At 45.5% G+C, this 72,089-nt stretch overlaps 1 protein-coding gene across 1 annotated transcript; it reads right to left on the reverse strand.

The window, feature by feature from the left end:
* Positions 1-17,671: 17,671 nt before the first annotated feature.
* KCNS3 (potassium voltage-gated channel modifier subfamily S member 3) lies at positions 17,672-52,086 on the reverse strand. The gene is made up of 2 exons (XM_066639854.1): positions 50,613-52,086; positions 17,672-17,856 (listed from the first exon to the last, which is right to left on the reverse strand). Exons 1-2 carry the CDS (start codon positions 52,084-52,086, stop codon positions 17,819-17,821), a joined length of 1,512 nt encoding a protein of 503 aa, XP_066495951.1. The 3' UTR covers positions 17,672-17,818.
* Positions 52,087-72,089: the final 20,003 nt, after the last annotated feature.

Raw genomic sequence — 72,089 nt, forward strand, 5'->3', positions numbered from 1 at the left:
TTTGTCAGTGGATTTGTCTGTGGATAAAGGACTTTTTGACAAATAGGCCATAGTCAGTTAGGATGGGCTCTTATCATTCTTCCACTCTGATATTAAATACAGGAGCTCCCCAAGACGGTGTGCTGAGCCCCTTCCTCTATTCCCTGTATACACATGATTGTACCCCATCACATAACACCAATGAAATTATAAAATTTGCAGACGATACTACAGTGGTGTGGCTTGTTAGCAGGAATGATGAGTCTGCTTATAGGAAGGAGGTACAGGAGTTGTTATTGTGGTGCAAATAAAATAATCTCTCACTTAACATCAAAAAAACTAAAGAACTTATAAGTGACTTCCAGAAAAAGAGGGATGTACACACACCATTATACATCAATGGTGAGGAGGTGGAGAGGGTTGCTAGTTTCAAATTCCTAGGTATTTACATCACAAAGGACCTCTCATGGACTATTAACACCAGCATGTTGATAAAAAAGGCACAAAAGCAGTTATATTTTCTGAGGAAGCTTGGGGGGTTAAATTTGTCACAGCAGCTGCGTGTGTCTTACTATCTTGTGTCTTACAGCTGCTTGTGTCTTACTGTTGCACCATTGAGAGTGTCCTAACCTATGATATCTTGGTGTGGTACAGAAATTGCTCTGCAGGGGACAAAAATGCTCTGCAGAGAATTATTAAGATCATGCAGCACATCATCAACCTTCATCTACCAGCTTTGGAGGACATCTATACATCTCACTGTCTGTAGAAGTCACATAGTAGTCTGAGAGACCCCTTGCCTTCCATCCGGCTCATCACTTACCATATTTTTCGCTCTATAAGACGTACCTGACCATAAGATGCACCTAGTTTTTAGAGGAGGAAAACAGGAAAAAAATATTCTGAACCAAATAGTGTAATAAAATATGTCTCTCCGCTGCTCTGTTTCCATGCTCCTTAGCATATGTTACTACCTCTAGTTTAAAACGAATTTTATATGCTAGCCTTTTCTGTTTTATCATCCTTGCACTGGTAGAATGAGGTACTGTAGTATTTTTCTGCAAGTGCATTGTCACTAAGCGATGAACATTTGCATTACCGTTGAGCGCCGGCATTTGCATTACAATTTGCATTTGCATTACCATTGAGCACAGGCAGGACCCTGGTCAGGGGCAGAAGCACCTGCCAAGGAGGCTCTGCTGCCCTGAGAACACCTGCAGCTTTGCAGTATTCGCTCCATAAGATGCACACACTTCCCCCCCCCCACTTTTTGGGGGGGAAAAAGTGCGTCTTATGGAGCAAAAAATACGGTATGTTCTTTGAACTGTTGCCTTCGGGTAGACGATACAGAACTATTAGAGCAGCACCACACGACTCCTGAACAGTTTTTATCCCACAGCCATAATTACGTTGAATAAGGCGATATAGTTGTTACCATGCTCCTGGGCATTATGGTCTGTTATACTGTTTTTATATTATGATGCATGTTGTATAGAATGTGTGGGTGAGTGTGTAGAGTGTGATTGTTGGAATTGTAGTATATATTTAAGCTTGTATCTCAAAGGTGCATAAATTTCGTTGTGCTGTAGCACAATGACAAGTTACTACTACTACTACTACTACTACTACTACTGAAAGAATTTTCTACATTATTGGCATATGTGATCAAAATAGTAACAGACCAATGCGCTGTTTTGGGATATATTATTGTCAATAAGATAAGCCTTGTTCAAGGACTGGTGTCAAAGGCTGATTGAGTACTGCTTTCAAGTGACTAACCAAACAAGAACAATGATAGGAAAAGGAGACAAAAAGTGTTGTGTTGCTTTTAGTTGTTGATCATGACCAAAGCTTTCTTAGATAACAGGTTATGTATCAAGCAGACTTAGGGGGGTGTCTGACTATAGTTTTGTCTGATTTTACCTGAGGCCAGATCCTGAAAAATAACTTGCCACTAATTGTTACCTAAGAACTGTACAGTCTCTAATTTATTAAAAACATAGTAAAACATCATAAGATAATTTTTATTCTTTAAAATTCTGGTCTTCACCATCTTTTTGTAAACACTATCCCTGCACTGTAAACATCATGCCAGTAGAACAGTGGTTCCCAACCTGGGATTCATGTACTCCCAGGGGCACTCAACAGGACCTTTAGGGGTACTTGAAAAAGAATGGCATAATGGCAGAAAAAGGCATGTCATGCTCCAGAATGCTTTGCAGGACCAGCAAGGCAGGAAGGAAGGTAGGTAGTTGGCTTTTTACTCAGAAGTAGACCCACTGCTTTTCATGGGTGTTATTCTTCAGTAATGGTGCATTGAATTGTAGCCTGGGTCTTTGCTTCAAATGGAAAGGAAGATCCCATCCTGGTGTTGAAAAAAAACAGATCTGTGCTAAATGCAAAACAGAACCAGGCTGCAACAGCAATTGCAAAATGGAGCAGAGGAGAATCAAAGGTTAACTTTGGCTGGAATTTCCCAGCCAAGAAGTTACTATAGAAACAAATGATCTCTGCATTGCTTCTAATGACCAAGTTGAGCAAGAAAGGTTGAAAAGCTCTGCCCTCTGATTGGCCCGGAAATAAGGCGAAGTGATAATTGGAGCTTGATTACTTGGCAAAATTTTACATACTATAGGAGAGTATCTAAGGTAGTTTCAGTCAAAACTTAAGCTGTTTCATCTCAGCCCTGATATGATAATGAGTTTTGAGCCTTTGGTGTTCTGTCCCTACTTTGACTTTTCATTGAAGCATGTGAAAGTATCTTAAATTTAAGTGCAGCCTTCAGTCTTTCTCCTTCTGACAGTTTCATACTTCATTCTTTCATTTTAACTGTTTAAAATGAGCTTTCCCTGGTGGGCTTCCTTCAGGGTATCAATTTGAATGATATCATTTCACAGGTCTGTTTCAAATTCCAACCCTTCAAGGGATTCTAGACCCCAAATCCCCCAAAGCATCTGCATTCTCTTATCATTATGGCTTCTGACTTGCACCTATTTATTCTGCAGACAGAGAAATAAATTTTCTTCCTGAAGAAGCTTACTGCTTCTGAATTCTGAAGTGATCTGTTTAGTAAAACATAGCCTGTGGTATAAATACAGATCAGAGGGAAGTTTATAAATCTTTCCACGAGGAATGTGTGTGCGCGTTTTTTACAAGAGGAAAATGGAAAGAAAAACAACAATTGATGGTTTTATTAATAAAACAATGATAAAGTCGTTTTGTTGTTTGTGAAGGAAGATACATGTAAACCTGGGTGGGGCAAATCCTGGCTTGGGGACCATTTGCGGCTCTCAGGGTCCCCAATCTGGCCCACAGGGAGCCCTCAGCCTCCAATGAGCTTCTGGCCCATTGGAGACTGTTGGAGCCCACACTGGTCCATGACTGCCAGTCACAACCACCAGACGCAAGCTGCGAGCCGAGTTAGAGCAAGGCCCTTGATAGTTTCTGTATGTTTTTGCTTTTCCCTGGGCATTATTTTAATCCCCCTCCCCTTGCCTCTGAACAATTTATGTCTCCAGGTGTTTCTGGCTTGGAATATGTTTTCACTGTGCAAAGGGTGTATGGCAAACAGTTCTCATGTGATTCTACATGCCTGTATTATAGTTCTCAGGTGTATTATAAATAAGCTCATTCATTCATATAAGTTCTGTCTCTAATGTATTCATTTATCTAAATTTATTCAACTTTGAAATGTAAATTAGTTCTTTTTTCCCTGGGCCCCTGACACAGTGTCAGAGAGATGATGCAGCCCTCCTGCCAAAATATTTGCTCACCCCTAATGTAAACAATGACACAAGTTACTATGAATTTTCATCCTAGTTGTTGTCCTGACTCTTGCCTATTACATAGAAGGTTGCTTGGAAAAACCTATTTTTCAGGCAGAAAAAAAACTAGAACAGTGGTTCCCAAACTGTGGGTTGGCACCCACTGGTGGGTTGCCAAAGAGTGATTGTTTTGCCAGATTCCCGGTCCAAGCTTCACTTAGAGAACTATACCCACTTTAAGCTAATTAGTTCCCCATCATTCCCCAACACTGGCCCCACTTTACTGTAGGACCTCACCACCAGTGTAGCTCACCCATTCAAACTGCAGAGGTCCTCCTTCCTCCCCTCTCCTGCCAGCAGCTTCTCCAGACATTACAGCAACACCTTGGTCCTCAGCAGGTCTTGAGCATGGTAGCCACACACCAATCTCCAGTGCCTCCAGCAGTCCATTAATCCATCTGTCCATTAGTCAGCTAGTCCATTGGTTCATCAACAGGTCCAGTAATCTATCAGCTTGTCCATTCGTTCCACAGTCCATTAATCCATCAGTTTTGTTTGCTTGCTTGCTTGCTTGCTTGCTTCTCCATGCTTTCCTCCTCCTACTACCCACACCCCTTTTCCTGTCTGCAGGTGCTGCTTTTAACCCTGAGAGCCTTTCTGCCTCCAAGTGGCTACAGCTGTGTAGTACACTCACTGCAATCTAAGGCTCTGGTGTTAACCCCATGCTTGCCTGCCAGAGCAAGGGGCCAATGTTGACACCACACCCTATCTCCTTGAGGGATCTTGTGCATTTCCATTACAGTGATGGATGATCAGATAACTTTTAGATTATGAGCTCTTTTAGGACAGGGAGCCATTAGTTATTTGATTTTCTCTGTAAACCACTTTGTGAACTTTTCATTGAAAAGCAGTATTTAAATACGGTTATAATAATAATAATAATAATAATAATAATAATAATAGCAGCTTCAAGCCAGGAGACCATTCAAAAATCAGATACAATAGTTGCTAATTACCCTGCAAAGAGCTCAGCTCCTGCAGTTTGCAATATAGCTGCTAACTGCTCTGCAAGAAGCTGAGCTCCTGAAGCTTGCAAGCATGTGTAAATATAGGAAGATAAATGTTTTGAGGGTCTTTTCTCTGGTTATTATTACTTATAAACAAATAAATTTTTTTTTCTAGATGTCCTTTTTCTAAAGTCTGGTAAACTAGGACCACACCTGCTTCGTCAGTCACATGATACAGCAGCCAATTCCATCACAGAACATTTTCTCCAGGAAGTATTGCACTAGCCCTTCCAAGCCATAGGGCAGTGGTTCCCAAACTGTGGGTCAGGACCCACTAGTGGGTCATGGCCCAATTTTTGGTGGGTTGCAAAACTGATAAGCTGATAGCTGTCAAAGGAAATGTATTGAGCCCTATGGAAACCAAAACAGAACAGCGTGTGTGCATTTACTCATGACTAGGCAAAGTGCCTCACTCCTCTTTGAAGGGCAGAGTGAGAACACAATACCACCAGAATAACCCCAATTCAATGAATGCAGGCCCCAACAAACACTTGAGAAGGAAGTCTCTCCCCCCAGCTGACAATGAAAATGTATTGAGTCCTATGGAAAATGAAACTAAGCCACATGTGTACCTTTACTCAAGAGTAGGCAAATTTGCCTCGGCTCTCATCAAAGGCCAGGCAAATGGGAATGTAAGGCCACCAGAATGGTCCTGATCTGATGAACACGGAGCTCAACAAACACTCTAGAAGTTGCCCCACCCCAATAGTACAAAGGAAAAAAACAAAGACTTGAGCGGCTGGTAAAGTGAAACCTTTTTTGAAAAGCGTGGCAAAGGTAGGTGGGTCCTAACAGAATGCCATTTTTAAAAGTGGGTCCCAGTGTTAAAAAGTTTGGGAACCATTGAGAGTAATTCACTTTTAAGGGAGAAATTGCAGGGAATCTGATGAGACCTTTGACTACTGATCTCAAATTCTGGTAGCCTCAATGTCAGAAAGGGGGAGATTGGTTTCCAGTTGAAAGCCCTTCCACTTTCTCCAACAAAAGTCAATAGGGGCTCATCATTTTCATGGGAGAAAATGGAGTAAGTCATGAAAAGTTTCTGGTTGTTGTTTGTAAGAAAACAGTTTTTTTTTAAAAACTTAGTTTGCATCCTTGTCTAAGGCAGCCTTGTTTCTTTCAGTTCACATAGTCAAAGCTACTATGAAACGGGAGCATAAAGCACCATTAAATGAAAATATTGGAGACGGAAAGTGGAATTGAACATTAAAAAACCATATATTGTAAAGGGAGCCAGATGCCGCAATTATTTATCATCAGCGTTGTGCAAATTCCGAGACAGAAGACAATTTTCAATTAACTAGTCACGCAACACTAGCCTGCGGCCATACTTCATAATCAATCAGAAAGAAAATGCGATTTGCCTACTGCTTATGATCCGTGTGGCTACAAGACTAATGTGAAAATAAAACTCTAATAAGAAGCCCAGAAGAAAAAAGAATCTGTTGTAAAATAAGATGGTGGAAGCCTCCTGAATTGTGTTGGAATGTATTGGAAGTCTGTTCCGCCACCATTAATGGATTGAGTCAAAAGAGATTTGGGATGTTGCTTTGTCTGTAAAGATTTCAAGCTGGTATTTTGAAATTCAAACTTATAGACCTATTGGTCCTTATTTGCTATGAAATGGAATAAGCATCATGTCAAATTCATGGAAGAGACTTGTTTTTCAAAGTTATTTCAATGATTCTGTTATTCTATCTCTCACACACAGACATCTTTCCTTTTCACAGAAGTGGAAGGTCAGCTAATACTTAGATTTCTCAACTTATCCTCCATGTTTAGTGATATAGATGCTCATGCCATGGATTGTGAAGAGCTCTAGAAGGATCCCTCCAAACTAGCGGATCAGGCAGCAAAACAGCAGATATTCTGCATTGTAAGTAAGCATAAAATGATGCACATTGGGGCAAGAAATAAATTTACATACAAGCTGATGGGTTCTGAGATGTGTGTGATGGATCAGGAGAGAACTCTTGGGGTAGTGGTGAACAGGAAGTGGAACAGGAAAAGGTGCAGAAGAGAGAGACCAGAATGATTAGTGGGCTGAGACACTTCTTTTACCAGGAAAGGCTACAATGTTTGGGGATCTTCAATCTAGGAAGAAGGCACCTGAGGGGGGCATGATTGACAGCTGAATTTTATCCTGCCCCCTCCCCTGCCAATGTAACTGTGCCAAAAGGCATGTGTCACGTTCTGGCAACTCCTGCGACGCCGCTGGAACCAACCGTATTGGCTTCTGCCTTTCCATTGGATCATTCCAGCGACGTGGAGAGGGGGGATTTGCTGCATGGGTAACAGTATATCCTCCATACCTTCTTTACCCAAGCTTTGCGCACTGGAGAGGACACTCCAACTTCGCCATACAGCGTCGGCACAACACGGGAAGCAGCAGTTTACCGGTTATAAGTCTTCGCTCGATTGGCATAGAGCGTGACGCCAGGGGCTGCTTCCGACGGTGGGAGAGATCATTGCAATTCATTGGGCAGCTACCGCCCGCCATAAGCTGGGCAGTCCCCAGCCAGTAAGGTGTTGCCTCGCCATGGTCTGTTAACCTCATGGGGTGCATGGGGTTTAGGGTGAAAACCGACAAGCGGATCGACAACTCTGCACCATGCAACAGAAAACAGAAAACTCCTGCCCTAAAACTGGGCACCTGGAACGTAAGGACAATGGCACCTGGCTTCTCTGATGACCTGCCAGAAATAGACGATGCACGCAAAACAGCTGTCATCGACATGGAGCTGAACAGACTGCAGATGGACATTGTCACCCTTCAAGAGACAAGGCTGCCAGATTCCGTATCTGTCAAGGAGAGAAATTTCTCATTTTTCTGGCAGGGAAAACCACCAAACGAAACCAGGGAACATGGCGTTGGCTTTGCGGTCAGAAATACCCTGCTGGAATCCATCATCCCACCTACTGTGGGAAGTGAAAGAATTTTGTCCCTGCAGCTCCAGTCATCAGCAGGACCTGTCACACTCATCAGTGCTTATGCACCGACTCTGTCGTCTCCAGCAGAAGCCAAAGACAAATTCTACGATGACCTGGCCACCACTATCAAGAAGATCCCTGTAAAAGAGCTATTGTTCATCCTCGGCGATTTCAATGCTAGAGTTGGTGCTGATCACAGTTCGTGGCCCACTTGCTTAGGTCAGTTCGGCACTGGGAAGATGAATGAAAATGGCCAACGCCTGCTAGAGTTTTGCTGTCATCACGGTCTCTGTGTCAGCAACACGTTCTTCAATGCGAAGCCCCAACATAGAGTCTCTTGGAGACACCCAAGATCAAAGCACTGGCACCAGCTCGACCTGATTCTCACCAGACGCTACAGCCTTCCCAGCATCAAGATCACATGCAGTTATCACGGTGCTGCCTGCGACACTGACCACTCCCTGGTGTGCAGCAGAGTGAAACTGCAAACAAAGCGACTGTATCACACGAAAAAGGAAGGAAGACCTCGCATTGATACCAGCAAGATCCAGGATCAGAGGAAAGTGGAGGAATTTGCACGAGCACTTGAGGAATCTCTTCCAGGCCCGGCCGATGCAAACGCATCCAACAGATGGGAACATTTCAAGAATACCGTTTACAACACCGCCTTGTCCATATTTGGCAAGAAGACCAACAAGACGGCAGACTGGTTTGAAGCCCACTCTGAGGAGTTGACACCAGTCATTGAGGAAAAGAGGAGAGCTCAAGTAGCATACAAGGCCTGTCCCAGTGAGTGCAACCTGCAGTTCCTCCGAGCTGCTGGCAGCAAAGTCCAGCAGGCTGCCAGAAGATGTGCTAATGACTACTGGCTCCAGCTCTGTTCCCAGATACAGATAGCAGCTGACACGGGCAACATCAAGGGGATGTATGATGGTATCAAGCAGGCCCTAGGTCCAACACAGAAGAAAATTGCCCCTCTGAAGTCTGCAGCAGGTGAGGTCATCCAGGATCGGGCGCAGCAGATGGAACGCTGGGTGCAGCACTACTCTGAGCTATATTCCAGAGAAAATGTAGTCACTGAAGAAGCGCTGAACAACATTGAGTGCCTGCCTGTGCTGGAGGAGCTTGACAGTGAACCAACCCTAGAAGAACTTCACATGGCCCTGGACTCCCTTGCCTTTGGCAAGGCACCAGGAAAAGACAGCATCCCTGCTGAAGTCCTAAAGTGCTGCAAAAAGATCATCGTCACTGAGCTGCATGAAATCCTCTGTCTTTGCTGGAGAGAAGGTGGAGTACCTCAAGACATGAGGGATGCAAACATCATCACGCTGTACAAGAACAAAGGCGACAGGGGTGACTGCAACAACTACCACGGCATCTCTCTCCTTAGCGTAGTAGGAAAGCTGTTCAACAGGAAAGGCAGGAAAGGCACTGTTGTCTTCAATGGCTCCACATCAGACCCCTTTGACATCCGAAGCGGAGTGAAGCAGGGCTGTGTTCTTGCGCCAACCTTGTTTGGGATTTTCTTCGCTGTCCTGCTGAAGCAGGCCTTTGGAACTGCAACAGAAGGCATCTATCTCCGGACCAGATCAGTCGGAAAGCTCTTCAACCTCTCCAGACTGAGAGCAAAGTCCAAAGTTCAGCTGAAATGTCTGCGTGACTTCCTCTTTGCCGACGATGCAGCTGTCACTACCCACTCTGCCAAAGATCTCCAGCAGCTCATGGATCATTTTAGCAAGGCCTGCCAAGATTTTGGACTGACGATCAGCCTTAAGAAAACACAGGTCATGGTTCAGGATGTGGACTCACCTCCCTGCATTACAATCTCTTCACATGAACTGGAGGTTGTCCATGACTTTGTGTACCTTGGCTCAACTATCTCCGACACTCTTTCTCTCGATACCGAGCTAAACAAACGCATCGGTAAAGCAGCTACCACGTTTTCCAGACTCACAAAGAGAGTCTGGTCCAACAAGAAGCTGACGGAACATACCAAGATCCAGGTCTACAGAGCTTGCGTCCTGAGTACACTTCTGTACTGCAGCGAGTCAACCTTCAGTCTCGAAAGACTATGGTATCGCGCTCTGAATGGTGGTTCTGGAACAGCGTCTAGTGTGACTGAAAAGGCCAATTTGGGAGTGACAATCCCTTCCACACGGGGCGCAAGTGCAATCTGTCCCTGGTCTTTTTCCCTGGCTATGGGCCTTCCTTCTTTGCCTCAGTCTGTTGGCCAAGTGTCTCTTCAAACTAGGAAAGGCCATGCTGCACAGTCTGCCTCCAAGCGGGCCGCTCAGAGGCCAGGGTTTCCCACTTGTTGAGGTCCACTCCTAAGGCCTTCAGATCCCTCTTGCAGATGTCCTTGTAACGCAGCTGTGGTCTACCTGTAGGGCGCTTTCCTTGCACGAGTTCTCCATAGCGGAGATCCTTTGGGATCTGGCCATCATCCATTCTCATGACATGACCGAGCCAACGCAGGCATCTCTGTTTCAGCAGTGCATACATGCTAGGGATTCCAGCATGTTCCAGGACTGTGTTGTTTGGAACTTTGTCCTGCCAGGTGATGCAGAGAATGCGTCGGAGGCAGTGCATGTGGAAAATGTTCAGTTTCCTCTCCTGTTGTGAGCGAAGAGTCCATGACATGGCGTTCTGACATAGCCCATTTCTAAAATCAGGAGGTTGCACATGCACATCATGGCTTGTAACCCATAATGGATTTTTCCTCCAGAAACTTGTCCAATCCCCTTTTAAAGGCGTCCAGGCCAGACGCCACCACCACATGCTGTGGCAAGGAGTTCCACAGACCAACCACAAGCTGAGTAAATAAATATTTTCTTTTGTCTGTTCTAACTCTCCCAACACTCAATTTTAGTGGATGTCCCCTGGCTCTGGTGTTATATGAGAGTGTAAAGAGCATCTCTCTGTCCACTCTGTCCATCTCCTGCATAATTTTGAATGTCTCAATCATGTCCCCCTCAGGTGCCTCTTTTCTAGGCTGAAGAGGCCCAAACGCCATCGCCTTTCCTCATAAGGAAGGTTCCTCAGCCCAGTAATCATCTTAGTCGCTCTCTTTTGCACCTTTTCCATTTCCACTATGTCTTTTTTGAGATGCGGTGACCAGAACTGAACATAATACTCCAGGTGTGGCCTTACCATCGATTTGTACAACAGCATTATATTAGCCGTTTTGTTCTCAATACCTTTTCTAATTATCCCAAGCATAGAATTGGCCTTCTTTACTGCCACCGCACATTGAGTCGACACTTTCATCGACTTGTCCACCACCACCCCAAGATCTCTCTCCTGATCTGTCACAGACAGCTCAGAACCCATCAGCCTATATCTAAAGTTTTGATTTTTTGCCCCAATGTGCATGACCTTACACTTACTGACATTGAAGTGCATCTGCCATTTTGCTGCCCATTTTGCCAGTCTGGAGAGATCCTTCTGGAGCTCCTCACAATCACTTCTGGTCTTCACCATTCGGAAAAGTTTGGTGTCATCTGCAAACTTTGCCACCTCACTGCTCAACCCTGTCTCCAGGTCATTTATGAAGAGGCTGAAAAGCACCAGTCCCAGGACAGATCCTTGGGGCACACCGCTTTTCACTTCTCTCCATTGTGAAAATTGCCCATTGACACCCACTCTCTCTTTCCTGGCCTTCAACCAGTTCTCAATCTATGAGAGGACCTGTCCTCTAATTCCCTGACTGTGGAGTTTTTTCAGTAGCTTTTGGTGAGGGACCGTGTCAAACGCCTTCTGAAAGTCCAGATACACAACGTCCACGGGTTCTCCCGCATCCACATGCCTGTTGACCTTTTCAAAGAATTCTATAAGGTTTGTGAAGCAAGACTTACCCTTACAGAAGCCATGCTGATTCTCCCTCAGCAAGGCCTGTTCATCTATGTGTTTTGAGATCCTATCTTTGATGAGGCATTCCACCATCTTACCCGGTATAGATGTTAGGTTGACTGGCCTATAGTTTCCCGGGTTCCCCCTCTTTCCCTTTTTAAAGATAGGCGTGACATTTGCTATCTTCCAATCTTCTGGCACCGTGGCCATTTTGAGGGACAAGTTGCATATCTTAGTCAAGAGATCAGCAACTTCATTCTTCAATTCCTTAATAACTCCTGGGTGGATGCCATCAGGGCCTGGTGACTTATTGATTTGTAATTTATCAATGAGGTCTGAAACATCTTCTCTTTTAACCTCTATCTGACTTAATTCCTTGGTCAGGAGGGGCCGTTCAGGCAGCAGTATCTGCCCGAGGTCTTCTGCCGTGAAGACAGATGCAAAGAACTCATTTAATTTCTCTGCCATCTCTAAGTCTCCTTTTATCTCCCCTTTCCCTCCCTCACCATCCAGATGGCCAACCGCTTCTCTGGTGGGTTTCCTGCTTCTAACATATTTGAAGAAGCTTTTATTATTCCCCTTAATGTTGCTGGCCATGCGTTCCTCATAGTCTCGCTTGGCCTCCCGTATCACCTTCTTACATTTCTTTTGCCACAGTTTATGTTCCTTTTTATTCTCCTCATTAAGGCAAGACTTCCATTTACGGAAGGAAGCTTCCTTGCCCTTTACAGCCTCTCTAACTTGGCTCGTTAGCCATGTGGGCACCCTCCTGGATTTAGTGGAACCCTTCTTTCTTTGCTGTATACAACTCTGCTGGGCCTCTATTACTGTTGTTTTAAGCAGCCTCCATGCACTCTGGAGAGATTGGTCTCTTTTTACCTTCCCTTTCAACCTCCTTCTAATCAACCTCCTCTTTTGAGGGAAGTCCGCCCGTCGGAAGTCAAGGGTTTTTGTGAGACATTTGCCTGGTATTCTTCCCCCGACGTGCATGTTGAAACGGATTGCAGCATGATCACTGTTCCCCAATGGCTCAGTAACACTGACATCTCTAACCAGGTACTGCATACCGCTCAATATTAAATCCAGAGTCACCTGTCCTCTGGTGGGCTCCATGACTAGCTGCTCTAAGGCAGTCATTTAGCACATCAAGGAATCTGGTCTCCTTTTCGTGACCAGAACACAAATTGACCCAGTCAATATGAGGATAATTGAAGTCCCCCATGATTACAACCCTGTCCCACCTTGTCACCTCCCTGATCTGTTTCCTCATTTCAAGGTCCCCTTCCAATTTCTGGTCTGGAGGACGACAGTACGCCCCCAGTATTACATCGCTCCACAGGCCTGGTAAGAGAAGGCCTTCTCCACAGTCTGGAGAAGAGAAGGCTGGAGAGGGACATGACAGCAGTCTTCAAGTACCTGGGCAAAGATTTGTTCTCCGATGCCCTAGACAGCAGAGTCAGAGCTAAAAGTCTCTGCAAGAGGGAAGATTTTGGTCAGGAAATATTGAACACAGTGGTTTGACAATGGAACCAAATACCAAGGGAATGGGGGGGGGGGTTCCCTTGCTGGAGGTATTCAGGTTGTATCTTTTGGAGTTGCTATAGGGGATTTTCCAGCTTCAAGAATGAGGATTGGACTACATGGCCTTCAAGACCCCTTCTAACACTATGATTCTACAACATGACCTGGTCTAACATTAGGCAAAGTCAATTGGCCTGCTTCAGACAGCAGACTTTGGGGTCCCATTGAAAGACAGCAGTTTATTCCTGACAGACAGACGGACAGAAGGAGGGAGATCCTAACAAAAGAGAACAGTGTTTCATACGGAAAATGAACATTGCAACAATCACAAGAAAAATATAAAGCAACAAATTAGGTTTGTGGATTAGTACTGTGATGTTGCTTCAAGAAATTACACCATGACTACACCTCAGAGACTGAATGGACTTGCATAAGCAATGGTCCTGGCATTTTTCAAAGGTCAAATTGACAACTGGAGGTCATTGCCATTGACATCTGTTCTCTCACTAAGAAAAACTACAGCTGAATCATTATAGACAATATTTCCTTTTGAGCAGAGCCATGTTTCACCTGTAAAACTGTATGCACATCTTCAGTTCTCTCTCTCTCTCTTACACACACACACACACACACACACACACACAGAGAGAGAGAGAGAGAGAGAGAGAGAGAGAGAGAAATGGCTGAATATTCAATGTAAGGCATGCTAAACAATGTCAGAGCAAAGATGCTTCTAGCTCAGTCATAATTATTTGTAATAATGCGTTGAGGATGGCCCACAAAATTAGCCATGCCAGCACACACATATTGTTTTTTGTTTCCACACACACAAAAAGAAAAGGAATGATATGATAATAGCATTTTGGCTTCAGGGCAAAAGTCCTCAAGGACTTATAGAATGATGTCTCCTTTTAAAAATATTGAAGCATGTAGAGAGGATTCAGCCACTGTAGCTCCTGCTCTGCTGCTTTACCAGTTCCTTTTAGTCCATTCTTCTTTCCTACCTGTGAGAGGAATGAAGGTAAAGGGACAGGTGGAGCAACAAGATTGGAGATGCAGAAGCATCAGTCCCTTGGAAATTGTAGAAGGAGCAACACCAAAGGCCCAGTCCCCCTTGCTTTCATGGAGGTAGCTTGCAGGGGCCACTGTCCATTGCTCATTCAACCCAGGAGTTTCGAGGCCATGGACTAGCTTGCAGTAGGAGGAGCTTTTCTCTGTGTTTGCTGGTGGGTTTTTTTAGTCATGTCTTTTTAAAAATGATTTTAAAGCAAATGCCAAGCTGCATTACGCCAGTATTACCGCAAAAGCCACCCGTAGCTTTTTCAAAATCTTGCGTTTCACAGTAGCTTCCTAAGTAGTGCATCAATATTTTGCCAATCAACACCTCTGTCCTAAACCTGTTTACAAAGATGAAATTTCTATTGATTTCTGTGGGGCTTGCTTTCCAATTCATCTGCTTAGAATGGTGACCACAGTTACAACTACTGTTAGACTTGCTAACCTATGTGCGATTTGGGTAAACCTGAGAATATATCTATTTAAGCCTGTGCAATCCAGTTGACTGGCCAGGTTTGATTATTAAGCTGTGTTTTGAATCCCCAGTCCGACAGTGTCTGTCAAATTTTGCTGCTTTGCAGTCATAACTATTTGCCTTGTTTGCTGCCTGGAAATCAAGCTGATCTGGGGATCGCACTGAGAATCTAAAGCCATGCTAGTCCATTTGCTTTCTATGCTATTAAACAAGTTCAAGAGGGTTAGATGCAATGGGCTTGTATAAAGGAATTAATGACCCTTGGATGTTCCCAATTCTAATAGTATGGCCCGAGTGTTTAAAAAATGGCTAAATGGGAAGCTTATCAAAAGTGATGAGCTGAGAATTTACTTTCACACTGTCAGCAGAAACAGAAGGCCCAGCGGTAAATCGATCGAAAATACCTCTTGACTTTCTATTAGAAGAGTTGGTCTGCAGGAAACCTATCAGTGGTGAAAGTAAGAAGGAATGGACAGGGATGAAATACCAAAACACAGCAGTGTTCCTGAAAGACCCATCACCCATTCATCACAGCTTACCTACAAAGCCTCTAAATGCAATAATGTAATATGCTCAGCAGTCTTTGCCAAGGCCAATTTTATTAAACTGCCAACCCTGAAGATATGGATTTCTTTTTCTTTTTTTGACCCAGGTCTGGGTAGATCCCTCAGAAATTGAAAAGAGCTCGAACTACTGCTATATAGGTAGAGGTCTTCAGCCCACGTTCTTCATCAATTTGCCCATCAGTTTGCTGCAGACTGATTAGATGAACTGCCTCCTCAAATTCATTTGTTGATGTAAAATTTATTCCTGTGCCACCTTCATTCATCACTTGCAGGCATAAGCAGGAAAATGCAAATCTACACCCAGTTCAGACAAGAGCAGGAAGAGAGGTGTATAGAACCTTCACAAATGGGTATGGAAAAACCAGTTTTTGGCAAGGGTCCTTAAGTCTATTTTACATGCAAATCTCTGGTCCCAATGTTTGTCCCATTGCACCAATTCCTAGGCACCTTTCCTCAGGGGTCAAGCGCAAAGCACCTTCTTCAGTAGATGCAGCTCGCATATTTCCAATTGGGGCATCAAATAAATGAATATAGTTTTCCATAGCTGACAGAAACGCCTATACAGTCATCCAGTTGCAAGGCCCAAGTGTCAATGCACACTTTAGTGCCCATGAAATGCTAGCACTAGAATAAGTTGAATAACAAAACTTTTACCTACTTAATTATGAACACTTTCCTAAAACAAATAAACGACATAAAAAGGTATCGTGTGTCCAGTGGACTGTGTGAATTTGGCTATCTCAACATTAGCTACGATAGGTACTTCCACAGAGCCCTTTATCATTTCCACCATTAATTGGAAGTGGAACTAAAAGGGAGCTTCTGTAAACAGTGCCCTATCGTTCAGCAATGCTCTTCCTCACTGCCAAGCCCCTTCTACAATGTTCACTCCCATAATTGCTTCTTTGAGGAATCTATTTCACTAGATGTGCACCAGTGCAGGGGACGACAGTGAACACAGAATCAGCTACATGCCACAGCTGGAACTTTGGGGCTTCTCTGCCTCTTCTCTCCCCTCCCTCCATGCTACCACATCTCCCAGTTCTTCGGCCCCTATTTGGTCTGAGTAACTCTCCTAATTTCCCTATATTCTGGTACCCTCCCTTCCTCTCCCCCTCTGCTTGCACCATTATGCACCCCTTAATTTGTAAGGACTTCTGCTTTCTCTTTTCTTCTACTTAGAATCTGCTGGTGTTTATGACCTGATCCTATTTGGCAGCAGTTCCAATCTTACACATGCTGCCAGGGAGACTGCCATTGCAAAAGTGCCATAAGGCACTTTGCAACAGCCGGAAGGAGGAAGGCACCAGCATGGAGGTCAGCGCCATCAGGTACTGGCCCCCCACGCTAGTTGGAGGAGCAAGGGAGCTGACTGTAGTGAGTATGCCACCAAGTGGCGGGGGGACAGTTCTGGGGCAGTGGAAGACAGGGAAGGGGTGAAATGGAGCAGGGGTGGACAGTTCAAGCCCAGAAGAGGGTGGGGACGGTGGAGGAGGCCGCTGCCGCCACATCCTATCCCCCGTCCCAGGCCTGAAAGCCCTACATGGGGCTACTCAGTTCTGCACCAGCAATTGAGCTGGCACAGAACTGACACAAGACCCATAGTGGCTGCCGGGGCTCGATATGAGGTAAGGGAAGAAAATGTGAAAAGAATAATTCATTGGGGAAGCTGAGAATTAGCCCTCCAAGACTAAGATAACAGACATTTGGTTTTTTTTAAATAAGATCATACATCTGGTGGGCAACCTTCAGTCTCGAAAGACTATGGTATAAGCCTACAGCACCCAGTAGTCCCAGACAGTCTCCCATCCAAGTACTAACCAGGCCTGACCCTGCTTAGCTTCCGAGATCAGACGAGATCGGGCATGTGCAGGATCATACAATGTGCAAACCAACCATTGTTGAGTTTTCAATTTCATTGCTAGTTGTCAAGATTTAGAAAGAACACGCTCTCACAAAAGAACATTGGTAATGTCAAAATTTTATTGGTGTTGAGGTAGCCTGCCTGATGGTGAAATAATTAGCTGAGACATGTACACAGTTGGCCTGCTGAGAAGTCTCCTTGTTCTTTTTTTTCATTTAAATGGTAACAATAATGAGAAAGGAACAGCAAGCAGAATTAAAATCTATGTTACAATACATTGTTATTATCATTATCATCATCATTCCGCGGCAAAGGTAAATGGTGATAATTATGGCAGGAAGCATTTGGCAGAGGTAGGCAGAACCCAAAAGGCTGATGCTCTGTTAATTAATGGGGGGAAGGACATGAAAATTAGATCATGTGGGGTAGGTGATTCTAGACAAACTCTCTTGCTGGCCAAAAAAGTATAAAATGAGGCAATCAATGGTATGTATGGCTTTTTTTAGGTGGAATGGGGGTTGGTTGGTGCGAAGCTGTAACAGCAAATGCACAATAAGCTGTAGCAAAATCTGGCAGGAGTGCCTCCGGTTTGCCACTTACTGCTTATGATTATCTCCCCTAGTGCTGTGAGAGAGCTCCTTTAACCATTCTGATTGGTTGGGTGCTGAAGTAGCTCTTCAGTGTGAATGGATTCATTTAGCTGTGCTTAGTGCCAGAGGTAACCAGCAGACTACAGGACCGTCCAGTCACAGGTGGGTCTTCAAAGAGACTAAAGATGTACGTTCTATATGAGGGAGACAAACATATTTTTTTTTTAAATGCCAAGGACGGGTTTCTTCAACATCAACTCAAGAGTTCTCGCACATGGTTCCATACTGTTTAGGGATGCAATGTATTGGCATGTTTGCTGCCGACGGTTTATTAATTCACATTCAAGTTTAAAGTAGCACCAGCCCTGTCTGCAGAGAAGTAACGCGTCCTATCTCTGCATGAAAAACAGGCATAACTATACTCTGAAACCCTTCCATGTTCTGAATGCCTGTGCTTGGAGGATTACAAGTGCATTCTTTCCCTATGAACAAGCCATAATGGAACTCTCAAAATCTTGAAACACAGCAAGAGTTTATCCAACCACTGGGAAGTCATGATGTCACGATGGCATGACACTTCATTCTACCCTTTCCCAAACCACCCCCATTCCCCAGTATGAAGAGGTCAAAATCCAGTCACTGAAAACTCAGTTATTAAATATGGATACTGCATTTCCTATGGTTTTGTTTTGATTTTTTAAAAAAACAATTGATTTGTATTTTTGTAATTGCCCGTGTCAATAACATTTATGTATGTAACACATGCCAATACACATTTTGCTTCCTTAAACGTTACACCAATTCCTGGGTATATTAGGGGTGCTGATTCCAAAAATGGCATCCGTTTTGCCCTATCACGTCTAGTTTTGGAGACATGACATAGCCTGTTCAGTGAATGGCTGAAGCAGCTTCCTCATGAGGAAGCCTACACCATGGCTTCCTCATGAAGAAGCTGCTTGAACCACTCACTAAAGAGGTTATGCCGTGTCTCCAAAACTAGACGTGATAGGGCAAAACGGATGCCATTTTTGGAATCAGCACCCCAAATTCATATCAAACCACCATAAAGTTTGGGAAAAACTTCTCTGACCCTCAATTTTGTAGGCCCGTGTAATCACCATAATACATTTGTTCCAATAACATGAAAACTACTTTTAACATCAACCATAACCCAGACCAACTCAAGCACAGTGTTCACAGGTGAAGGAGTCGTTTTCCCTTTTCCCTTATGTAAGCCAAAATAGCTAAAGGGTGGACCACTGGGGAAAATGTTTCCCCAGCGGACCACTGGGGAAAAGGTGTTGCCACCCACATTCTCAAGAAGTCCCCACACTCTTCCCGATACAAACCATTTAAGTTCTAATCTAAACCATAAGTAACATAGGAAACATCCCCCCACCATCCCATACTCTACTTGCATGGGAAGATAACAGAACTCTACTAAGCCTTGTCCAGACAGAGACAGAATGTCCACCATGACCTAAATTGTGCCTATTACTTTATATAAATTCTTTGTTGAAAAGCAGTGTAGAAATATTTTTATTAGTAATAATAATAATAGCCTGAGTTTTATAAATGGAATCCAATTTTAAAATACACCCATCTGTGGCATGTTATGTTGGCTTTAAATTGTAATCATCTGTGCTGTTTCCCATACCCATACAAACAATAAGTAATTTAGGGCACAATCCTAACCAGGTCTGTTAAGAAGTAAGTCCTATTTTGTTCAATGGGGCTTACTCTCAGGAAAGTATGCTTAGGATTGCAGCCTTTTCTGTTGATTTCAATGGCGGATTTCAATGTATGGTCCCTCACTGAAATCAAATCACTTGCCATTTGTAATGGGATAATTTATCCCACTGAAAACTGAAAGGATTTTGAAATGTGTAACCTACACACACAGTTCCTGAATGGACACAAGTCACACCTTGTCTTGTTATAGTTAAAGTATTTTTTTTTAACTGTCAGCTTCAACAAAAATTCTTTACACCATCTACTGTAGCTCCTTTATCCTAGTATATAATCCTCCTAGTGAAAATATACAAATATACTTTGCACAAATTTCTGGAGCCTTCTCCCATTAGCTGGATCACACCAAAAGTTATAAATGTCTAGGGGATGCTATCTAAAAGTATGTATGGGATTATGGTGGGAGGTACTACCAGGGACCCATAAGCAGGATTGTTTATCTACAATAACTAATACTAACATAATTCTCAGTTTCCCCTCATTGGAGAACAGGACCACTCATTATGCTAGCTGACATGTTTTCCAAAAACATGTTGGCAGGCAGAGGGAGTGATTATTCTTTCCAATGTCCATTGCGTTTTCTTAGCAAATGTCCCCCTCGAAACTCTGTTGCTTTGTAGTTGAACTTGTGGAGGCGAAGGACAACAAGTATAAAAACAAAAGCTGGAAGGAATTTGAAGAAGAAAATTGGACTGGTAGGTATGGAGTAGTGCTCCCCTCATATAAACACTAGAAAGCAAAAATAAAAGTGTTGGGAACTTCCTCTTTGCTTTGTAATTCTTGTTTTACCCTGAGATGAATCCAAGCAGTGAGTGATGGCAAGAACTATGGTAGAACACTACTTTCTTCCATAAATCATCTTCGTGCCCCACCCCATTCCCCAATATGAAGAAGTCAAAACCCAGTCATAACAGAGACAGTGTGAGGAGCCCTGGTAACTGGGAAGGTTCATGACATTCCCTCTGTCATATCCCTAAATCATATTATATTTAACATTCTACACTTCTGCAAATCTACATACTTATGTTTGACCTCCTTGGGTGTATATACTATACTGTATATTCACCATCCCATCCCCCAGATACTTCTTGGGCTGCAATCCTGCACATACTTATGCTGATCTATTCCCAACCAATTCCTTCTCATTCATTTTATACCAAATTTCCCTAGCCATCTTTGGCTATACTCCTGCATATACTTATGCTGATTAAACCCTATTAAGGGCTGAATAGCCTGTAGATAGGGCACAGAAATCAGCCAGGTCCATTGCAGTACTTAGTTTAATGATTAATGGGAAACTCCTGTATACTTTTAAAGAAATTAGCAAGAAATCAAAGTGATGCCAGAGCCAAGCTCAGTCTGCTTCTTACTGAGTTTTCCATTTTCTGGTCATTTAAAAGACACTGCAAAAAAAAAAAAAAAAGGCAATTGCTAGACGTAAAGTGAGATTCACAGGCAATAATTGTAATGAATGTTATCTTCAGAAGAAATCAAGAGAATGCTTGTGCATACAAATGGAAGCTTTAAAAAGCAAGGATCTGTTTTATTCTCTGATTCCATCCTGTCACTGCTTTGGTGCCCTTTGAAAACATAAATGAAATGGAGACTGCAGACATGGGCAGTCATTTAAAAAATATTATAGTGAGGTTGCTCTAAAATGACAATGACGTTTACTAACAGTCACTATCCAAAAATATATAAGCTATTGGGACATCTACAAAGTTAATTTTTTCTTATCCTACTTCTCAGTTTGACTTTGAATAAACTGCCCTAAGTGGATGCTATGTAAGCACTGGCCTGAATTAGAAAGAAGATGATCACATACAGAAGTCAGGTTTATCAATAGGATGAACTCCAAATTTCCCAACATATTTTCCAGAAAATTTTCTTTTAAGCGATCCGGGCCCCCGATATGTAGGCAGGCTGCAGGCAGCCTGAATGCTTGAAGAGATTAGGTCGAATGTCAACAGAAGCAGTTAACTTCCTGCTTCCTGTTAACATTCAATTTAGTCCCTTCAAGCATTCAGGCTGCCTGCAGTCTTCTTGTATATTGTGCTATAAGCTTGCATGCTTAAGCATCCTGAAAAGAAACACTGTGCTTTGTTAAATATTTAAACAATGTTAATGGATGCGGAGGGGCTGCAGAGATAGAGTTTCCCCATATCCCCAGTTTCCGTATCTGGAGAGCAGGGGCTGGAACCTATCTACCACGGATATGAGGGGGAACCTGTACAACTGATTTCCAATCTTCTTTCAACAGGCTCTGGAGAAAGCCAGCTATATAGTTCTAAATATGATGCAGGCTTCCAGAAAGTAACAAAAGCAGCTCTTTATACTCCAGTTCATCGTGGGCAGAAAACCTAAAATCGGTGAGAGATAGAGGATGTGGAGGGTGTATTGGAATCGCGGAAGATATGGCAAGGAGACAGGATTTTTATTTATTTATTTTTCACATTTTGTAAATACTGCCCTTCCTCCAAAGAGCTCAGGGCAGTGTACACAGCTGCTCCCCTCCTTTTGTCCTCACAACAACCCTGTGAGGTATGTGAGGCTGAGAGAAAGTGAATGGCCCAAGGTCACCCAGGGAGCTTCGTGGCTGAGAGGGGATTCAAACCTGGCTCTTCCAGGTCTAAGTCCTCCTCCCAAACCACTACACCACCCTGGCTCTTGTGTCAGCAGTGGCCCTTTAATTTGGTGAACCTGGGGAACACAGGGTTAAGGCCTGGGCTTTCAGCATAGCTGCAGCCACTAGGGGCAATGATATCTTCAGGGATATACTGAGTACCTGATGCAGGGAGAGTTTTGTGGGTTGTAGCTGGAGTGTGAGTGGAGGAGGGAGAGGAGACTTGCTAGCTAAACGGACTGACTTTTTGGTTAAACTGGCTTGTTGACTCACGGACTGACTCATGACTCTACTTATCAGACTGACTCTCTGGCTAACTGACTTTCTGGCACACTAATTCACAAACTGGCAAACAAACAACTAACTGGCACCCTGACTGAAGGACTGGAGGACAAACCACGAAATGCTGCACTGACTAACAGACGAATCCAAGAGAGACTGCCGAGTGGTGGAAAGCTGAGGTAGCGCTGCTGTACCCCAAAGGACTGCTGCTTGAAGGAGGGACCCTGCAGACTTACAGGCAAGCCAGCCACCTACTACACTCCTTCCTGCTGGTGCTGGGATAGTGGTAGTTTCTGCAGTCTGCTAGATCTAGCTGTGATTAAGCTGGGGAGACTAATTAGTTTTGGGCATAAGTTATTTAGCCAAAGCTCAGAACAGCAATTTGGCAAGACAGAGGGATGGAGGATACGGTATGGAAAAAAGTGGGCAAGGAGGTGGTAGCCTGTTTCTGTCCCGATCCCAGGTTTAGAAGAAATGTTAGTGTGAATTTCAGGAAGTTGTGGTGACCCCTTCTCCGAGCCACCTGTCCTTAGCAGGAGCTCTTCTCGTTTTTCAAAAGGGCAGGACCCTCTAGGTTCTACCACTGGAAAGAGGGTTGTGTTTCTCACATCCCAGATCCAGAGAGTGCAGCTAGCCTGTGATTTTGTGACCTTGGTTTCCCAGAGGCCTCTGACCAGCAGCTGTTGGGAGCAGGATGCTGGCCACGTAGACTCCAGACCTGATTCCACTGGGCCCTTCTTATACAATCTCCATCGCTATGGAGAGATTGTACATGTTCAGTGGCACTTCTGTCTATGTCTTGTGCTGGAGGCTGTCCAGGCGACTGGTGCCCCTGCATATCTGTGTGTGAGCCAGAGCACTATCTCTGTTTTCTCCAGCTTCTTGACTTTCCTCTTGGTTGCCAGTCGCTACAGAAAAACTCTTAGAAGCTGAAAAATCTCTGAAGAATATCGGCGTTGAGGAGCGGACATGCAGACATTCAATCACTGATTCTGCATTGTATGTTTTATAAACCTGGGCACATGAGGTTTAGGGCTCAGAGCGACTTCTGCATTTTGGTCAGGAAAGGACAACCCTGGATCTTTCCCATTAGGGGCCGGAGTTTTCAGAGAAAGTTTCTAAACCACTGGCCAAAACTGCCCTCAAAATTGAGCAGGCAGCCAAATCTTTTGGCAACGTGAGACCCAAATTTATCCCAGCGAGCCAGAAACTGGCTCAGGCTGGCCAGTAACTCCAGTAAGTGGCAAAGGACATTCACAAAAAGGACTGAGACCCTGCTATAAAGATCCGATGTGGCGCCAGCTTTCTAAAATCCACAGGAGAGGAATTTGTCCAGCTTGGCCATTATCAGCTGGGCAACCACCTAATAACGTGTGACTTACATCACAGGCTAGCTGTCATTATGAAAAACAGGCAGTTAAATGCAGTTTCCCTACATCTCCAGCTGTCTGGGGACGGCCTATCCAGAGCTGCAGAGCACTGCCCCGACCTGCAAGAGGCTAAAGAAATGTCCAAGGGTGAGGAGGGGGAGAGAAATTGGAATTTGCACCTGGCAGACAAGGAACATCCTCCAAAAGGAGAAAGCTCTCCTCACTGCTTCAGTTATTAATAATGGATTAATGGGAGAAATTACCATACCACGTGCTGTAACACGCCACAGGGGTGCTGATCAATGCCCCTCTCCACCGATTCCACACCTCAGCCCTTGGAAACCAAAGCAGGTAAAACAGCAGGCACTGTCTGCGGAAGAGGCTAGAACACAGGCTTGGTGGGAGAGTTACATCATGGGCAATTTGACCTTTATGGAGCTTTTTCCGCTGGTAGTAGCAGTGCATATTTGGGCACCCAAATTTAGGAATTCTGCTGTATGTTTTTGATGTGACAACCAAGCAATGGTCTTCATTATCAACTGGTAACTGCCTAGATCACTGCGGGTCATGAAACTTGTCCATGCCTTCATTCCCCAGTGTTTGAAAATCAAACTATCAATACTTAGCTAACAAACAAAGTATGTCCTGGGTGCGGGCAGTGGTGGAACAGGAGCAGGGGTGGAGGGGCAAAAGCGTACCACCAGCAAAGGGGTTTGGGGAGACTGTGGGTTAGGCGTTCAGGGGGTATTCCAAGGTGGGGCAGGGCAGGCGGCAGGCAGGTAGGTGGGTGGACCACGCCTGGACAGTGGGTGGGACCAGGATCCTGCACTTGGGTCAGATCCTAATCCTGCTCACAAACAGCCTGGTTTTACATGGACTGCTCAAATCTGCCCGACCAATTTAGGTGGTGCAGATCCAAGTAGCCCCATTGGGCTGCCTGGGGAGCTGCTCAGGGTAAAGGGAAATTATTCACCTTACTCCAGGTTGTGACCTAGCCTGCACCAAATCTGCGCTGGTTATAGGGCAGGCCAGCAGGCCTTCCTGTTCCAGTGCGGGTTAGGATTACTCCCTAAATTGCTAAATACTCGTTAAATGGAAACTGCAAATCCAGCATGTGGAGTGAGGTTAGTTGGATCAGCATTATATTCCCCAGTCCTCTGAATAGTTTTATCTTTTTACAAAACACTTGTTTAAAAAAAAAATACATTTTGAAGATAGTCATATTTCTCTTTTTTCACTGTGAAAAAATGGGAAATATGTGTTTTAAATGACTGCAGCTAATATGCTTCTCTGCATTATTGATTTTCTTCACTTTAAAAGTTTTTTTAAAAATCAAATTCCCACACTAACAAATATATAACATTAAATTATTTGGAAGAGAAGGTGAATTATTTAGGATTCAATATAAGCTAAAAATCAAGCTGCATCGACTTTATTAGGAAATGGTGTAAATTTTGACTTAGTTCTGAGTGAAATTAGATTTAAAAGGTGGTGTTTTATTTAGTACTTTCTTGCATAGAAGAATTACTTCAACTTTATCAAAAGTTTATCTATGGATCATTCATTTCTCTAGTGCAGGGTTTGGCCGAATCATTCCCTCCTGTGACTGGCACTCACTGTTCCAGAGCACCACAGGACTTCATGTCTTCAGATCGGGACGAAGCAACACTCCAGCCAGTCGCATCTTCATGAAAATCCAGGTGCAATGCACACTGGGCACTACACTATAGACCAGGGGTCGGCAACCTGCTGCTCTAGAGCCGCATGCGGCTCTTTCAGCTGTCTGCTGCGGCTCCTCCCGGTGAAAGTGGCAAAGGGGGTGACAGGAGGCACCTGTGTTGGGAGGGCAGGCTGCTTCCCTCCACCCCCTGAGCTCACTACCCTCCTCTCCCTTCACCCCCACCTGCTCCACATTGGTTTCCCTTTTCAATTTTGCCCGCTCTGCAGGCTTAAGCTCCCCTTTTTTCCCTTCCCCAACTCTCCAGCAGGACACCCCCCTCCTCAGCCATTGTGAGCCCTTGCAGCCCGCCTTTCCCTGAGCAGGTCCCCACTCAGTGCAAGGAGAGGCTTTTCCTCCACAGCAGAGGAGACATCCTGTGTGTCTACTCAGTAGTAAGCCCCATTACAGTGGATGAAGCTTGCTCCCAGGAAAGGGTGCCTGGGATTGCAGCCGTGAAGCCTGCTCCTTTGCATGTCTACTCAGTTGTAAGCCCCATTACAGAGGATGAAGCTTACTCCCAGGAAAGGGCGCCTGGGATGGCAGCCTTGAAGCCTGCTCAAGGCCAAGCGCAAGGACGGGTGAGTGGGAGCCCGTCTGTTCCAGGTCTGTTCCAGAGTAAGCCCTGATGTAGTCCCTGGGCTACACCCAGGAAGGTGTGGAGGGCTGTAGCCTCAGCCCCCTCCTGTGCAGGTCTACTCACAAGTAAGTATTTTATTTAGTATTTATCAAAAGTTTATCTATGGATCATTCATTTTTCTAGTGCAGGGTTTGGCCAAATCATTCCCTCCTGTGACTGGCACTCACTGTTCCAGAGCACCACAGGACTTCATGTCTTCAGATCGGGACGAAGCAACACTCCAGCCAGTCGCATCTTCATGAAAATCCAGGTGCAATGCACACTGGGCACTACACTATAGACGCAACTGGCTGGAGGGTCACATCATCCTGATCTGGGGACATGAAGTCCCACGGAGCTCCAGAAATGAAAGCGCAGATCACACCGGGGACCTCATTCCCGGTACGCAGCAGGTGCAACTTTGAGCGCTGCTGTTCTAGTGGAATGGCCAAAGGAGGATAATTTGCAGATGGATCGATATAGGAATCTGTGGAAATGGACACATCCTCCTAAGGAATTTGCTAAAGAGCAGGAAAACAATCATTTAATGTGATCCATCACTTGTAACCTTTGCAGAGATTAACCCTCAAATTATGCATAGCCATTTTTTATATTAGGATAGCAGAGGTAGTACATATAATGGTTAAACTTAGGAAGTCTGGATTGGCGCACTCTATATTTCTTCTCTTGTTATTAATGTGGAGAGTTGAAGAAGGGTTTTGTTGGGCTTTATATTTTTCTTTACATGGCATAAATAAAAATGCTGACTGTGGTTTTCTCTTCACATATCAGTAAAAATACTTAATACGAGTCAATGGAATTTCCTTTGTTAAATATGAGATCATCAGACCTGGATCTGTTCCCCTCAAAAAAGAAAAATTACCAGTAACGTTTGTTTTTTAGAAAAGCAAAACAGAAAAACACTGAGCTGGACGCTACACAGCATTTTCAGTGATGATGCACTATAGGAAAGCGTTATATAACATCACTTAGAGGTTTGAAAGCTCAAGCAGAGAGCAGCAGGTCTTGTCGGTAAAGCACAAAATCTGGCTATGTTTTCTGAACAGTGAAAGGAGACAAGCAACTAATGAGCATGCTGGCATGCCCTGAAACACAAGGGTAGGTTCCAAACGTATTCGCTCACAGTAACGGAGGTCAGCAGAAAAACGCCACTTATTCTCAGCAGCTTCAGCATCAGCCGAACACCTACATGCCAGCAACAATCCTGCTATCCCTCCCACTCATCCCTGACAACAGTCGGTTCTCAGTGCATCCAACCAGAACTCAGCTGCTCATGCATCAGCCTTTGGGAATAGTGCCTCTCACAGGGGACTCACCCAAGTTTACTGCGGCTGTCCCATGTGGAGTTATTTATTTAAATCATTTACACCCTGCTTTATCATCTAAAAAATAATAACAGATGACCAAGACAGTTTTTAAGAAGTAAACACAACAACTCCAAGCATCTGAACTGCTCCAAAGACAGAGATTGCTGACAGGGACCCCCCCCCGACTTACCTGGGGGGGAATAGGCTTGCAGAGTGAGAGGGAGGCTCAAGGCAAGGAGATAGGCCCTGAGGCCAGCTGCAGGACTAGGAAAGGAAGAACCAGGTCCCAGCCTTTTAGACCTCCCATGGAGGAAGGGGTGGGGCTGGTCACAAGCATAAAGCCCAGTTGGGCCAAGGCAGTCTTGATTAGGCAGCAGAAGCTGGCCTGCCTATGAGCCAGGACTCGCTAGGAGCCCAGAGGTTCCAGCAACTCGAGAGAAGGGCCTGGGTGACACAACCCCCTTCCCCTACACTCTTTACTGAGGCCCCAGTGGCCAGGTTGTTGCTCCTGGAGAGGGAACCTCCAATGCCCCACTACTGCCTCTCACAACTAAGAGGGTCCCCCCACAAGCCGGGACCCCACAGACAGACAGACAGACAGACAGACAATGCTGACCAGAAATTTCATTTGATGGTCAATTCATAAAACCAACATTTTGTGAGTTGCTTCAAGGTGAGATTTTGTTTTGTTTTTGTATCACGAAATGACATTGTGCAAGAGTGATTTTGTGTAAGCACTTCTCTCTCTCTCTCTCTCTCTCTCTCACATTGCTATAAACTAGGGGCAAACTGGACTGTGTCGTTGGCCATGACGTGCTTGCTTCTCTTTCTGTAAAAAGCAGGCAGGGAGGACAATGATGACAAATCTGGATTCCAAAAGTGGTGGGAAGCAAGGGTTTAAGCCAGCGCTTCCCAAAAATTTTTGACCACACCCATAAACGTAGTTTTGCTCTCAGTCCAGTGACCAGTGTAATTGGTACATGTTGTTAACAACTCTCTGGAGTCTTCAACAGTGACATCATCCCTGAGCTATGGAGTGCTGAGAGGGAATCTGTGTGGGTTTTCAGTTTGGCCCACACAACTTATAGGGTGTGAACAAGTTAAAATCGCTGGCTTAGGTCTGCCTCCATCTTGTAGGCCCACAGCCATTTTGAAGCAGCTGTGGGAGCAGAGCTTATTAGCAGGCTGAGAAACCTGTTTTTAATTGGGAGTCTTGCTTTGGCCAGTTGTCACCTGGAAGTGAGGTTGACCGCCTATGTCATTGGAACATCTGAAACAAATGCTGTCAAATGAACGGGAAGGTTTGGACTTCCTGGTGCATCCTCCTTCTTGGTGGTCTCCATGGCAGCTTCAGTCATCTTCTCGGTAGCTCTTCCTCCTCAGGCAGGCAGGTCAGGCTGAAAGTCTTCCTAAAGGGAAGAGCTCCCAGATCTCCCAAACTGACTTGCCTTGTGGCCATTTTTCCTTTACACAGGCACGATCGCACCAAGTTTGACCATTCTCTCCCTTTCCAGGCTGGAAACAATGCTGGTTGGCTTACACTCACAGCGGCCAGTTTTGGAGTTCTGAACCTCCCCATTTACAGACAGGAGGTGGAGCAGTTCAGGCACCTGGCTTCTCAGTATGGCAGCCCTATCTCCCACCATTGCCAGGCTTCCTACCTTTCGGGAGGCACGCACCATGCAGGGCTTGTCAGGAGCGCGCATAACAACCACTGGAGCAACTGCCTCCCTCCCCTCTCCTGAGTAGCTGGCATCAGTTTGAGCGCATCACAGCAGCACACTACAGCAACTCCTTCCCTCTTCAGTGCAGCCAGAAACTTGTTTATTCAAGAATAATGCAGTTTAGCAACCATTGGGGTGATTGCCTCCCTCCTCTTCACAGCGGTTTTTGGCGCTATCACCCCAAGGCAGTGTAGCCTAGTGGTGAGTTTCTTCTTTGGTATACCAAGTCATCATGGCAAACCCCACTGGTGGTTCCTCTGTGGCTCCCACCGCCTGTGCAGAACCCACAGCCATCAACTGGGGTGACTTAACCAATTCCATTAATAGCATCGTGCCGGTTAGCGTCTTGTCCAGTTTAGCAGCTACCCTAGAAATCTTCCATAAGATTGTGGCCTCTACTATCCATTCACAGCCCGACCCCCAGCTCCCATTTCTGAGGAAACAGAAACAGTGGGGTGTGCACTGCATCTTGTGGTGGAGGGACAGTCACCAAGGCCTCCTCAAAGTAAGAAAACATTTGTTCCCTTATCTTGGGGCTGCAGTATAGCAGCACCAGTGCTGAAAAGTTGGATAGGACTGGGCCCTAAAATCTCAAGAAAAAATCCTGGACAAAAAGAAGAGCAACGCTAAAAGACTTCACATGCCTTGTTTGCAGTTCAGCTTAAGCTTCAGTCTTCAGTATTAGTCGTGGCTTCACAAAAGGAAGATTAAAAACTAAGCCACCCCAAAAGCAGGCACTTTAAGCGTTCTGTTCAAGGTAGCCACAGGAAGCAGAGCTGCATTCCCAATATTAGAACAGCGGCTTAGAACAGAAGTATTTTGCATGCACCACACATTCCTGTAATGCTGCAATCCCAGGACCCATTCCAGCACAGAGTACATTAGCAGAGCTTAACTCAGGTACCAACATCTCTTAAAAGAAATACAATAATGTTTTGACAGCTACCCAGTCAGCCTATGAGTCTAAATCATGCATATTACCATTTTGCTGGAAAGGAAAAAAGAAAATCAAAATTGGAACAAAACTCCGGTGACAATAATAAATACAATTGACCTTGTTCTTCCTGATAACTTCTTTGAATTCAAAGTTATTTGAAGTAATTTTACCCCACAGTGACCCATGGATAATTTCATTTAGCACATCTCTCTAGACACAATATGTTATGCCATCAGCCAGTTCTAAATCCTTGCAGCTATTTGTCATGGGTGAAATACTTTATTAAGGGCGCAATCCTGACTGTGCCTTGGGTCGACGCAAGTCTCTTGCACTGGCCCAGGAGGGTTGGAAACGTGCTATAAAGCATGTTTGCACCTCCTCGAGAATCAGCTGGACCAAGCCACTTCAGGTCCCAATCTTGCGCTGGATACAGTGCAGGTCTCCTGGCCTGCCTGTTCTAGCACAAGATAGGACTGCAATGCACGTGTAATAAATACACAAATGTTAAATGTATAAATAAAAATATGTACATGTTTATATTAAATGTAATAAAGCTGTCACTTCTGTCTCTGAGCAGTGTTTGACAGTGTGAGAATGGCCAGGGAGGGATTGGGGCTGAGCCCCTTCTCCTCTTCAAAATACCTGTTCTGCTCCACTCTCAGCCTCCTTTGTGGCAGCAGCTGAACAAAGCTTGGAAATGTCTTGCCTGCGAACTGCTGAGTGTCCTGGCATGAAGTTGCTAGTTGAGGCTAGGACTCTCTTTCACCTTCTGTGCATATTCCTTAGGGCTCTGTGTACTTATTTAAAATACAGTTGACCCTGTCTGTGGGGGGTCGGTTCCATGATCTCCCAGATAATGAAATCCAGGTCTTTACCAGCCTCAGAACACCTCTTGAAGGAGTCATTATAGCCAAAGGGTCTTACTCCCAGGAAAGTGTGGATAGGATCGCAGCCTCAGTGGCGAGGATGAGATGCTTCCTTCTTCATCTTCTGATTGACAGTGTCTACGCAAAAGTAACTCCTATTTTGTTCAATGGGGCTTCCTCCCAGGAAAGTGTGGCAAACTCAGAGAAGAGGATGAGATGCTGCCTTCCTGACTGACAGTGGCTGCAATCCTAACCACACTTTCCTGAGAGTAAGCCCCATTGAAAGTGTGGATAAGTGGAAAGTGTGGATTGAAAGTGTGGAAAGTGTGGATAAGATCGAAGCCTCTTAAGGAGCATGGGATGCTTCCTTCTTCGCCTTCTGATTGACAGTGTCTACTCAGAGGTAAGTCCCACTGTATTCAATGGGGCTTACTCCCAGGAAAGTGTGGCAAACTGAGTTTGCCACACTTTCCTGGGAGTAAGCCCCATTGAACACAATGGAACTTACCTCTGGGTAGGCACTGAGCACAATCTTAACCAGGTCTACTCAGAAGTAACTCTTATTTTGTTCAATGGGGCTTACTCTCAGGAAAGTGTGGTTAGGATTGCAGCCACTGTCAATCAGAAGGTGAAGAAGGAAGCATTTCATCTTCATCACTGAGGCTGCGATCCTATCCACACTTTCCTGGGAGTAAACCCCATTGAACACAATGGGGTTTACTTCTGAGTAGACATGCCTAGCATTGCGTTGTCAGTGTGGAGGAGAATGAAACGCAGCCCCGGGACCTCCAAGGGGCACCTCCTCCTTCCAGCTCCAGACTGCAAAAGTTTTTGGAGCTCCCCCTCCACCTTTGATCCAAGCAAGAGGGTCAGTCTCCCAGACAGGCAGGCAGGCTCGGGCGGGAGGGGACGTGGGGCGGCAGAGGGGGGCTCGCCCTTAGGGGCAGCGGGAGCAGCTCCAGCGCCCTCCTCTTCATCCCACCCGCACCCCAGACCCACCAGGAGAGCTGAGCCGGCTAGCTTGGCCGGGGTGGAGAGGCGTGGGGCAGGCAGCTGAACTGCTCCTCTTACCCTCGTCAGGGAAGCTAAATGCCGGCCGGCCGCGCCCTCTCCTACGTTCTCAGCACAGTCGCAGGAGGCGTCAGAGCTGCGCGTGCGCTCCCCGCCAACAAACAGTTCTCAAAACCAAGAACTTCATTGGGTAGGGGTTCTATAGAACCGGCGCGAACTGGCTGAATCCCATCACTGCCCTTGAGAGAGACTTCACTACCGAGGAGGTCGGCTCAAGACTCAGGAGAGCCAAGAACACTGCCCCTGGCAAAGATGGCAACAGATACAGCCTGCTGAGGAAGCGTGACCCTGACTGCTAGGTGCCGACTGGCATCTTCAATGCCTGCAAGTGCTTCCGCCGCAAGCCAGCTGCCTGGACGAAGGCCATGACTGTGCTGATCTACAAAAAGGGTGACTGTGCAGACCCAAGCAACTGGCTGCCCATCTCCTTGTGCAGTGCACTCTACAAGAAGTACACCAGCTGCAACACTGTCCACATCACAGACTGGGCGCTGACAGGAAATACCATCAGTAAACAGCAAAAAGGGTTCATGAGCTGTGAAGGATGCTATGAGCACAACGTCCTCCTGCAGACTGTACTCGAAACAGTTCGCCGCTCCAGACGATAACGTGCAGTGGCCTGGCTGGACCTCTGCAATGCCTTTGGATCCATCCTCCACGACCACATCTTTGAGAGGCTCACTGAGTTTGGCATGCCAGAGACCTTCACCCTGGTCCGTGAATGGTATGATGGCTGCTCCACCACTGTGCGGGCAGTGGAGGGAGAAACTGCGGAAGTCAGGATATGCTCAGGAGTCAAGCAGGGGGGGCCCGCTGAGCCAATCATCTTCAACCTGGCCATGGAACCTCTGCTACGCTACATCGTGAGTGGCCCTGGAGGCTTCAACCTCTACGACGGGAAAGTCAGTGTGCTGGGGTACACCATGACCTGGTGCTGATTGCTAAGACCGCAGAAGAACTACAAAGCATACTTACCACTGCCTCTGCTGCCGACTACATGGGCCTAAAGTTCAACACCACAAAGTGCACCTTGCTGCATGTCGACGGAAGCCTGAAAGACTGGGTCCTGCCATCTGTCTTCACTATCCAGGAAGAGCCCATGACCCATCTCACTGATGGACAATGTACCAGTACCTGGGAACACCAACTGGCTTCTGAGCACAACAGACCCCTGAGGCCACCATCCAAGCCATTGTGGAGGATGCTGGCAAGATCAACGCCTCACTGCTCATCCCCTGGCAGAAGACTGACGTGCTCTGCACTTTTCTGCTCTCCAGGATCTCCTTTTTCCTGCAGGGATCAGCTGCCCCAAAGATGCCCTTCAACAAAGCTGACAGTGCCATCATGACCATGCTGAAGAAGTGTCTGAGCCTACCCAAGAGAGCCACCAATGATATCCTCCATGTTCCACAGTGTTCCACAGTGCCAGGGAGGGGCAGGCATCCCAAAGATGGGGGACCTTCGCAACACTGCCATCATCACCCATGCCTTCCGCCTTCTGACCTGCCCGGATGACACAGTAAAAATGGTTGCCCACAGCGCTCTCCACATCGTGGCTGAGACTGACCAGAGAACCCTCCAGAGAAAACCAGGCCACCTACCTCAGCAGATCCCTGGAGGGTGAGTTCAGCCACAAAAGAGGAGACTTTGCCTCCCTGCAGACCCATGCAAGGAACACCACTCGCCATCTAAACAAACAGATTGGCTGCCATTGGTCATGGGACCTAGTAGTAGGAAAACCCAGCATGGCCCTTTCCCGTGGAGGCCCCCCGCAGCTCCACCTGGTCACAGCAGCAACCAGGAGGTCCCTGGAGGGTGCCCTGAAGGCCGGCACTCGTGAGAAGTACACCCTGAACCTCAGGAGGAAACCAGACCAGGGAAAGGTGTTCGAAGTCACCTCTAAGTGGGATGCCAGCAACCACTTCATGTCCCGCGGTGACTTCATCCACTTCGCTGATTGGTGCGCAGGGCCCGCCTCAATGTCATCCCCCTCAACAGAGCAGTCAAATCAGGGAACAGAGACAAACGCTGCTGCTGCTGCAGCCGTCCCAACGAGACCCTGCCCCATGTCCTCTGCCACTGCCAGCCCCACTAAACAGCCTGGAAACACTGGTATGACACAGTTATGCAACATCTCGCCAATGCCATCCCTACTTCAAAAGGGACTGTCTCCCTGAACCGGACAGTGGCCGACACTGGGAGCCAGTTGAGACCCGACATCATCATCCATGACAAAGATAAGAAGCGGATCACCATGGTCAACATTGCCATCCCTTTGAGAACAGGAGGGAAGCCATGACAGAGGGCAGGGAACACAAGCACCAGAAGTATGTTAGCTCTTTGCTCTGACATAGCCAGAGCTGGTAGCAAACAAATGGTTCAGGGCAAGTTGCAAGCAGCTGAGTTAGCTGGATTGCACTACACCTGTGCAGCCATGCCCTAATTAACTGGGCAGACTCAGATTGGGTGCTGAAGCCCACTTAAGCCTCACTATGCAGCTCCACCAGTGCAGTGGGTGAACTATAAAGCTGCTGCTGGAGACTTTGTCAAGCAAATACTGTATATGACCTTGGACTGACTTTGACTTTGCTTTGTGGTTGCTGGACTAGAACAAGGTAATTCTGGACTGCTATATTCTATGTGTATGACCTGACCTGCTTTAACTATTCTGTGTATGGCTTTGTGCTCAAAATATAACAGCAAATTCAAGACTCTGCTGTGTCTGCTAATTTGTATGCACCCTGCTCTGAAACAGGACATACCCAGGTTCCTTCCTAACAAAGTACACGCCCCTGGCAGATGCTCTGGGGCAGAGAAGATATGGAGTCTCCATCCATGCCTTCCTGGTTGGGGCCCTTAGTAGCTGGGACCCCAAGACTGAGCCCATGCTGAAAGCTTGTGGTGTGGGCAAACACTATGTAAAGTTCATGCACAAGCTGATGGTGTCTGACACCATCCGGTGGTCCTGAGACATTTACATTGAACGTATCTCGGGACATCGCCAGTACGAGGAACCAGTTCGCCACAAGCCACTCTCTCCCACAAGAGATGAGCAACAGCCTGCCAATGTCCCACCAACTTTGGGAGCGCTGGAGGCAACCCGACTTGCAGGCAGACCCCGCCAAAAGCCCCCGAGTCAGCCAAGAGGCTGTTCAGCTCAGGCGCGCCAGGAAGGACTCACCACCTGCCCCAGGCAGCAAGGAGGTGGGCCTTGTCCACCACCAACCTTGGACTATATGCCACTTGAGCAGTGGCGTAGCTAAGGGGGTGCAGGGTGTAGCAAATGCACCAGGCAGCAGCCTTGGGGGGCAACAACACACAACACCCAGCCAAGTGCACCTATCCCAGAAAGTGCAGGATGGCAAGCGCTATGGCTGGGTCCTCCCCCTCCTCACTGGGGCCAAAGCTCATAACCTCTCCAGCCAGGAGCCTCCCTCCGCTTGCCCGCACTTCATCTTCCACAGCCCAGGGACACCCCACCAGGGCGCAGCCTCTGGGAAGCCCGGTGGGCTCCTCCGTCATCCCTCGTGCTGTAGCCCAGCAGATTGGTCAGCCTCTTTCCCGCACACTCTCTCCGACACACATGCACCCCCCACACACACACAGACATATGCTCTCACTGAGCACAATGGGACTTACTTCTGAGTAGACAGAACTTACTTCTGAGCAGATATGAATAGGATTGCGCTGTAAAAGTACAAGTACTTTCGACAAGTGCTCTCATTCACTTAAACCAGGGGTTTCCAAACCCCAGCCAGCTTCTAGTTCCGTGAAAGCCTCTGGCCCTCTCAACTGAACATGACCAGAGCTGTGCTCTGATTGCATCTGGAGGGTGTTCTGAGGGCCAGAGAGGCTGAGTGAATTAGCCCGCTCATTCATTTATTCATTTATCTAAGTTCCATCTCTAATTGATTTCTTTAAATTTTATATTTAAATTTTTTCCCAGCCCTCAGCACTGTGCCAGATATTTTATGCGTCCCTCTGGCCAGAAAGTTTGGAGACCCCTGACTTAAACGAATAAAAAGACCCAACTTGATTAAATTTGATGTCATTGTGGGGGAAGGAGGCTACATAGTCTTCTTTGCACCAGACAGCAACTGGGTTAGCTACGCCACTGCACTTGAACAACATTGTATCAGCTTGCACATGCTGTCAAAGGAGGACTGACATATGCCATATTTCTGCTTTATTCTCTTCCCCTTTACCCCAACATGACTTATTGCCTTGTATGTCACCTTATGCTCTGATTTGTGCCTGATTGATGTAATGCATGCCTATAGTAAACCCATCCAGAAGCCAGACGTGCCAGCGATGACGACGGGGACCATTCACGGAGGACCCCCTGGACCCATGACCAGAGGCTGCCATTGGCAGAAGAAGCCTGGCCTGGCACAGCTGGCCATGTGGCAAGACGAGACTGGGCACACCCCGCTCTCTAGCCTTGGTGACCTATGGACTCTAAACCCACTGCATGTAACCCCCTGAAACGAACCTGTGCACTATGCCTCAATGCTCTGTGTCTGTGATCCACAGTATTTTTCCAGTGTATGTAACCATGTTTCAGGACCTTATATTTTCTACTTGGTTGTTCTTCGTTTGTAAATGTGAAACATTTTCTAATAAAGTTATTCTGTATTGCCACAGTCTGCAAATATCTGAGATTTATTCAGACATATTAAAACGGTTATGTTTGAACTTTGGGTATACAGCATTTCTATGAAGCAAAGGACAAGTTCTTGGTGAATAAGCAAAACTGACCTAATAGAACAGAAATAGGTTTTGTACAGTAAAGGAATGAGGAGTGCTAGAAGTCGCTTAACTGTCTAGTATTGAGGCCTCTTTGACTCAGAACAGTGTGCAAAGGGGGCTGACATTTTTCTTAAGCAACTGCTGACATGCCTCTGGTCTACACGCTTCAATTATACTCCAGAGGTTGGCGCATATGTAGGCTTTTAACAGAGGTCTGAAGTGATGTTTCTCTCATCTATATGAGGGTGTATGGAATTCCATACGGGGCAAGGATGCTGATAATGCTAAAAATCTACAATGAGCACTGCAGTGTTTGACAAGGAAAAGACAAGTAGAAAGTTACTTTCTCCTAACCTTCAATTCTCCATCTTTAGACTGGAGGCGCTCAAAGTTGCTGAGAAGTCAGACAGGCATCCTGCATAAATTCAAAGTGCATACAGGTTCGTACAGTAAGCGGCTACTTGCCTGTTCACATGAGCAGAACCCCTGAGAGAAATTTTATCAGGGGGTATGAAGTTTTCTTTAGGTCCCTTCCCTTCTCCCTTCAAATGTGAAGTTGGCTCCAAGTCCCCTTTTGACCTTGGGCCCGGGTACATTGCACCCCCTGCACCCCCCCTCTCTCAGAGGCCCTGTGCATGAGAGTGCCTTCAGGCAACTAAGCAAGGAAGGGCACTAAAATCAACTTTTTACTTTTTTATTTACAACTTTTTAACCCAGTTATTCTTTTAAATAAAAAAAATTTAAATAAAAATATTTAATATAAATACATATATATAAAATACACATGTATTTTAATTTTATTTTATTTAAAGGTCATGTCCAGACTGTGTTAAATATGGAACAATGGAGAGTGGTCTATGGAGAATGGTCTGTGGAGAGTGGTAGTGCCTTGTTTCGAAGATAGAGCCTTCTCCTCTCCCTGAAATCTGGAAACTAATCTTGCTAGATTTCAGAGAAAAGAAAAAGGGAGAGAGGGAGAAGTGCTTCTGATACTTTGTCAGCCCAAAACGAGAACTGACTTCAGAAGGAGAGAAAGAGGAAGGCAAAGGGATGGAAAGGAGGTGATGAGCAACCTAGCAAGTAGGATCTGAAATAGGGGAGGGGAAAGAGGTGGGGCTGGAGCCCCTCCCCAAGCCTTTGTGAAGCCTTCACCCAGTGATTCCCCTACCTTAGGTACCCTTTTGCAGACACAAACACAGCTGCTTATGCAGTGCAGACTGTAATGAGGATCTAAGGACAGGAGACTGCAGTATAGGAAATCACTAACGTTTTGATGACTTTCACTTGCTTCGTGACTGAAAGATCTGGAAATGCGAGGAAGTGCATGCGCCAGGCACTTTAGTACCAGCCACAACAATATTTCTGCCCTGTGGTACAGTTATCAAATTGCAGGATGTGGTCATTTGGGGCTCTTTTCTAATTTTATTTTTTAATAAAAAAGGAGAGAGAGAGACCGAGACTCCAGGCATTGGAAAGTTGTAATGGGCTTCTAAGAGCCATCTGAGTGCATTAGAAGACCTTTATCCAGACTTTGAGTAGATCTCTGCCACCTTCAAACCTGCTGCAGGGGAAAAAAAACAACAACAGGAGAGGTGGAGCTAAGCAGCATGAGGCTGAAGCTGAAGTGCTGCATTGTCAGTCAAATCTCAGAGTGTTTTTTCTGACTGGACTTGGTACTCTCAAACTTACCTATCTGACCAGCTTACTTACAAGCTTACTGACCAAAGAAGAGTTTGCCATTAACAAGTGATGCTCCTACTACTTGCAATATGCAGTGCTTTTAAACATGTACTATTTTCCAGCTTCCCAACTCCAAATGTGTATTTAGGAAACCAACCATGTAGGTAATCCCCAGAAAGCTCATGCGTAAAAGGAGCCCAAGATTTTACTTCCTTGGCACAAAGCATGGAAGCCAAGATAATGGGCTTTATGGGCATGCAAACTGGTTACCGATAAGAGACATGCCCAGAAGCTCCAGCCTGGTGTGCTGGACCAGAATGATAGTCAAGCAGCAGCTGACACCATGAGATTCTCAGCCCCCACGGCCATTGGGGTCCGGCTTAATGGGTTCGTGAGTAGGTGGCTTGCCTCAACTACTAACATGTGGGTCCTAGAGATAGTCAGAAAGGGTTATGCTCTAGAGTTCACCAGCACACCCAGGCACAGATTCAGGATGGTGCCGATTTCCAAGGACACTCACAACCATCCAGCACCTCCTTGATATCCATGCCATAGAGCTGGTTCCACCACTCCAGCGGCATTCCAGTGTTTACTCAGTCTTCTTCTTGGTCCCCAAGAGTAACAGAGATGTGTGGGCACTATTGGATTTGGAAGAGGCTGAATTGGTTCCTCAAGAACTAGAGATTCAAAATGGTGTCCTGGAGGTCCATAGTATCTACCTGGAGTGGGACTACTTGGCCTTCATACTTCTCCGAGCAATGGTGTAGCAAGCGGGGAGGGACTGCCTAGGGGAGAGCCTGTGAGAGCCTCCCCAAGGTGGCAGTGGAGGGTGAACCTAGTGGCAGCTGCAAAATCGACCAGCTCTGAGTGCTGGCTGTGCTGCACACACAGAGACAGTGGCAGGGGAAAAGAGAAAACAATTGTGCTGGGGTGCATAGGGCCACAGTGTCCTTTGCACAGCTCCCTCAGGACACCTGGGGCCAAGGCAGGAAAATCCCAGGAGACCCCTGGGTTACAGGTGGGTATGGTGCAGCTGTTGCTAGGGCTGGTTTGGGTGCCCAGACTCAGTCTGCACATGGATCTTTGAGCAAGGAGGATATGAGCGCTGTTCGCTCCTTTCTGCAGTCCCTGCAAGCCTCCAAAAAGCTTTGGAACGCTTATCAGCTGATACAAAGCTTCTATTTACTGCTTCCTGTCAGCTGTTGTGGTTTGGCTGGCTGCCAGTGCTGTCAGAGCGCTGATCAGCTGTGTTTATTTGCTTTGGCCAGTAGCCAGTCCTGCGATCAGGAGGGATTGGCTGGCGGTACACTTTGTGCCTTTTAAGGCTATTCTTTCCATGGGTGGGGAGATCCCCCCTTCAGTGTTTGGGATCATTAACTGGTAGCGCTGGGCAGCCATTTTGCAGTTTACATTCACTTCTTATAGGGCCAGCTTTAAAACCTTTTTTTGCTGCATCAGCTTCTTAAAGGGCCAATAGCTTTGGTTTCTGACACCTCTTAAACAGCCAGTTGCAAGTTCTCCTGTTCATTGCTATAGGGGTCTGGGGGAGGCAGACGGCCAGGCCGTTTCCCCCAAATGACTAGCAGTTAGCAGGCTTGTGGGGGTTCCCTCTTAGCTAAGTTTTCCCCACTGGACGTTATTGTTGTTTGAATTTAATAAAAGTTATCAATCCAAGCTTCTGTCTCATGTGTTCACTGGGGAATGCCGGTGTAAATGTTTTGCTTTTTATTACTGCTGTGCAGTCGCAGACCTGGCTCCTGTGCCCTGGCCCCTGTACACCTTCTGGCACATCCATGCTACCTCCTCTGGAGCCAACATCGCAACTTCACAACAGTACCCAGGAATTCTGCTACGGATGATCTCTCAGGGCCTGTGTTGGCAGCTGAGATCATTGAGGGACTGAAGCAAATTTGGGAGCATGAACAGGCAACTAGCAGTGTTAATGTGAAAGAAACAAGAACTACTGCTAAGGCTCTACTAATGCAAGTGGAGATTGAAGAGAAGGAAAACGTGGAAGGTGCAATCTCTGCTTTTAAAGAACTGACGAGGGAAGAACAAATGAAGATTGTCAGGAGTCTGGACAAAGTTAGATCTGAACTTCTCAGGAACAATGGAGGAGGAAAACATCAAATGTGGCAGAAACAGAACTCGCGACCCTAATTAATCCGATGCCCACAGAGCAGTTTCCCTTAGTATCAGCTTCATCCTATGATCTCTCAAGCCCAAAAAGGCTTATAACACAAGCTGTAGTTCACCAACACCCACCTGAACATGACAAGGAGGAAGAACTGGGCCCAGTAACAGGAATTGCTAAGCCAGTCCTAGGCACAAGATCTGACCCAAGGGAGTCTGTGCAGTGCGATTTCATCAAGGCTGACTTTGGCATGGAACAAACCATCTCAGTGGAATGGCTATGTCTCCCTCACGTCTGCCCCATACCAAACAGAGACTGCAAGAGTTAAAATTTTATCATGGAAAATTGCAGGGTGGCGGGGAAAGGCTAAGGATGGAAATTTTAACTGTCTTAATTTTGATCTGATTCTCTTACAGGAGACATGGTCACTACCTTCGCATGTACAGGGATTTCAGACATACACTTGTCAAGCCTATAAGATTAATTTTAGAGGCCGCTCACAAGTGGGATTATTCATGAGGTTTATTGCCAATACAGGGATTCTAGGGTAGCAATTATTCCTGCTAGTAATTTGGATCTTAAAAAGCAATTCCAATCACTCCTGAAAAGAAAAAGACAGGAATTTGCTTTGGGCCAATGGATAAAATGATTGTCAACTATTATGGGCTATTGTTTCAGGATCTCTTGGGGAGAGCAGCATGGGTCCATCTGAAATCTCCCCCTGGACGTAGCAGCAACACTTTCTAACACTTTTTTTTATCAGGGTGGTGAGTTTCACAAGGCAATGCCTGATATCAGTTTGCAGGATGCTCCAGATTGGGCCCCCATAAATACAGAACAAGTCAAAGAGTTGATTTCTCACCTCAAGTCTGGGAAGGCTCCTGGACCGGATGTGATTCCAGTAGAGTTCTAAAAACCGATACAGAAAAGTGGGCCCCCTTACTTGCCTCCTTGCTTACGACGGTAGACAATATCTTTTTTAAAAAGGCTTGGAAAAACACACTGGTGGTACTGATCCACCAAAAAAGGCGACCAATTAAATACAGCAAATTACAGACCAGTAAGTCTCCTTTCAATAACTGGAAAACTATATGCAAAACACTTGATTATTGCATGGCTGGAGGAACAGAGAATTTTAGGACCAGAACAAGTTGGCTTTTGCAGGGGAACATCTATTATGGACCATTGCATAGTGCAAGCCCACTTGATTGAGAAATATACTCAGAAGCCAAATCACATGGCATTCTTGGATCTTAAAGGGTCTTTTCACTCCATTGATAGAAACTTACTCTAGAATAAACTAATCAAAACGAACATTGATTTAAGGTTGGGGATCACATCGCTACCCTTGCCCCTTCCCCACAAAGACTTACTTAGGGAGTAAATCTCCCTAATAGTTTAAGAGCCACAGTTCTAGACGCTGCCCTGCAATCAGTGCTGCAATGAAACCCTTCAGCATAAGCTCCTGCACAGTGCCCCATATATGACAAAATCAGAGCCAATTACTTGGACTGGATTTTGGCAAATAAAGACTACCGTGATGCTGTCAAAACACAGTATCTATTGAATGACTTTTCCAGGGGTATAACAGAGATGGTAATGGTTTAATTGCAGCAGATGGTGGCAAGTAAAAGAAAAGATCAGCATATGACTTATATAGTATACACTGGGTATATTTGGTCATCATGCATCTCTTTGTATTATTTACTATTGGTTTGTATTTGTTCTGGTTGTGTCTGCCATGTATGCCAATAAAGGACTTGCAAACTTGCAACCTCACGACACTGAATCATCATCATCCAAATCTGAAGAACAAGGAACTGATGTGAACTGAGATGCTGAACAAAATGTGGAGCAAGATGAAACACCCACTGTGAACATGTCTTGTGACATTAATCTTCAGCAAGATGAGCCAAGTACTGTGGACGTGTCTTGTGATATTGCTTGCTGGCCCGTACCCGTATCTGACGCCCTGTGGCTCAGCACTGTAAGAAGAGGAAGCGAGTGCATTCAGAATAAAGATAGCCTGTTTGCAGTAGTGAAACGGAAGGACCACAGCAGCAAAAGTTTCAACCAATCCCTGACAACCTCTTGGTTCTACACTCCGCTAGCAAAGCAGTGGTGGAAAGCAGCTCAGGTCCTAGATGGTTGTCACCTGGATCCAGCCCAGGTGGCTGGGAGCTCCCCAGGAACAGGGGTCTCTTCGGGTGTAGAGGCCTCCTCGAGAGTAGAACCCGAGTACTCGCAGGACTGGGGTCCTGTACAGAGCCCCTATCCAGGAGGAGGAATAAGGACCAGCTGGGAACACCAGGCAGGCACATGGTTAGGAGGGGTGGGGCCGGCCCAAGAGGGAAGAGGCCTCATAAGGAGCCTGGAGAGGCAAGAGAGAGGTCGCTCCTCTCCAGGGGGGAGTAAGGCCCAAGGAAAGCCAGAGGGAAAGCAGCATCCCTGCCTAAGGGAAAGGAGAGAGGCCTCCAGAGGCAGGGGACGGGTATTCGCCCTGGAAAGAGGGGGCTGGGGGAAGACTTACCTGACCCAGGACCCTCCTGTACACAGAGGGCAACCCCTAGAGAGACGGGATTGTGGAGACGGGGCATTGAAGCCCACTATACCCCGTGGGGGCCAGCTAGCTGGGGAACCAGCACAGAGACAGCAGGGGCCCTCCCAAGGCCAGGCAGCCTGACCCCGACCAGCAGGGTTATAACCTCCAAGAGCCCTGACCTTGGGCCAAGGGATTCAGAGCTGAAGGCCGGTGCTGAGAATGCCCAGAAACGGGGAGGGTCAGGTCCAGAGACCATCTGATGTTGGCATCACAAGTTGGCATGATGTATGTAGGTCTGTGAAGTAACAGTCCTCATGAATGTGAAACGGCTGACGCTATTAAACCGCCTGTGTCGAACAACTGTACCCTCCTCCCTTCTGTTAATCTGTCACCGACCATTGTTCAAGGACTGGGTAAGCCTCTCGCGCTCGCCTACAACCCCAGGGAAGGGGCCACCTCCCGCTATGGACATTACAATGGTGGAGAATGCGGGCAGCGCCCCTGCAAGCCCTGGGGAGCCCGAAGGGGCCGGACCACCCGAATGGATGTGGTGGTGAATGGTCCAACAACAGACCCTGGCGGAAGGACAACAGCGGCTGCTGGCCATGCTAGCAGACCAGCAACAGACCCTGTTGCACAACCTGACGACTGCTGGCTATGCGCTCCTCCCATCCACCTAATGAAGAATGGGCCCCGAAGATGACCCCGAGGCATATCTCAATACCTTTGAGCGCACTGCGGTGGCAGCAGCATGGCTCCCTGCACAGTGGGCTGCCATCTTAATGCCATGCCTCACGGGGGTCGCCCAGGAGGCTGTGGACACCCTCACTCCTGAGGAGGCCGCCACCTACACCATGGTAAAGTCCACTATACTGGGGACCCTGAACGTCTCTGAAGAGACTTATCGACAGAGACTACGAGAAGTAGACCTGCCCCGAGGGGGCAGCATGCGATTGGCGGGAAATCGGATCCGCAGCAACGGCTTACGCTGGCTCAAGCCAACCGTGCGGTCAGCACAGGAGGTTGTGGAACTAGTAATGATCGAACACTTTCTCTCGATCTTGCCACAAGCAGCACGGAACTGGGTGCTGTGCAACCAGCCCGCCACGTTGGAGAAAGCGATTATGCTCATGGAAACGTTCGAAGCCACGACCAGTACTAGTTTCGCCAACGGAGTGCAGGGACTGCAACCCAGATCCAACGCGAGACCTTTCAGTGGGCGATCCACCATCACACTGCCTGCGGCCCGCGGCAGAAGCCAGGACGAGCGATGGTCCCGACACCACGGAGGGCCACCACCACTCCCGCCAGCACGAGCACCATACACTGGACATCGACCAGAACAAGGGCCCGAAGGCACATCAACCCTTGCCCACACCCGGGCCAACCCCCTCGTTTGTTTTTCGTGCGGCCAGCCGGGCCACATAAGGAGGGACTGCCCTTTGGTGGACTGTTCTGAGGCAGACGCATGGTCCACAGCCCAGGTAAAGGGGTCCCAGGAGGAGACGCGCCTGCTGGTAAAGGCCTGGGTGGACAGACACCCTGTGTGGGCTTTGTTGGACTTGGGGTACACCCGAACCTTGGTTCAACAAGCCCGGGGCGAACCCCTGGACGCCACCCTATTGATTTGGTGCATCCATGGGGACGTCTGACCCTATAACCTGCGGTCGGCCAAGATGCGGGTCGGGGGGACGTTCCTGCAGGTTGGGGTGGTGCCCCAGCTCAACTACGGGGCTGTGATAGGAAGGGACTGGCCTCACTTCAAAACGTTACTGGCCCAGGAAGAGGCCCAGGAGGGGGTGCTAGGGGAAGTAGTGAGGGACGGCGAGGCGGGGGCCGCAGAGGCCTCTCTACCCCCAGACAGTGACTTACGGGAGTTGCAGAGGGAGGACCCCACACTAGGCCCTTCGTTAGCTTAAAGTTGCTGGACATGAGGGATCTGAACTGCACATGTCCTGCCTGGAAAAATGGAAGACCTTGGCAGCAAGACTCAAAGTGAACAAAACAACTGATAATATTCATCAAAAGGAAACAGAGAACAAGAGAGATGTCTGAGACACATTATACGTTGTGTTTTGACAGTGATTCTTTGCCTGGCTAAACAAAACCTTCCTCTCCACGGTCACAGGGAGGACATACCCTCAGACAACAGAGGTAATTTTTTTGGCGGTTTTAGAAGTCCTGGCAGATCACGAATGAATGAAAATCCAAAACGCATTCTGAAAAGAGAATGAATTCATATTTATCTCCAGGAATTCAAAATGAATTCATTCACCTTCTGGGGATTTATGTCAAAGAAAAAACAGTCACAGATATCAAGCAAGCAAAGTATGCTGGGATTCTTTTTGACGCCACTCCTGATGCTTCACACACTGATCAACTGTGTGAAGTGATACATCACTACACACGCTTTGTACAGTGACTATAAAAGATCGTACAGTCACAGTGAAGGAGTCATTCTTGGGCTTCCTTCCTATTCATGGGAAGACTACCACAGAACTCACAACCATCATCCTGAAACAGATGGAAAAAGATGGACTGGACATAAGTCACATGTGGTGAAGTTGAGTCCTTGTGTGTTCTGCTGTGGTCATTTTATAAACCTTTGATAGTTACATGATTTTTATAGAGATTTTGAAGGGCTTTTTATATTGTAAAACCATTTGGTTATTGCATGTTTTAACTGTGTTTCAATCTGAAAAAGTAGTTTGTTCTGCCAACATTGTTGTGCTAATTGTAAGTCTGTTGTCCTGTCCTTGTTCGTCTTTCCCTCATAGAAGTGTTCTTCAACCATGGGGTTGTGAACCCACTGGGATCACAAAGCCTTGCTGGTGGGGTTGAGGTAACTAGCATGAACAGAAACCCCTATTCTTTGCTTACTCTGAGCTTGGAGGTTTGCAAGGCATTCTCCCCCCCCCCCACCCCATCCCCATCCTTTGCAAGTGCTTTTGGAAGGTAAGCTAAGAGGTTTGCAAGGAGTTCCCCTCCTCCTTGCTGGCACATTATAACACCTACCACTGGTGCTGGGCTCCAGCTCTGGCGCTATGGGCCCATAGGCTTGGGCCTTCAAGCAGCAGCAAAAATCTCTGCTTGCACACATGACTGGTGGATCAAGATTTGCATATTTTCTCTTGACATTTGCAGAATGAGTTTCTAGGTGAAAGCAATAGCATCACTTAACTGCTTTAACCTGTTTGTGGATCTTAATTCTCCAGACTGTGCTGAAGCCAGTAAGATATTATTCCAAATTAAGACTTCTAAGAAAACACCAGCAACAATACATGGAAAATAACCACCATTTTGTATTAAGTTACTCCCTCTTCAACATATACACAAATGTATCTCATACTGTCTCTGGTTGTATTGGGAGCATCAAGATGGATGCACCTTCTTGAGTAGTAACTGGGGAAACTGTTTAAGCTAGCAAAGAAAACCCAGACCTTCAGGCTCTTTTGAATCAATGCTTCAATAAGATAGAGAATAGCATCTGTAACTGCACATGAGAACAATTGAAATTCTAGCTTCTCAGATGTTGAAAACTTCACTACCAATTATTAATGGGATTTCTGTGCCTGTGAGTAAGTAGAAGACAGACACAACACTTTAACTCTATGAAGTCAGGACTTTTAGGACTATAAGAACTTGCTATTCTGCATTTCAGCAAATTGCACACAGGAGGAGGATGCTATTAGTGCTGGAGCTAATGCTTCATTATCAATGATCCATGTCATCAGAGATTAAATGCCAGGGCTTTGGCCCAAACATGGAAGATTCATAACACACTTGTGCTGAGTTGAGGGAATGTGCTGCTCACTGAAGCCAATTTGACAGTATGGCTCCTCTAGAAATACATGAATGGAACCCTTTTAGACTGGTGCTATTCTAGTGACCACCACTTCAAGGGCTCAAGCCAAAAGGTGCAGAATCCATGTGACAATGGGCATTTTCAATAGAATAAGCATGCATTAGGAAGCAGTACCGTACATAGGTTTTGCACCAGAGAATTTCTTTCCCACTCATTCCCCTCGTAATCCATGAGTTTGCAGTCTTCCATGTGGGTTTTTAAATGTATGACTGCAAAACCCACATGGATCTCAATATCTGCAAGTTTGATAGCTGAGATGGCATCTTAGACTGTCCTCCTGGGGAGTCCTTTGCCACAGCTCCTCCACATTTACAACTTTACAGAACAGCCATCTCAAGTAGGGGAGATGGCAGCAAAACCAGCTTTTGCTGGATCTTTTGCTCTATCTGCTTAGGATTGGGGGGGGGGGAGGAAGGGAAATCAACAGTGTTTCAATCCTCTTCCCATTGGAAATGCTGTCTGTTTATGTTACCCTATGTATGCCTACCATTGCCTACTCATGGGAAGATGTATATAGGACTGCAGCCCAAGTCATGGGGAAGGAGGGTCACAATTTGTTTAGTAAATTCTCCACTTGCACTGGTCTTGCTGAAAGTGCCTGCATTAAACATGTGGTTTTCTTCTACTGAGAAAGTCTTCTCCCCCAGGTTCTTTACAGATGGCATGTCTTCCAAAACATGGCTAAAGATACAGTATGTGGGGGGGGGGGCTCCCACTCTTGCAAGGGGCTGCCTGTGATTTGGATTGTCAGAGGAGCTGGGTTCCTTTGCTGTATGCGCACAGAGGCAACTTTCAGTTCCTTCATAAAAAGAAGGGGGCAGAGAAAGGTGAGGGGTGGGCACAGAGCCATGGAAAGGTGCTTCTGAGATAATCCTATCCATGCCTACTCAGCAGCAAGCCCTGTTGTGTGCACAGGATGGCAAAACAGGTGCTGAGAGAGTGAGGAAGCAGTGGCAGCAACTTTCCTGCCACCCCCCCCCATTCAATCATAGCTCTTTCCCTACGCGTGTGTGCTTCTGCTCCCTTGCCTGATGCTTCTGTTCAGTTTCTCCTTCCAACATATCCACCCTCTTTCACATGCCATTAAAATGGGGAGTTGTGTACAGGAAGGGGGTGACAGCATACGAGGAGCATGTGTGTGTTTCAATTGGAGTAGCAACTTGTGCAACAAGTGTGCCAGAGCTGAAAGGGAAGAAAACCTTGTGAATCTGTATGTGCACATACATACATGCACTTGAGGCAGGGAGAAAGCAGCTGGGGAGAGCAGCAGCTCAGTGTGAAGGGGGCTACCACAACTTTTTCTTGCTCCCTCTGTTCCAGGAGAACAGATGGAGGCTTTCCACCCCACTTCCATGTCTGAGATGCCAACTCATTCAGAGAACAAGAGAGAGGTGTTGCCTCTCTTCCCCCCCCCCAGGCAATGAGGAGCTTTCTGACACACACCTATGAATCTCCACTCAGAAATAAGCACAGAAAACATACAGCACATGAATCCTGCCATCACTGGCAAGAGCAAGACATTTACTGGCCTGAGCAGGGCAAACCCTTGGGGGGAAGCACCCACCCCTTTCAGCTGGCAAGTGCTGCTGGATTATATGCAGACACAGGAAATATGCCGAAGGGTGCCTGGCAGCACTGGGGAGGGACTAGCATGGGTTTTGCCATGAAGAAAGTTCTGGATTGCAGTCACAAATACCACAGGGATTGAAGTTTATGGATGGGACTCACAGGTGTGTTTTCCCATGGAATAGCTGCATGTTTGGCCTGGACCTTACGTGCAAGTTAGAAATCCTCACACTTTGCTCCTGCCAGTCCCTGTGCGTCTATGGAATTATTTTGCTAGTACTGCAGTATCAGAATAATGTCAATTGCTCAGCAAGAATCATTTTTCTACTTTGCAAGTCATACAGCAGAAAAGCTAAGTATCGGAATAATACCAACTGCCCAGCAAGAAGCATATATACCGAAAGCTTCTACTCTTGGTAAACATCATGAAGAATTTGACTTCTTCACAGTCCTTAACGGTTGCTGAATCAGGATGCCTGCTTCAACACTACCAGCTTGATGTTCAGAAAGACTGCCAGAGAAGGATGCTTACTTGAGCCGCTGGGTTTCAGCTGAGCCACCTGCTGGCTTAAATGGAACAACAGGGCACCACTGATCTGCAGTGGAGGCCATAAAGGGTGTGCACCCGCAAACCTCATTCATAGTCAACTAAGAACATTCCCAGCTGCATGCACAAAAGACATGCTTGTCTCTGACAATTTAACATCCTGCAGGTGATTACAAGAATTCCTACATACTTCAGTGGCTGGCTGGTGGCTGAACTCAGGCTGTCAGAATTTCCATTTACAACAAGTCACTAAGAGGACAGCACTACCATTCTATTTATAGACAGCTATGACAAGTGCCATAAACAGCATCAATGAAGACCAGCGCTCATTCTCCATTGCCCTGTGTGGCATCCTATCACCATCACCAAAACAAACACATTGCTCTGAGGATGTAACATGGAGCCCAAGCGCAAGGGCAATCCATTACATCTCATTTGCTTGGGTAGACCATGTAACATAACCCACGGCACTAAACACTGTGCTTTTCCTAAATCAGAAATCAAAAATGATTTATGAAACTACATTTCCATGCATAGGAAATGATGCACTCTAAAAGACCCAGAAACTACTGATGTACAAGACAGAATAATACACACTGACACAGTTTGCCTGCTAAAATCACAGCAGTCATTTGTTCTGCTGGCACCAGTGTCATACGCATCTCCTCTCTGATCAGGGCACACTGTGATTCAGGTGTGCTCAGGTCGGCAGGTGAATGGTCAAAGTCCAGGAACAATAATATATGGCTTTTTGGTCCCTTCCAACTCTGAATCTACACAAGAAAGTAATTAAACCAATGAGCTGGAAGGAATAATATGGCTGGCTGATGGCCCCACCTCCTGTATTGTGCAAATCTGTAGCTCAAGGCAGCTTCAGACATTAGCCAAGCAGACAAAGGGAGCTGGAGTGATTGGCATGTCAACTGAGAATTCGTACATCTCTCGATCAGGTGTGCAAGTTCCACGTGCATCTAAATATGTGCTGTCTCTGCAAGAGAGATGTGTCCTCAATTTGCAATTATACAACATAAGGGAATCAAGTAACAACTTGATTACTAAAGAGGAACTACGGCCAAAAAATGAAATTTCTCCCTAGCTCCAAAGTCTATGGACTTGCTATTAACATCATATGTTAACAGGTTCCTCAGCTCATCTTAGGAGTCTTTGGCTTCTATTAAATGAATATGGTTTTATATGCACTTGTATTCATTTTCAGGAATACATAAATGCCAAGTTCACTTGATTATGGCCTTCCCCCCCCCCCCATGTGTTAGCAATTTACCATTTCTCAAGAGCAATCAATTTAAACCACACATTCTTTAAAAGGTTATCAGACTTGGCTGCAGGAACAAACACTCAATACTATTTTCCTAAGACATGTAAAAAATTAAGCCGCCATACACAGCCTATCTATTCCTTAAGCCTCATCTAAACAGTAAAGAATGTGCAACATCATCAGAGCAAAGAATGCCCTAATATGGCAGAGAGTTAAATACCCTGAGAATTAAGTGCTCTTTATAAAAGCTGTACTAATATTAGAAGGAAACAGTAAAGAAAGAGATTCAGCTCAGTTTCCTGTACCATTCTGCAAAGACGTTGCATTATAAACATCGTCAAGATCTTGGATACTGGAGGCGTCTGTTGAATCTTGATCATTGGCTACAATTCCTACTGAAGAAAGGCTAGTAATAAAGGTGTGCATCTTTTTTGCATAAATATCCCTAATGTTAAAATAGGGGAGCTCATTGGTCTTCTCTTTGGGGTCATTGTTGTTACACTGGTCCACATCAATATACTTCTGCTTCTGATAGTACTTTGAAAACTTGTTGAAAATGATGGTGATGGGAAGAGCGACCACTAGTATCCCACAGATGATGCAGGTTGTGCCAATAATCTTCCCTGCAAGGGTAACTGGGAAGGTGTCCCCGTAGCCAACGGTAGTCATGCTGATGGTGGCCCACCACCAGCAGATCGGGATGCTCCGAAGTTCCGATTCATCGTCATCTTTTTCCACTGAGTAGGTCAGAACAGAAAAAATGGAAATCCCAACAGACAAGAACAAAAGCAGAAGTCCAACTTCATGATAACTGTGTCTTAAAGTGGCACCCAGAGACCGTAATCCAACAGAGTGCCTTGCTAGCTTCAATATTCGGAATATCCTCATTAACCGTAGGATTTGAACCACTTTCCCCATGTTTTCAATGTCTTCATTATCTTGATCTTTTGTGTTCACAGCCAAAGTGGCATAGAAGGGAAGGATGGAGACAAAATCAATGATGTTCAGTGGGTTCTTCCAGAACCTCTTCTGACTTGGAGCAGCTGCCAACCTGATCACGAGCTCAGAGGTGAACCAGACGATACATAAGATCTCCACAACTTCCAGGACAGGGTCCTCAATCTCTCTCTCATTGGCATCCAGTTTCTGGAATTCTGGCATGCTGTGGATACACATGGTCACGATAGATGCCAGGACCACACTCAGAGAAGAAACAGCAATCAGTTTAGCTGACAAACAATGCGCAGGGTTTTCCATTCTGATCCATATCTTCTTACGCAAGTCCCCAAACCACTGCTTATCAAACTTCTCAAGCTCCTTCTCAAATATGGATGATTCTTCCTCAGAAGAATCAATACTTCCAACATTGCTTTTCTGGTCCCAGTCTTTATCAGGACCTTCTTCCTTCTTTTCTTGGTACCTATTGCTGCAGCAGGAGTCAATGAAAAGTTCATTGATACCCCAGTATTCTATTTCCTGACAGAAGGAGAAGACACAAAGCTCTTCCATAACATGGAGTTTACCAGTGTAATAAAAGTTCAGCACGTATCTGAAAAAGGAAGGGTTCCGATCAAAATAATATTCCTTGTCTGCAACGCTATAGTCATCGCACAGTTCCAAAATAGCCTCTTCCGAATGGCATTTGAGCAGCTTCCCAAGTCTTGTATGGGGGAATCTGAGCAATGTACTTTGGCCAATGGACTGCTTAAAGCCGCCCACATTCAAGTTGACGAGCTCCTCCTCTTGTCCCGGTTTGTGAAAGAACTCACCATACACCATTTTCAGCACTGTAAACTCTGTGGTCTGCTTGCAAGGCACGGAATATTACATTGCACCTACAAAGAAACACAAGACATGCTTAGGAAATTCAACCCAGTTTTGTTCTTGTGGCAATTACTTTTTAACTCGGTTGAATGTGAAAAGTTTTATTAAAAACAAGGTGGAAATAAAACTGTTGCACGCAGTAGTGAACATTTTCAGTGAGGCAAACTTGAATTACTTAAGTCGTTCATTAAATAAGGGTTAACAAACCTGAGTAAAATTAAGTCTTGTTTCCATCCCTTCATCTTCCACTGCCCTGGAGCAGAGAAAAGATGGCTACTTAATTAAGCTTGTCTTGCAGCTGTATCATATTTAAATTAACATTCATCCTTGAGGGAATTAAAGAGGTAGATTTGTTATAATGAATCTCACTGGGAAAGAATTATTGACGTCCATAATGCATTTGCTTCCCTATTCATATGTTAGTTTTCCTGAAATTTTATAGCTCCACTCATCCAATTACTGGGTGCATCAAGATCTTTAGTTGTAGTGGTTAAAAAAAGAAAGGACAGAATTTACCCTGTTCAGGATGAATGGCAGAATGGCAGCAAGGAGGGTATTCAAGAGAATTCAGGTGCCAAGGACACACAAGCAGCTTCCAGTAGCCTCTGACCCATGCTGCAACCACTTGCCAGGAGTGGAAAGACATTACTTTCAACAGAACACTTGGGCAGGATGTCATCATCAAGAGCTAGCCAACTAGATAATGCAACTGAGAAACACACACAAGCTGGCAAAGTCCCAGCTGTAAACACTAAGTCCATGGCAGGGCTGAGCTGTAAGTACCACCCTTAAAAAGGAGTGAATGAGACAGAAAGGTGTGGTGGACAAAGGTAGAGGGAAAGACAAAGGAGAAAAGACAAGAGAGTGAGTGGAATGGAGGAGGAAAAAGGGAGGACAAGGGCAATAGCCTCAAGAGGACAAGAAGCAAAAAAACTCAGCAGGAAAGAAGAAAGACGACAAGAAGGCAAGAAAGGAGGATGCCCAAGAGGGAGAAGGGAAATAGCAGGAAAGCAAAAGGCAAGAGGTGGAGGGGAAGGCAGACAGAATCAATGGCTGGCAAGTGGGTCAGAGAGAACCAGCTAGCAGCCTCTCATCTGAGGGGAAAAGCTGTCCACCCTGGAAGGGTCCTGGATTGACCACATTCCTTGAAACAGGAGCTAGCCAGTCTCAAGGATTGGCTTCTGTAACCCCACTTAGAACCAGAGTGCTTGCCAGGAGTTAGCCCCTGCCCTCTGCCCCAACTGGGAGGGCCCAGTCTTAAGGAATCCAGGTCTTCTCCCCTGGCAACAAGGTGGGCCCTTTCTGGGATTGGACCAGCAAGCCTCCACATAAGGGAGCACCAGCCAAACAAACTCTGCCTGAGGAGACCAGGCAGTGTGTTGGTTACCCTGTTTCTTCTGCTGCATTACACCGCCTTACCCTGTTGAGTTAAAGTCTAATAAACTGTTAACCCAACTACTACTACCTCCTGTGTCTTCTATACTCAGATATGCCTTTCACCAACCCATTCAACATTAAATTGCCCTCTTGGGGGTAGGATTAGGATGCCACCATAGTGACATACTCAGTTCAAAAATTCTACATGTGGAGATTTTGTTGCTGGACAACAGCAGCCCACTGTGGGGAGGAGGACGATTTTCAATTGTCCTTCTCAGTCCAGCTCTTCGCACTCCTCAGAGATCTGCTCTTAAGACTTGAGGAACCTTCAGGGACAAAACATGCAGTAATAGGAGGTGGGCAAGAGAAGAACACAGACAAGAATTGTGCCTCTTCCCCTCTTGTACAAATGCAAAACAGTCCTTTGCAAAACAGGGTTTGGATACCATCCTTCGCATCGTATAAACCACTAGTAATAAATACCGTTGTACACAAAAACACCACAATTAAGCACCAACTTCTACCTGAGTTAATTCAACATTTCAGGAGAAATCAGGTGAGGTTTTGCTATTTAGAAGGGTTGGGTTTAATGTCCATTTTTCTTAATTATTTGCACTCAGTTATCTGTCTACTGCACTTGTAAAACAAAAATTTTACAATACACCGCTTCTCAGAAGAGCACTTCATATTGTCACTTTAATTCGGTGGGACAGCAAGTCATTAAGTTAGTTTTCTCCATTGTCCTTAGACATGAGCACATGGCAAAACTAAATATTTCAACTCCAAGTTCTGAGTTACTTACCTGATGTGCTAAAGAGCCTCTTCTTAAGGCATTTGCCAGTTGCTGAAACATTTCCTGCTATGGCAGATCACACCTACAAACATATTTGTTCTGGATTCAAAGTGGGGTTGAAGCAACATGTCTGGATTCAGCGGCTTTCAGGAATAACCAAGGTCAGCAAAGTGGGTATGTACCTGCAGGCAAAAAACAAGCAGCAGCCATTTTATTAGCTATACATCTATTGAGAAAAGTTGGCTGGAGCAAAGACTGAAGTCAAGAGGTGGCATGAAGACAGTTTGGCAGGGAATGGAACCAAGAATATTATAGGAATCTTATTAGATAAAGATAGTGGCTGTTATCTGACCTACATTGGCTCAGTTCAGATGTCATAAAATCGTATCTCTGTGTCATAGTTTGGAGATCAGGATTACATACTCCCTTCCTCTTGCTACCTTCCCCCTCAAACATGGATTTCCCTTTCTCATCCATAGGCAAACAATAGTCTGTAATGACGTCCAAATCAAGCAAACCACAGTTTGCAAACCCACCTCAAACCATGGTTTCCATCATTATATAATTCCAACCTCATCATTAACGAGGCAAGAGTTTTACGCACTTAGCCTGACCGAAAGTCTAATATAGTCTGTTCCAAGCAGCCATTGTTCCATCCTTTTTTTGTCAATGACAATTTTTCACTCTTTTCCCCCTCTTGAATCTGCAACAATGCTTCTGTGCACTTATATAACTTTGTCTGCTGAGCAGAGTTAAAAAGCTGGCTCACAATCCTGAGATCAGAATTAAGAAGGTTATAGAAAAGTTGCATCAGTTGCCAAAATCTAAGGTTATAGAAAAGTTATAAGCGCAGAGGTATTGTGGTCTGAACCACTCGACTCAGTCCATATGTTGTGAAACCAGGGTTACAAATTAAATACACAAGATAGGCCTATTATATGATGAGTCATTTGGTTATTCCATAATGATACTTCAAAATGGGACTGGCATTCCTGAGTGGTGCCCCAGGCACAATGTCAATTACTGTAGGTCAAGAACATGATAGTATGATCATGTTAGTAAAGCCATATTATTTTAATATACAGATACATTGCAAAAGTTACAGTAGTTCTATAACTTTCTTCTCTCCTATTCTGTTAGACAAGGCTCCCAACACAAACAGCTACATATGCAACAGACAGCACTCATCAACTGTCAAAAGAAAAGGGAGCTTGAATTGAGATCCTTGCCCTTAAACTGATTATCAGCATGGTCAAAACTGGGAGCTGCAATAATCTGCTAAGAGGACAGGCATGTAGTTCTGATCACATACCCAAGGTAGAATGCTGTATATGAAAATCCAGGCCACAAACGGCACACTGTACTCCTTTCTGTACTCAATCTAAATACAAATGGAGAGCCTCCCTGGATCAGGCCAAATGCCCATCCAGTCCAGCTTCCTGTATCTCACAGGGGCCTCAGGGAGCTCAAGACATGATACCCTGTTGCCACTCTCTTGCACCTGAAATTCAGGGACGGGCTACCTCTAAAACCTGGAGGTTCCATAGAGTCATCCATCTTATACACCTCTCTGGATCAAGATATTGTACAACAATAAAATTGCTTCCCTAATAGTTGGTGCTACAACTGTTCTCTGCCCAATCAGACTACTTAGTTTGATTAATTGTTAATTACTTGCAAAAAGCCATGAGTTGGTGTTTCTGGATAAAATGAGTTTCTTTGGACTTTTGCCAGTTCAAATTAAGAATCTCCCTAGTCCTTCCTAAACGAACCCAAATCAGTAACACCGCCTCTGTCAAGATTATTCAGCTATAGAATTTGAAGTTCCTCACTGCCTCTTCTCAAGTAACCAATTTCAAGTTCTGAAATCCTGTGTTATGCTAAACAAGGTCTTGCATTGCTGAATTTTGTGCCTATCTACATTACGAGAAGAAAACCAACAACATCCTGATATTTACAGTACTTGACTACAGAGTTCTTGCCCAGTTTGAGCATACCTAATGTAATCACATGGTGAACAAGCCTAATCCTAACCAATATCTGAATGGAAGTTTGCTCCAGGTCTGCAAGCCAATTGGATTATATTGGCAATACTGCTAATTGGGTAAGAGGCACTTTTTCAAGTGGGTGCTCCTTTTTTTAGCAGGGGGAGAGTAACTGGCCCACCTCACCCCAGCACTGTCTGTTCTAGTGGCTGTCTGCTGGTATTCATTTGCATCTTTTTAGATTGTGAGCCCTTTTGGGACAGGGAGCCATTTAGTTATTTGACTTTTCTCTGTAAACCGCTTTGTGAACTTTTAGTTGAAAAGCGGTATATAAATACTGTAATATTAATAATAATAATAATATATTATTTATAATATTAGTATAAATAATAATAATAATATAAATAATATATTATTTATAATAATAATAATAATAATAATAATAATAATAATAATAATAATAATAATAATAATAATAATGCTCTCAGTTTCTCAGAGGAAGGGCAGATACCAGGGATGGAAAAACCCAGCAGGGCTTGACTTGAGTTGAGTCACTACCCCTGCAACTCGATTTGAAAAAGTCACAATGGGGACACTTTCTGAGTCTCCAAGGCACCCTTTAGTGACTCAAAAGAACTCCGGTCAAGTTGCCCCCCCCTTAAAAAGCTCCCCTTTAAAAAGTGCAAAAAACGGGACTGCTGCTGGGGAGTGTGTGTCGGAGCTCTCCTTGAACACTCCCAATGTCCCCAACCATCTGTAAAGAGGGCGGGAGAGACTGCAAGAGAGCAAGGAAGGAAGCAGCAAGAGGGAGGAGGAGGGTCACGAGCAGCAGCTGGGAGGCTTATGGGGCAACCCAATCTTTGCAGCTCTACTCAGAAGTAGTCCCACTTCAGCCAGTCATTTAATAAGGGTTGCCCCTCCTCTGCTCCTCCTGTTGCCCTCCCTCATCCAATGGAAATACGAGAATGCCAAACCTTTGTCCAATGATCATTCATTCATTCCTTCCTATCAGAGATGGGGAAAGAGAGCCCAGTCCTGTCTCCCCCTTCTGCTCGCATTAACCATTTCCTGTCTCCTGGCTGGGAGTCCCTGCTGCTCCCCTTCGGAATGCTGGCCCCATGAGGTTTTCCACCAGCAAAAACAGTAAGCAGGCACCCCCAGACACAGGCGGACTTGAGTCAACATGCGTGGGGACAAGTGTTGAGCCAGGGGGGCCCTGACTTGAGTCTTTTTCAGAGTCTTCCACATGCGCGATTCATGAGTTGCCGAGTCAGCAAAAATCACGCTTTTTCGCGACTCAATTCTAAGTCATTGACTCGAGTTCCCAACACTGGCAGATACTAATACTTCCCCAAGACATGGTTGGAGGGCACGATACCCGTCTAGGCGTCCACCCCTGCTTAACATCATAACTGCCTGAAGACCCCCATGTATACCACCTTGAGATTTGCCATGAAAAGAAAGGTAGGAAATAAAATAAACAAGCAAAACCAAATATATTGTTATGTTATTCAGTATGGCTTGAATAAGAGAAGGCCTCTAATAAACCAAATATATTGTTGTGTTATTCCGTATGGCCTGAATAAGAGAATGAAGGCCTTTAATTTTCATTTGAAAGTGAGAATCAAACGCATTTGATTGGGCTTTATACTGACAGTGAAATCTGCACATACGTGCTTGTTAAAGCCAATCACTGCAGGAAGAAGTCAGTGCTCAGCAATTCTCCAAAACACTGGGCTATGATTCATTGTTGAGATGGCATTAATACTACCCATTACTGATGGGAAGCTCTGGCTTACCTAGTAAGATGTGCCCATTCAATTAGTTAATGGATACAAGTCTGAGCAATGCGGCAAGTCCCTTCATTCTAAAAGTATGATGTCAATAAAAGTGCACAATGTTGAGAAAAAGATGGTCTAACGCCAAGACCTTTTTAGAGTCTTGAACTGCATCCACTTTGTTAAAAGGCTTCCATTCTCCTTGTTGTGTACAGAGTGACACCTTCATTGTTCAACTGCAGTTAACTTTCCAAAATAAATACATAACAAATGTGAACCATGGTTATTGCAAAGGATGAATGATGAGAGTAAGCAAGTTTGGGGATGGAGAAATCACCAGTACAACATAGATACTGTGATGGAAAGAACAGGAAATATATTTAATGGCAAACCCCTGTACACCAATACAAATCTAACAGGTTTCACTGAACCTTGCATTCCTGTACAGAAGACTGTGGTATGCAATTTGCAAATGGTTACTTTCTGGGACATGTCAAATAGCCTTACTGAGTAAAGCCACAAGGATCTGGGATTCTATTCAGACCACAATCCGTTCTGCTTGAACACAAAACAAATGTGGGCTGCTGTTCTTTCAAGACAAGGCACAAAAACTGTTGCCTTTCCCTCTTTCTCCAAATATAGAAAGGCAAGTCTGGTCAGCATTATGCAGCTGTACTGAATAACACCTTTTACTCAGGCCACAAATGCTACCCAAAGCTCTGAAGCACAGCTCAAGGAGAACACTATATAACTAAAATGTAGGGAGTTGAAAAGCATGGTAAAGAAGTATGACTGGGTTAGGCATATACTCTGTGTTATACCTATAAGTGTCCTCACATAAGCTGGAAGGTCCTGCTTGCCTAATGCAAGAGAAATATGAACTGCGGCATCTACTCTTCTGTTCTAGACACCTGCATCACTACATTCATAAAGTTAATCAATATTCTAAAAACAGACTAATGCTGGCTTCTTCAGAATTGTGAAAATGTCTGCACTCATTTATAAAGGGGGGGGGAATCCCATTTCCAACTCTTATCGCTCTGGAAAATATCTTCATATTTAATAAATACCCAAGCACGCGATTGTCCTGACAACAATAAAACTACATACCGAGGCTGGGAGTTGAGGCACTATAATGTAGCCAACCATGTTCTCCCTTTCCATTTCCTTCAGGTTTAAAAACACATTTTGCTTAAGGATCTCTGTGATCCTATAGACTAGCTTCATTGTTATCCCTGTTATCACAGATGGGAGCTGAGAGAGTGTGTGATTTGCCTAAGGACACCTAGTAATTTCATTGTTTTGGTACAATTTCATCCAAAAGATTTCCCCAATTTACTATCTAAGCCACTACACTAAGCCAGAACAGATTGCTTGTGTTAAATTGGCACTATGTTAGTGAGAAATAGGACTTTGATGCAATATGAAAAGCAAGATCCCAGGAAGTCTGCACATTCCTTCAACATATGTATGCAGACAGAAATGAGAGAGTCTTCTTCATTCTTTAATGCTTGCAAAAGAAAGGGGAGAGAGAGAGGTGGCTGTCTACAGCAATAATATCAGCTATCAGCCCAGAGTAATAAGAGGCTGACTGTAGTCATAAACCAAGATATGGGTTTCCTTTTCATAAATTTTATCACTTGAGAGAACAAGACAACACTGGGGAATTGTCTAGCTGTAACTCCTGAGATGATGAGAGGTCCATTGTTTAACACAGAGTTTTTCCTAAAGATAACACATGCTGAGCTGATTTTAATGGAACTTGCACTTAAAATTGATGATGCATTCATTTGTATTCCATTCAGATTAAACGTGACAAACTCAGTGGCTTGACACTCAGGGAAAATTGAAAGATCACTATCAACCTGCCCTAACTAAAGCAGGCAGGTTAGAATAATTGGGTCTGGTTTAAAGTTTGCCTGCAATCCTTGTCCCCTAAACAACAGGCAGGAGACACTGCAAGCTTTTGGACAGTGCATGCGGGGAGATCTTGTCAGTTTCCTTGAGTCCCACTTCAGTTAAAGGACTCTAGAGGGTGATTGAGGGAGGTAAGAGTATTCAGAATGCCTCATTATGCTGGATCCAGGTCAGCGAGTTCCGACAATAAAAGAAAATCTCTCTCTTCAGACTAATTCTGAGACAAAAATCTTACTCCTCAGCGATTTTTAACAACCCTGCTTCTGATAGGGTAAATGTCAACAAGAGAAAGCAACGTTGCCTGATGTGAACGTTACGAGCAAGATCCTTTAAAGATCTCTGGTAAAGTTGGATGCGTTCCGTTTTGAGCCACCCTCAAGAACTGGGATGAAATACTGTTGTCATTTTCACAGAAGAGAGTGCTTTACAATCCTAATCTAGTTTATCTTCATGAAAGGCCTAAGAGATAGATTATGTTGGGGGAATATCACCTTCCAAGGCCAGCCGAGGCTAAGAGATGATGGGAAACTGCTTGCTCTTAAGGAAACATACTTATGCTCGTGCTGCCAAAACCAACACATTCAAATCCCTTGACAGCAGTGAAGATAGTAATACCAGTGAAAGGGATCCAGGGCAAGTTGACCTTGAAGGGAATCAGTTAGGAAGGCGAAATTGCAGAGTTGCAAACATCTTGATTGGGTTATAAATCTATTAGGCACAAATCCACCCCAAACCACAGGGGGGCCTTAAAACCGGTGGTTCCCAAACTGTGGGTTGGAATCCACCAGTGGATTGAGACTGGATTTTTGATGAGTTGCAAAACTGACAAACTGATAGCTGACAAGGGAAATTTATTGAGCCCTATGGAAACCAAAAGGAGAAGCATGTGAATATTTACTTGCAAGCAGGCAACTGTGCCTTGGTCCACTCTGAAGGGCAGGATGAGGGGAATGCAATGACACCAGAATAGTTCCAATCCGATGAACTCAGGCCCCAACAAACTCTCGAGAAGGGGACAAAAACTCAGCTGTCAAGCAAAATGTATTGAGTCCTATGGAAAGTACAACTGAGGGCGCAATCCTATCCCCTTATGTCAGTGCTTTCCAGCACTGGCATAACTATGCCAATGGGACATGTGCTGCATCCTGCAGTTGGGTATCACTCACAGAGGCCTCCTCAAAGTAAGGGAATGTTTGTTCCCTTGCCTCACGAGCTGTATTGCCCTTATGTCAGTACTGGAAAACACTGACGTAAGGGGTTAGGATTGCGCCCTGAATCACACATGTGTATTTACTCCTGATTAGGCAACCCTGCCTCAGCTCTTTTCAAAGGCCAGGCAAAAGGAACACAAGGTCACCAGAATTGTTGCAATTCGATGAACAAATGCTCCAGAAAGCAGCTTCCCCCCCCCCCCACCACAATAACAAGGATAAAACAGAAGCTTGAGGAGCTGGATAGATGAAACTTTTTAAAATTTTGTAAAGCTAGGCATTTCCCAATACAGCAGCAGTCTCCAAAGTGGAGACTGTTGTGTGCCAATAGAGATGTTCCCGCTGTAGATTAAGCTTACTATTCCGCCCAGGGACCTCCCTTTCACACCACAGATCATCTCCAACATTCATGCTGGCCAGCCGCTTCTGGGATTTGTTGCCCCAGCAGGCTTTGCACCTGGATTTCCAGACATGCATGGTTAGCCAGTGCAAAAGTTGGGGTCAAACTGTGACATGAAAGGGAGGCCCCCGGGTCTGCCCTAGAGCTGTTCTTCCCAAACATTTTAGAGGCCTTAGAACAGGGGTGCCAAACATAAGGCCCGCGGGCCTAATGTGGCCCCCAGAAGCAATTTATCCAACCCCTGTTATAATCAGGCTCTCCCAGCTTGATAGTAGGGTTCTCTCATATCTTGAAAATATGATCAAGATTGGCACATTTTCTCTTGTGTCGTTTTCAGCTAAGGAGTTTCTATGTGAGAACAAAGTGCTAATTTCTGGCCATTACCTGCTTAATGATGACACTTCCGGCCCTTCTGTAACCCTTGATGCACTTAGCTTATTCTGTCCTGTCAGTTTCACGAACCACCAAAAATTGGGCCATTACCCACTGGTGGGTCCCAGACCCACTGAGAACCATCTCAGTCTTAAAGGATCATTTTAAGGTGTGAAGCCCCTTTAATTTTGCAATTTGAGCCCAAAGTATTTATTTTTCCATGATCAAGGTACCAAAATGCTGGTTTCTTTACCTGTCACTTACAAGTGGAAAACATCCTTTCCTCAATGTGTAGGAGTAATTCTTAAAATTTTCTAGGCAATCTCAGATTTCACCATAACAAAGAACAGGCAGAATAATTGCTCAGTGCACAGAATACATGAAATCATACTTTGGTAAACCAAAAAGGAGCATGAATGTTCTTACATCCAAGAAAATACTTGTTCACTTTCCGTACACCCCCACATAACTGAAGGTTAATGGACTAGTAAGCAGTAAAACAGACTGCAAAAAAAATGTACAAGGGAGTATCCTATATAAGAGAGTTCATTGCAGTTCTATATGGGCCATTAGCTTTAATTCTTTTTCAACCTCCAAGAGTGCAAGGTTGAACTCATAAAATCTGAAATGTAGGAATTTGGAAGGTGTGTGTCTGCAGATGAAAAGTACAAGCATGAATGGGAAGTGCCATAAACTAGGAAAGTTGTGAGCCTTCAAATATACAAGTTGCATAAACTAATAGTGTTTAAAGACAACCTAATTTTTTTTTAAATTTAAAATAACATGAATTTATTTCTGGCCTGAGCAAATTTCTGTGAAATGTAATCAATGTTCTTTGGTTCAGGAGAATCTAACGTTACTGTGGTCTAAAATTAATCACGACAATCTCAAATACTGTGAGTTTGTAATAATGAGATTAAAACATCGTGTATTTAATTAGCATGATTTGAGGAAAAGTGGAGGCAAAGGTTTGATCTTCTACAACAAACTTGAGACTGCTCTGCACCAGGAAACGCTTCCCTGGAGCAAACATATCACGAGGGAGCCTTCTGCTCATGGCGCCAATCTCCCTCAAACTGCGCCCCAGCTTGTTGCGTCTGCCCAGAACGCAATGGCTGCTGGGGCAACAGAACCCAGAAGCAGCTGGCCAGAACACAGTTTGGGGGAGACTGGCACTGCAAACAGGAAGCTCCCCCTTGGAACGGTAAGATCCGTTCATGCGGGGGAGGGATTAGCCAGGTCACTGGATCTGGCCCACAAGCTGAAGTCTTGAGAGCTCTGTTCTATAACAGTAAAAAGAACATCCCACAGGCTTGAACTCAAACCCCCCCCCCCCCAAAAAAAACACATTTACTTATGGGGCCTCTTGTTTTCCTCTTTGGTGGTCAGAAAACCTGGTGTGTCTATGCATCTGCCATAAATTGGTTCCCAGGAATATTTCCCAGTATTAATATGTTGCGTCCATAAGCCCTCAGTCAGAACACTCATACCAACAAAAAACAATACACAGAATACATTACATAGAATTTCTTTTGCATAGTCTTTAGTCATTGACTGAATATGTAACATTTCTTATTCATTATCGAAAGCTTCAGTAATAAGAAAAAAAATTATAAGTAATAAGAACAAGAAAAGAAATACCTGCAAGTGATTTATCTTCACAGCTCTTTATAGTATGAACACAGGAAGTCTACTCAGGCCTTTTCTAGATGATGAAAAGGCTAGAATCTGAACCCATTGAACTCTTGAACCCATTTCAGCCCTTGTAAGGTGAGGGGTCATCCTCCAATCCTGCCAGACATCTCCAGCTGCTTTTGCCCTGCTGGTAGGTCCATTGCCCAAGTCTCCTCTGTCAGCTGCCACTCCAATGTCCCTCCAATTCTCCAACTATCTTCTTCCACTGCCTCAGAAAGGAACTTCTAGTTTTCATCAAAAACCAGAAGTGCCCAGACCTCAACAAGCACACAGCGTCTCCAGGCCTCAGAACATCTCCCGGATGCAACCAGGTGCTGCTTCGGGTCACATCTGGGAGGTGCTCAAGGCCCTCCCTGCGGATTCCATTATCTGCGGGTTTCGATATCCAAAGGGGTTCCGGGAATGGATCCTCCGTGGATACCAAGGACCGACTGTATTCTCTTAGACACTTAACATCACCTCCTTGATAATCCCAGCATTCAAAATGAAAAAGATAGTCACAACTTCAGATCAAGCAACTAACATATATTTTTTTTCTTTTAAAAGACTGGGCATGATCCAGTCACAGTTATGAGACATGTAGACCTCCATGTGTTTACATGAGGGTAAGCCCATCTGTACCCAGTGGAACGTATTTGCCATGTAAACATTGATAGGATTAAGCCAGTGGTTTCCAAACTCTCCAGGAGAATTTGGGCCCTTGCAGGGGAGGAAAGGGGGTGGTGCCAGTGCTGCTGGCATCAGGGCTAATTTAGACTTACCAAGGCCCACAGATGCCCTCCAGAGGCAAGCCTGCAGGACCCTCTGAAAATCTCCCTGTACCTTAGAATTGTTGAAAAATGCTTGCATGACCCACTTCTGGTTTCTGTTGCAAAAAAAATTTCAACAATTCTAAGGTGCAGGGAGGCTTGCCAAGGTCCCCGCAGGCTTTCCCCATCCTATGGAGGGCATCTGCAGGCCTTGATAAATCTAAAATTAGCCCCAGTGACAGGAACGTCAGCACCACTGTCATGGTCACCCCTCAAGAGCGCAGGGTCAGAGCTTCTCAGGCTGAGGTGTTGTGACGCCTCAGTTTGAGAACCTCTGGATTAAGATGTTAAACATGTATTTGAATCTTACCTAAAGAAATCAACAGGATTTCAAAAGGATTTAGAAGCATTTTGACTTGAAAGGGTTATGCCAAGTTTCTTTTTTCCCTACTTAACAGACATTTCTATAAACATGAAATAATAACTGCATTCAGGCCAAACTGATTTTGAACTGATGGATCTGGATTACTTTAAGAGCTGAAGTACTGAAATAAATGGATTCTATTCCCACTCATCCTTATATTAAGCTTCGTCATTCAAAGATGCAATTTCTTAAACTATTCCAACTGCTCATATAAGAAACTGCTTTGCCAGATACAACTTAGAAGTCAGGGCAGCACACTCCACAGCAGCAAACTCATGCTCACAGTGAATGCGACTCTCTCTACCATGCTTACTGCTACTCACAGTCCTACAGTTCTTTCAGTATCCATGATCTACAGCTCACCATAAGGCCTTACAGAAATCAAAGTGACAGAGTGTGAGGCGTTTGCACTTTTAGCCAGAAAATGCTTAAGATCTTGTATAATGTGCCACAAGATTGAGGGTAATTTCCTACATGTAATTACTTGGTAGTAGTTCCCACTGAATGAGGACTTACATCCCCATAAACACACACAAACTTGCATTGTTGAGGGTCTCGATAATAACAATTTGTCTCAAAATGTATGTTAAACTTCAGGAACTTTTTAGTATTTGTTTACAGGTATAACCTAATTATCCACAGATTTTCCACCCACAGTTTTATCTCAATGCAATGCGAAGGGTCCTTTAAATTAAAGGGAAAAGGTTCTTTAACAGTAGGCTTGCTAATGTGGAAGAGAGCAGCCGGCAGACAATCAATCATACTCTCTCCAGGCGCTTAGAACAACTTCTGTCCGAGGTAAGTGACCCCTCTCTTCCTGACCATGTGAAAGAATGCAAAGTGGAAGCGATTATCACTTCCTCTTTGCATACATTCCCTGTACTATGGGTGAAGGGAAGCGTCACTTGCCTCGGACTGAAGCTGTTCTAAGCACCTGGAGAATGATCGATTGGTTGTGTGCCTGCTGCCACTTTATATTACAATGATCAGAGAGGCTATTTTTAAATCACTGAGCAAAGGGACATTGTTTTTTAAACGGATTTGTTTTAACACAATTTTTGCCATCCATGTGGATTCTGGGAAGGAACTCTTGCGGATGCAGAGACTCAACCTATATTTAAGCATTTCAGTTTGAGCAGCAAAGACTGAGTAAGTAAGCACAGACAAAGCTGGCCCTAAAGCAGCAGCATCCCCTAAGGCTGTTGCTTGCTTAAAATGCCCAAGTCTCAAATAGAGTCTCAGTGGTTGAATTGATCTCTCAACATACACTCTCCAAGGCAGACACTAGTCTCAGATACAACCCTGACAGATAAATACGATTTGCATAGGAGGGCTGAAGCTTAGTTTAAATTAGCCAGCAATAATGATTGGACGATCTGTGGTTGGTTGGATGAAACCATCAATAATGGTTGGCTGAAATATGGATGATCCAGTCTCTCCATGCCCACTAGAGGATCATTCAGGCAACACTTTTCAGATGTCCTGGTGAGACTGGAAGCAGACCATGGGCTCTCGAGCTTTTTTCCAAGTAGCCTTGCACATAGAAGACAATACCCAAAATCAGGCTATGAACAGCCCAACTTAGATAGGATAGAAATCCAGCTTTCCAGCACTGATGCAGCTAAAGTTTTGCATCCTGCAAAAGGGAGGCAATCATGCAGACTTCCTCAAGGTAAGAGAACATTTATTCCTATATCTTGGGGCTGCATTGTGGATGCATCAGAGCTGGAAAGTTGGAGAAGACTGGGCCCTACACCTGTAATCTTAAACACACTGAGTAAATCCCACTGAACTCACTAGGGCTTTTAAAAATACATCTAAATCTTTATTTTTACTAACTTTATTTTAGTTCAGAGAGGACTTATGCCTGACTAAACCTGTTTAGGGTTGAACTGCACAACTGAGTCTAATCCCACTAGCAATCTTTCTCAAATAAAGTACAGATGCAGTCTAAGAACTGCAGACCTGCTACATTTCAGTGACCAAAAACAAGCAAGAATTGGACGTTTCACCCTATAATTAGCTTCCGAAAAATCAATAAACCAGCTTCAATTTATCTGCAGAAACAAACAAACCCTCCAGCTAAAACTGAAAGCTGGCACTACTGCCTGCCATATATTTTATTGCGCTAGAAGCAACAATTATTAGAGTTGCCATTTTCATAGTCCACGTCAAATTTATAATCCCATTTAGTTTCACTCAAGCTGTAATAAACCTAATGAAAGCTACAAACCAGATGAATATATTGTGTTTTACCCCAAAGCACATGCTTTCTGCTTACAGCAATAACACTTTGTACGGCTTAAGACAAATGTTGGGACAACACCTGAGAGCTCTGAAACAACCTGGATTTGCCCCTCTTTCAGACTTGTGTAGCATTTCTAAGAGTTTAAAATAATTAATACATAGATATAACATATGTAGCTGCCGAGGGGCTAAGTAACCCTCTGAACATTATCTACCTCCCAGTTTTGCAGGACAGTCACTCCACGATTGCAGTGTGGAGTAGTGGGTCAAGTCTCTCTCATCAACACTGAAGGTTCCCTCTCACATCTCTGCACTTCTCCAACCAGACGGAGGGGAAGAGTCATAAGCAGATGAGTCACCCCAACCTGGAAAGTAGGATGGAGATGCTCCTCTATAAGCAGGAACTCAGCCTCCTGAGGCTGGAGCAGTGGCACCGCACCTTCTGCTTAAAAGGGTGCAGAGAGGAAAGGGGACAATTGGAAATTGTAGCCTCTAGTCTAACTCATCATACTGGAGGGTGTCCGGGCTACTGGGGCAGAGATATACTCCACTGCTGAGTCAGGGCTGGGGGGAGTCTCCTTCACACCTTGCTGCTGTTCTTTTTCTGAACTTAACCTGATATAGGCTTTCTTATATTAAAAACAAATACAGTGAGTTTTCTTTATATGCAAATTCACTATCTGCAAATTCTCTTATCTGTGAGGGGCAGAACTGCTACTTTCTCTGGTTATCCAAGCCTCTGTTCTCATTATCTGCTATGCAGAGACCTTCTGGAGGCCACAGGGACCTTTCAGAATGATGCCTTTGACAGCACGGACCCCTTTAAAATGGCTGGTCATTTTAAAGGGGTCTGCACTGGTTGCAGGCACCATTCTGAAGGTCCCTCCAGCCTCTGGAAGGTCTCTGTAGCATCCAGAGGTATTTTGGCACTTCCTGCTGCACTCTGCTGGCTTTCTGAGAGTCTCTGCTGGATTCTTCTGATGGTACCCCTTCCCCCTCCCCAAGGAAACCCTTGTACCTAACCCCATTGATCCGATAGGATCAATAGATCGTTATCTGCGAATTTGCTATCACTAAGGTTTCCAGGAACCTAACCCTAGTGGATTACAACAACTGACTGTACAAGCATTTTTACCGCCAAAAACAGAAAAACACACGCGCACGCACACACACGCACGCACGAGATTTCCGGGTCCAAAAAAGCAACAGCTCTTGTAATTGCATGGGATAACGAGCAGTAGTGGACCTGCCTTCAAGGCACCCTGGGGCAAAGGTTTGCTATGGCGCCCCCCTCCCCAATGACCTACAGTGCAAGGAAGCCTCACACAGCTCCAGGACCAACCAGGGAAGCCATCTGAGGCTTCCCCATGGTCTTAAACTATACTTCTGGTACAGTTTCCAACTGTGTTGGGAGCTTCAGAAGGCTTCCCGCGCAGTCCTAGAGACGTGCAACTGGGGCATTTGCCCCATTCGCTTAATGGTAGGTCTGCTGCTGATGGTGAGAGCCAGCATGGTGTGTGATGGTTAGAATGTTGCAGTATAGCTGGTTCCAATTCCTACTCAGCCACAAAGCTCATTGGGTGGCCATGGGCAGGCCATTCTCTCTCAGTATAACCTACACAGCATAAGGTTACTCTAAGGAAGGGGTCGGCAACCTTCTTGGGAAAGGGAGGGGGGCAGACGTTCAGCAATGATTTCATCACCGAACATCCAGTTGCCGAGCTCCTGGAAATGGCTGTGCAGAGCTCAGCTCGGAAGGCGAGACAGCACAGGCTCCACGAGCTGGGCAGACAGCTCCACCGTTCCCCATCAGGCATGTGGGCAGGAGGCCTCATCTCCCAAGCCGTGCTCCAGACAAGCCAGATTACTTTGAGCAGCAGGCTGGATCTGGCTCACAGGCCATAGGATGCTGACTCCTGCTCAAAGGCTAAAGGGTTAGAGAACCATATATGCTCCTTTCTTGAAGGGTGGGCAGGATATTTATTGTAATAAACCTTCTATGATAAATCATACTTAAGGCAACTAATAAAATATATGCCAACAACAAAACAAAACAAGCCCAACAATAAAACCAATAAACAAAGTTACAGAAACAGCAGTAAATAAAACACCATACTATAACAGCAAAAAGCATAAAAAATACATCATGACAGGTTCTGACTAAACCATGCCCTATGCAATAAAGAATCTGTTTCAAGCAAATATAGTTAAGAGCCTGTTTAAAGGCAGGTGAAGAGAGAGTAAGGAAACCTCTCTCAGATGGCTATTCCACAGTTTAGACGCCGCCACTGAAAAAAACTTTCTCATGCCCCTACCAACCACATTTGCAATGGGCCATCAAGGAGGACCTCAGAACCTGACCACAGATCTCAAGAAGCCTAACCTGGGAGGGGATGATTCTGGATGCACCCTGTTCCCATAGGCTGAAGCTCCTTAGATTGAGTCAAAGAATACAGGCATGTCCGCTTATCTGCAGGAATTCCATTCTGGAATCCCCCACGGACAGTTGAAACTGCGGATATAGATGAACACCTGTCTCCCTGGTCCTGGGGAGCTGCCCCCCTCCTGAAGTGAGGGGAGCTCTGCTTCCCTTACCTCCGGAGGGGGTGGAGGCATGCGCACTGGGGGCCCCCAGACCCAATCTGCAGATAAGTGAATCCATGGATACAGGGGCCACGCTGTACTGGAAGGGACTTGAAGATCATAAGAACATAAGAACAGCCCCACTGGATCAGGCCATAGGCCCATCTAGTCCAGCTTCCTATATCTCACAGCGGCCCCACCAAATGCCCCAGGGAGCACACCTGATAACAAGAGACCTGCATCCTGGTGCCCTCCCTTGCATCTGGCATTCTGACATAGCCCATTTCTAAAATCAGGAGGTTGCACATACACATCATGGCTTGTAACCTGTAATGGATTTTTCCTCCAGAAACTTGTCCAATCCCCTTTTAAAGGCGTCCAGGCCAGATGCCATCACCATTTCCTGTGGCAAGGAGTTCCACAGACCAACCATATGCTGAGTAAAGAAATATTTTCTTTTGTCTGCCCTAACTCTCCCAACACTCAACTTTAGTGGATGTCCCCTGGTTCTGGTGTTATTTGAGAGTGTAAAGAGCATCTCTCTATCCACTTTATCCTTCCCATGCATAATTTTGTATGTCTCAATCACGTCCCCGCTCAGGCGTCTCTTTTCTAGGCTGAAGAAGCCCGAACGCCTTAGCCTTTCCTCATAAGGAAGGTGCCCCAGCAATCATCTTAGTTGCCCTCTTTTGCACCTTTTCCATTTCCACTATATCGTTTTTGAGATGCGGCAACCAGAACTGGACACAATACTCCAGGTGTGGCCTTGCCATCGATTTGTACAACGGCATTATAATATTAACCGTTTTGTTCTCAATACCTTTTCTAATGATCCCAAGCATAGAATTGGCCTTCTTCACTGCCGCCACACATTGGGTCGACACTTTCATCGACCTGTCCACCACCACCCCAAGATCTCTCTCCTGATCTGTCACAGACAGCTCAGAACCCATCAGCCTATATGCAAAGTTTTGATTTTTTTGCCCCAATGTGCATGACTTTACACTTACTTACACTGAAACACATCTGCCATTTTGCTGCCCATTTTGCCAGTCTGGAGAGATCCTTCTGGAGCTCTTCACAATCACTTCTGGTCTTCACCACTCAAAAAAGTTTGGTGTCATCTGCAAACCTCACTGCTGAACCCTATCTCCAGGTCATTTATGAAGAGGTTGAAAAGCACCTATAAAAGGCCTTGCACAAAGCAAGGCTGGCCTTTCCTTTGCTGCCACTACTGCATCACAGACATGAAACAACAAGCAGTGGAGGGAGCCCTTGTTCCACAGGTCACACGAGAGGTCAAAGTCGCCCTCACGCTGTGTCGGGCCAGTGTGGGCTCCAACAAATCTCCAGAGGGCCAGAGGCTTATTGGAAACTGGGGGCTCCCTGAGGGCCGCACTGAGAGGCCTCGAGGGCCGCAAGTGGCCCCAGGGCCGGGGTTTGGGCACCCCTGATTTAAGGTTAGAAGACAAAGTGTTAGAAAGAGTACACTTAACTTCTCCTTCTCTTCCTCCTCTCCTCTTCACAACTCAGGTAGTTTTCCCTCTCCTTCTCCACAACTCAGAGGTCCACTTGCCTTCCCCTTCTCCTTGCACACATGCTAAACTCGCGGTGCCTTACCTGGCACTTTGTTCCCAAGGCACTTGGTGTCCCAGAGGCCATGCGTGCTTCTGCAGACATCTTGTCCGATTCTCTAATCATTGCAGGCAATGGCTACAGTTCTCTGACAGGTGGCCATCTGGCCTCTGCTTTAAAACCTCCAGTGACAGACAGCCCACAGTTGGACGAGGAAGATTGTTCCACTGAGAGACAACTTTTACAGTTAGCAAATTCCTCCTCCTGTCTAAACTAAATCTACTTCCCTGTGGTCTCAACCCACTGATTCTAGCCCTGTCCTCGGGAGCCACCAAGAATAACTCATCTCCTCCTTCTATGCGACAATCCTTCAGATACTTGAGCACAGCTGACATATCACCTCTCAGTATTCTCTTCTCCAAGATAAACAAACCAAGTTTTTTAAACTGCCCATCATAGGACCTGGTTTCCAGACCCCTTAACCAGAAACAAATGCAAAGCCAATGAAAATGAAATACGTACAATGATGAAGATGAAATTTTTCTGGTTTATGGGCCACACACGGCTTTCAGGAAAAGCCAAACAGGAGGGGCACTTTCCATTCCATGCCACAACCGCCTTTCTTCTTGCCCAATTGTCCCACAGCCTTGAACCAGGTAGTTGCTTCTGATGCCTGTCACCCCACACCTCTCTGCACCCCAAATATCTAGGGGTGAGGCTGTCTGCCACAGCCTGCGGGATGATCGGGCAAAGAAGAAAGACAGATGTCGAACAGAAAGCACCATGGGCTGGACTGCTTTCCCTGAACACAGTGGGCCATGGTTTGGAGACCGCTGGCCTAAAAGAGCCATC

The sequence above is a fragment of the Tiliqua scincoides genome, chromosome 1, assembly GCF_035046505.1.
Source record: "Tiliqua scincoides isolate rTilSci1 chromosome 1, rTilSci1.hap2, whole genome shotgun sequence".
Taxonomy (NCBI): domain Eukaryota; kingdom Metazoa; phylum Chordata; class Lepidosauria; order Squamata; family Scincidae; genus Tiliqua; species Tiliqua scincoides.

Bases quoted from the DNA above. Each gene is read 5' to 3' on its own strand.
- KCNS3 (XM_066639854.1), bottom strand. From the start codon at position 52,086: ATGGTGTATGGTGAGTTCTTTCACAAACCGGGACAAGAGGAGGAGCTC. The intron at 17,857-50,612 runs GTACAGGAAACT...TCCCTCATATAG, and splicing joins TGCAACGTCTTTGCAGAATG to AACGTACATCTTTAGTCTCT.